Here is a 51,063-nt window from a genome sequence, read left to right on the forward strand (position 1 = left end):
TCCATGACATTTCTGTCAATCTCTCCTTTCCCTCCACCTCTCACTGGCCTTCTATCCAGCTTCACCTGCTCCACCCCCCCTTAAACAGTATAAATTTCATCACATTGTTACTTCTCTTTAGCTCTGAAGAAGAGTCAACGTTAACTCTGTCTTCTTCTCCACAGATGCTGTTAAAGCTGCTGAGTTTTTCCAGCATTTTCTGCTTTTGTCTCTCTGTAGGTTGTGCTGGTTTAATAGTTTGTATTCCTGGTTCGTGTGAACAAGAGATTAAAGTTTGGCACTTAAAACATTCAGCTCCCAGCCAGCAGAGAGCACCAGCAGACCCGCCGGAAAGTCTTCAGCTCTGGATCCTCTTGGTGCTTTGTTTTTGTTTTTTTTTTGCCTGTTCTTCCGGGATCCTCAGCAAGAAAGTCCCGCCCAGGCGCTGCTCGATTGGTGCTGCAGACAGGCCGCCCGGCGCTGGCGAGCTGCCTGATTGGCCAGCTGGGATGTCAATCTCAGCCGGTGGAATATCACGATTGGCAATGTAGCAATTTCATGTCAGAGGATTCCAATTTGTTGCGAATTCGAACAGCGATGAGTTCCTTCCAGGGTCGGATGCGGGAATATCCCAGCGCTTCGATCGACAGATTTGATAGAGACAATTTGTTGGCCAAGGCTTATTTCCTGTCGCACTGTCACAAAGGTGGGAAACTCCTCTTTTAAACGTGTGGGGAACAGAAAGTAATTCGCAATGCAGTTTGTTCAGGTAGTTGGAGCAAGGAGGTTTCTACTTACGTAACCAGCCACACGCAAGTTTATTTAGGTTTTTTTTTCTCCCCCACCGTCCTAACATTTTGAGGGTAGAGTGAGTCACCGGGATATAGGGAGGTGAAACGGGACACCCTGTAAAATAAGAACAGAAAATGCTAGAGTCGCACGGACTCCAAGTGTCAACTGTCTCTTTCCACATGCTGCCAGTTCGGTAGCGCCACTAATTTCTCGTTTCTGCTATAAGCGTTATTTAGTATTAGTTACAGGAGCAATCTCTGGGATCACTAACTGAGGTTGGGACTGAATTCCACGTGACGACAATTTTGCCATTGAAGTTGTGCTCTGTTTTGTTGGCATACAACAAAATAGTGGGGGGAAAAAAAACCCAATTTCAATTGAATTCCTGCACCGCAGGCTTTCCAGGAGAGAGGGTGCAAGCTATAGGAACCAAATGATAGATGCCTAGAACGTGATCTGATCATAATGAACACCCTTTTTCGTCGGAGTGACCAATACAAAACCTCACAGCAACACCCTGGCTCCAAACATTGGCACCTACTTGATTATGTCATTATCCAAGTGAAGGGACCGCAAGGATGTTCGCACCATCTGGACCATGACAGGAGAGCTGATGACTGTTGGACTGACCAACTCGCCTAACCTGGGCTGCTGTCTCCACCAACTTGGCTCAAAAAAACCCCAGTGCCACCAGGTTGTTTGTGAGGCGCTGTCTGAGTGGGTCTTTCTTGGCTGAGTCCGTGGGTCCATCGACATTGATTTTCCTGCTCCTGAAGAAGCAGAAGTGCCAGTCTGACCTGAGGCTGGAAAGACCATTCGACAGCTAAGGACCGACAAGGCCGCCGGTACAGACAGAATCTCTGCAGAAATGCAGATCACAGTGGAGAAGAACTCTCGACTAAGGTCCTTTACCAGCTCCCCACCCCCCACCAAATATCAAGACCCACAGGGAACCATTGGACAACGTGGATCATTTCTCATATGTCAGTTCCCCTCAGTGAGGGCAGGCATCGACAATGCAAGGCAACATCGCCTCCAGTGTGCCAGCTCAGCCTGTGGCCACCTGAGGAAAAGAGAGTGTTTGATGGCAAAAACACCAAACCCAACACCCAGCTCATGGTCTACAGGGCTGCAGTGCTACCTGCCTTCCTGTGTGCATCAAAGACATGGACAATGTACAGCAGACACCTTAAACCCCTGGAGAAATATCACCAGTGATTCCTCCACAAAACCCTGGAAATCAAATGGCAGGGTAGGCGCTCCAATATCAGTGTCCCCTCTTAGGCCAACATCCCCAGTATTGCAGCACTGGCCATGGTTAATCAGCTATGTTGTGCGGGCCACATAGTCTGCATGCCTGACAGAAGAATCCCAAAGCAAGCTGTCTACTCCAAGTTTTGCCATGGCAAGTGGATATCAGGAGGGCAAGGGAAATGTTTCGGGGATGTCCTCAAAGCCTCTTTTGGGGGAGGCGGGGCAGGGTGGGGGAAGGTGTGGAGGAGGGGTGGGGGTGGGGGGGAATGCAACATCCCCACTGATATTTATTTATTGTGGCAGTTTCTAGCTTGGCGTTGTCCACGTTCTGAAATTTAGAAAATCTTCCAGATGTGCATCTGTACACTATCTTCTAGTAAAGATGCTTTTACTCTCCCTGTTCCTTCAAAAAGAACATGGAGACATCATCCAAACTATCTCAAATTAACTGATCATGTTTTTGAGATCTTGAACGCAAAATTGCTGTCCCAACAGTACTTGGCACTTACTACATTTCAAAGTAATCCCTGATATGTTAACCTTTGGAATGATGCAGAGTTTGGATGAGGCATTTTGTTTCTTGATGATTCATCAGAAACTTTTTTAAAACTTCAGAAAATGAGAGATTCTTGCATTCTCTCAACAGACATGTTGTTAAGGAACAGCAGATGGTAAATGCCAAGCTGCTCAAATCCCAGAGGGAAACGTGAAACAGCTGCCAAAACCGTTTTTGCACTCTGTATAGTATGAGCAGTTCTGAACTCAGGAAATGATGTCCCTAACTCCTTGTGGTGATTTTATAGTAAAGTAAACATTTATTAAAAGAATAGAGGAAAGAAACGAAACACAATTACACTTAAACATACTTATGACATGGCAGATGATGTGTGCAACGAGGGAAACTTGATTGCGCTATCACAATGGTTTTGCAATTTGTACTTATTTCGTGATGTGTGCCCTGAATTCAGAGGTAATAGGTCCACCAAGACTTAAGAGATGTTTTTAAAAACCTAAAATTAAAATATTTATTAACGAAAGACATTTCAAGTATATACATAGAACTACAAATTACTACTATAATAATTCCTAAAATCCCTAATTAACCAGACTCCCAGTTATGGCCCCTTTAAGGCAACATTCCAAAAATAGATGTTAGATTTTAAATAGATCCAGCAAATGAACACAATACCCTACACAGTGAAATTCAAAATGGCTTTCTCCAACTTTGGTTTCTGTAGACAGCAGGCTTGATGCACAAATACTGGAGGCCTCTTGGAGGCTATTTCACACACTCCTGTTAAATCTTAAACAATGCCTTCCCCTGACACACAGCCTCATTCTCCTTTATATATGTTTCTTCCTTTTTTAATATGTAAATTCCATTGCTCTCATATGTCTCTGAAACTGTATCTTCCTCACAATATAAAACGTCCATGCTGTCACTATATATTGTCAGTAACCCTCAAGGGGGAAAAATAAACACATTCGTTAGCCTGCTTGTCTGGCTATTTGTAAACAGACTGAGAGCCCTTTGAAAACCAAATCCCCCTTCATCTATCTAAAAATGCAAACTCCCTTCACATCTTACATGCCCTTTGAGGTGGTGGTGAGCTGCAGCCTTGAATCACTGCAGTCCATGTAGTATAGGCTATGTGGTTAGGGAGGGAGTTCCAGGATTTTGACCCAGCGGCTATGAATAAGTGGCAATTATAGTTCCCAGTCGAGAAGATGAGTGGCTTGGAGGGGAACTTGCAGGTGGTGGTGTTCCCATACATCTGCTGCCCTTGTCCTTCTAGGTGGTAGAGGTCACAGATTTGGAAGATGCTGTTGAAGGGGCCTTGTAGATGGTACACACTGCTGCCACTGTGCACTGGTGGTGGAGGGTGTGAATGTTGAAGGTGGTGGGTGGGCTCCCAATCAAGCAGGCAGCTTTGTCCTGGATGGTCTCGAGCTTAAAGTGCTGTTAGAGCTCCACTCATGCAGAAAAGCCCTGACTTGCACCTTGCAGATGGTGGACAGACTTTGGGGAGTCAGGAGGTGAGTCACTTCACCTGAGTGAAATTCTAGTGCTGATGATTCTTTAACACAGTGCATTAGCAAATGACAATGGATTACAACCTGAAGAAACATTTGGAGGTCATCATTTTCAAGTATCTGGATAGGGTGTAAGAGAGAGAACAGTAAAGATAATTTACAGATTTCTTTTAAGATCAAGCACTCCATCAATGCTGTACATTGTTATCTAAAAACATTTCAATTAGAATAGGAGTTCAGTTCAGAAAAATAATTGCTGAATCACAGGATTTCCAACTATTTTGCAGATCACATGAAAGGATTAAGAGCTCCTGCCTTGAAAAGACGATTGGAATGCAGGTACTGACCCTGCTTTGGCTTTTCTTAACTGATCTTTGCAGGAAATGTCTCCTCGTGTGTTTCGAGTGGTGGTGTACCTGGATTGTGTACCTTGTGTATTTCAGTTAGGTCCCACCTGTGTTCTCACTCTGAAGAATTTATAGTACTGGTAATGTGATTTACAGAGTTGAAACTAAGAATAATCCACATGTTCCACCGTCTATAACTTAAATGCTGCTTTCGAATTCAAAGCTGCCTGCCCAGTTTAGCTTTTTTGAAATTTGGTAATAGACATGAGATATTGTCTAAAAATTATCAAATGGTTTTCCATTCTAGAATAAATATTTTGTATTCATTAGATCATAAGGCTTAGTGGCTTAGTTTAATATACTTAAGAGCCCATGGTGTTGGGGGTAGTCTGTTAGCATGGATAGAGGATTGGCTAACTAATAGAAGACAGAGAGTTGGGATAAGGGGGACATTTTCAGGATGGCAACCTGTAACTAGCGAAGTGCCACAGGGATCAGTGCTGGGGCCACAATTATTTACAATATATATTAATGACTTGGATGAGGGAAGTGAATGTATTATCACCAAGTTTGCAGATGACACAAGAATTGGTGGGAAGTCAAGTGTTGCGGATGATACAGCGTCTACAGAGGGATACAGACAGGTTAAGTGAATGGGCAAAAACTTGGTAGATGGAATATAATGTGGGAAAATGTGAGGTTATGCACTTTGGCAGGAAGAATAGAGGAGCTGAATATAATTTAAATGGAGAAAGACTGTAGAAAGCTGTAACACAGAGGGATTTGAGGGTTGTGCATGAATCACAAAAAGCTAGCATACAAGTTCAGCAGGTAATAGGGAAGGCAAATGGAATGTTGGCCTTTATTTCAAAGGGAATGGAGTATAAAAATAGGGAAGTCTTGCTAAAACTATGCAAGGCACTAATTAGACCACAGCTAGAATACTGTGAACAGTTCTGGTCCCTTTATCTAAGTATAGATATAGTGGTATTGGGGCAGTCCAGAGAAGGCTCACTAGGTTGATCCTGGGTATGGAGGGATTTTCTCATGAGGAGAGGTTGAAACATATAACATTCTTAGGCTTGACAGGGTAGATGCTGAGGTTGTTTCCCCTTGTGGAAGAGTCTAGAACCAGAGGGCATAATCTCAGAGTAAGGGGTCACCCATTTAAGACAGAGATGAGGAGGAATTTCTTCTCTGAGCGTAGTGAATCTGTGGAATTCTTTACCACAGAGGGCTGTAGAGGCTGGGTTGTTCATTATATTCAAGGCTGAGATAGACAGATTTTTAATCAGTAAGGGAATCAAGGGTTATGGGGAAAAGGCATGAAAATGGAGTTGAGGATTATCAGATCAGCCAGGATCTCACTGAATGGCGGAACAGACTAGATGGGCCAATGGGCCACCTAGATGGGGAGGCGATAGCGTACTGGTGTTGTCGCTGGATGAGTAATCCAGAGACCCAGAACTGTTCTGTTGAAGGGTCATGAGGACTCGAAACGTCAACTGTGCTCTCCTCCGCCGATGCTGCCGGACCTGCTGAGTTTTTCCAGGTATTTCTGTTTCTGTTTTGTCCTTTTATTGTGCCTGTTTTAACCCTTCTGTCCAGCTTGTATTAGTATGTTTTACAGTGTGGAGGCTGTTGACTCTCGAATTACCGTAGGTTTAGCTGTATAAGTTGACCCCTGTTTTTGGAAGGATCTTGAGGCTTCAAAGGTTGACTTAAACAAAGAGTATAAAATGTGAACCACCAGTGTTGGTGTAGCTGGTCATCATTTTGAAGTGTGAAAATAAAACGTAACACCAGTAATTCAAATTAAATCAATGTGAATTAATTCTGCAAGGGTAGCTTTAACCACGATCAAAATGCATTAAACTCCAAATTCTTTGTCTTCAGCATCCAATGCAAAGAGTTCATCGAATTCATTTGAGTCACTTAAGCTCTGGCATCATTGTAAGGATCCCGCTCTGGATCAGATTTGGTGCTTCTGGTTTCTGAATCAGCCTCCATGACAAATCCTCTCCTTAATATTCCTTCATGGGATTTGGGCATCGCTGGCTAGGCAAACAATTTTTTGCCTATTCCTAATTGCCCTTGTCCATAGGGCATTTAAGAGTCAATCCCATTGCTGTGGGTCTAGAGTCACATGTAGGCCAGACCAGGTAAGGACGACAGATTTCCTTCCCTAAAGGCCATTAGTGAACCAGAGGTTTTTATGACCACACATCACCGGACTTTCAACTCCAGATTTATTTTTTTTGAATTCAAACTTCATCTGCTGTGATGGGATTCGAACCCAGCTCCCCAGAGCATTATCCTGGGTCGCTGAAATACTAGTCAAGTGATAATACCACTATGCCACCACCTCCCTCAAATAGCATCCCACAATTTCATGATGAAGCCACACAGAACATTAAGTAGCGGCAACAGGCTTATTTTCACTTTTTTTTTTGTGAAGGGTTGTTTTATCTCCACCAACCATTCATCTACTCCACTCGGTGTAGACATGACTCTTGAATGGCTAGTTAAGGCACACATCCAAAGGTTAAACTGTGGATGCTGGACACCACCACCCCCCCCGCCCCGGTATAACTGCGATGTGGCTGCTATTTCTTCACAGGTGCCTCTTGATCTCATTTGGTTATATGGGGATCTGAACATGTCCCACACTAATAAGCTGCATTCTTTATATGGGCCACCATCGACCCAGAACTTTGCTCCATCCCCATCCATCCAACTGTTGTCATGGGTATGCACAAAAACCACTGCCGGGAACTTCTGTTTTGGCCTGATTTTATGTTTGAAAATTACCATAGGCATTAATTTCATTCTGTTGGCCATGTAGGCTGGCACCACAGTGAATCTTGTCTTCTCCTGTCCTGAGGCTTTCACTAGAAAGATTCAAAAACAGTTCTGCTCCAGTGTGGCAGCTGGGCATGCCAAAATTTATGAGCTTTTCACATTTGTTGCCAATATGACTTAATGGCTACTCGTGATTTTGCTGCTGCCTGATGATGAAATTGCTGGGAACTGCTCATTTTGGCATCAAGGTCTTTCGGTAGTCTGTGTAACCTTGGCCTTCTGCAACGCTAGGCATTTTCAATCCGTAAAGTGGTTGCACCAACAATTTGGTGCTTGGAAATCTTTGCAGGCAACTGTAGTAATCTGATGTGTAATATACCTTTAAGACAAATGTGATAATGTAAGATCACATGATCTTGGTACCCAATAGCAGAGTAGCACGGGCTGTAGTTAGTAGTCTTGAGTTAGAGTCTGAAGAGTAAAGACAGAGTTTTGAGTTGTAAGCACACAAGTGTAGCTGCTGAGTTCATTTTGTAAATAAACAGAATGTGTTTCTTCTAAGAACGTTCTACTGATCTTCTCTGTCTTGGTACCAACTCGGTCACCCTGGAACGAGTGTGCAACCCAGATCCTTTAGCACCAACAAACCAGGGCACTGGATTCAACAAACTGGTGACAAGAGTAAAAAGCAAGAAAGAAGGAAGGAAATCGGGCCATACTGCACATGGTTGTAGGTAAAGAAAAAATTTCTTTCCTAATCGTCGAAGCCACAATTTGGAAGAGTGGAGCCTCTGGATCCAACTTCGGACAACTGGTCTCATTATGTTGAACGCCTCGCGTTGTTCTTCCAGACGAACGTCATTGTGGTGGAGAAGAAGCGTGCGATCCTCTTATCCACGTGTGGGAGTAAGACATATGGATTAATCTGAAACTTGTTGGCACCCAGTGCCACAGATTCGAAAAGTTTTGATGACATAGTCAATCTCGTAAAGAATCATTACCAGCCCAAGCCGTCGGTGACGATGCAACGGTTCAAATTTAACTCGAGGAATAGAACCGCGGGGGAGACAGTTGTTTGTTATGTGGCAAGTCTGAAACAATTAACTGAATATTGAGAGTTTAGTACATTTATCAATGATATGCTTAGAGATCGATTGGTGTGCGATACAAATGAAGATGCAATTCAGAAGATATCACTGAAACAAATTTAGATTTTCAGAAGGTATTGGAAATCGCTCTGGCAATGGGAGGTGCAATGTGAGACTCGAAAGCCACACAGGGAGCGCAAAATGGCGCCATCCTCCATGTTGGGTTGGGAGCCTCAGCCAAAAAGAGCGTGCAAGTGCTCAATACTGCAGAGAAATGGTACTCTCAAATAGAAAAAGGCGGCCTGTCAATCATTCTTGATAAGTTTCACCAATATTTACACGGTTGTCATTTTGCTATCATATCGGTTCAGTGAAGATAAGGCTATACCCTCTGTAGCCTCAGCAAGAAAGCAAAGGAGGGCATTGATCTTGGCAAGTATGCGTATACTTTCATTCACAGACCCAGAAGTCAAATTGCAAACGCAGATGCACTCAGTCGTTTGCCCTTGCAGGTAAAAGATGAGGATGTTCCAATTCCTCAAGAATTCGTTTTATTATTGAACTTCCTGGATTCATCACCGATATGTGCCAGACAGATTAAAGGTTGGACAAATCGAGACCCAGTCTTATCCAAAGTGCGAGACCAAGTTCTTCATGGTTGGCCACAAGAACAAGAATCTGATGAAATGAAATTGTATTTCCAGAGAAGATACAAGATAATCAGCCAAGCAGGTATCTTATTGTGGGGAGCACGAGTGATTGTTCCTCCAAAAGGATGATAACCATTGTTATCTGAACTTCACAGTGCACATCCTGGAATTTCCCAAAGGAAGGCAATAGCACACAGCTATCTATGGTGGCCTGGGATGGATGGAGAAATAGGAAACTTAGTGAGAAGTTGTATGTAGTGTGGGCAAGTACAAAAATTACCTTCAACAGCTCCGTTAGACTCCTGGGTGTGGCCAAGAAGGCCATGGGTGTGATTACATATCGTCTATATGGGATCTTTTATGGGAACAATGTTTCTACTTTTTGTTGTTGTACATTCAAAATGGATGGACATATATGAAGCGAGGTCGACGATATCTTCTACAATTGACAAGCTACAGCAAAGTTTTGCAATCGGACTACCTGAAGTGGTCTAGCAGACAATGGAACAGTATTTACGAGCACTGAATTTCACCAATTTATTAGCCTGAATGTTATTACTCATGTGAAAACTTCACCATACCACCCTTCTTCAAATGGACTGGCTGAGAGAGCAGTTCTGACGTTCAAATCTGGTATGATGAAATTGTCTGGAGATTCAATAGTGACTAAATTAGCACGTTTTCTTTTCCATTATAGAACCACCCCTCGTACAGAGACGGGTGTGACGGCTGCAGAATTGTTGAAACACCATCTCCAATCGAGATTGAGCCTAATTGTGCCAAACTTGGAGGGGAAGGTGGAAAGGAGTCGGGGAAGTCAGAAAATTGGGCACGACTGTCACAATCGTGACAGGGCGTTTAAAGTAAGAGTGAAAGCATTTGTGAAAGACTTTAGAGAAGGACCAACATGGTTGTTTGGTGAAATAAGTGCAGTAACTGGACCTCTTTCCTGAAAGTGGAAGATCGAGTCATATGGAGACATGTGGATTATATAAGAAGAGGAGAAACAAAATACCCAGAAATGATTCCACCAGTGTTCGTGACTGAATCAACATCTCCAGCTGAAAGAACTCAGTTGAGCAAAGATGTGTCTGAAGGGTCGACTGTACCGGAGAGTCGAGGAAACAGTTTTACAGGTACCTACTGAAGAACCAGAAGCTCGGACGACTGCAGTGAGGGAGGTCCCGGGTAAAACATCAGAAGCTGTAGAGCTGAGACGTTCTACACGCATAAGGAAACCCCCCAGAAAGACTGACTTTGTAAATTACTTATCTGTGTGAAAAATGTGATATTTTGAAAATAAAATTGTAAGATGTATTTCTGAGAAAAGGGGGAGGGATGTAGTAACTTGATGTGTAATATACCTTTAAGACAAATGTGGTAATGTTATATCACATGATCTTGGCACCCAATAGCAGAGTAGTGCGGGCTACCTCTGTGGTCAGTAGTCTTAGGTTAGAGCCTGAAGAGTGAAGACAGAGTTTTGAGTTGTAAGCGCACAAGTGTAGCTGCTGAGTTCCTTTTGTAAATAAACAGAATGTGTTTCTTCTAAAGAACGCTCTACTGATCTTCTCTGTCTTGGTACCAATTCGGTCACCCTGAAACAAGTGTGCAACCTGGATCCTTTTAGCACCAACAAACCAAGGCACTGGATCCAACAGCAACTTAAGTGCGTAAATACACATTGCATTTCCGGTGACAATGTAATCTTTTTCTGACGATTTTCGAGGAACCATTCTAATACATGATTAAGATCAGGCCATTGGCTGGTCCCTGTTCGTATGGCACATTTGGCCTTGGGCACCTTCTTCAGGATGGATTCCTCCTCTTCCCATTCTCACACCAGTTTTTCCTGAACATTGAATTCTCTTGCTGCAGCTCAGGTATTTGAGTTAGCAAATGTTACAACTTTTACCTTGAAACCAACTTCGTACTTCAGTTTCTTTGCTGGAGGACCCATTTCTGTTCGTCGTTCACCATGTACAGTCTATTCTCTGTGGATGTGGGTGATCCTACACATCATCTTGGTGGCCTGCTTGATCTCATGCACCAATTTATAAATTGAGTAAAACATGTGTTTCTGAGGTGAAAAATTGAGTGGACTCCTAATGAGAGAATAGCCTTCCTTAGCAGAAAAGGTGGGGGGATGGCGGGAATCGGAGGGTCAATTTATACGCTGGACATAGGCCTAAACATGACTTTTGCTGCCAAAAAAATTGGGTCATCTTATATGTTGAGTTGACTTATACACTTTTAATTCTAGCCTAATACATGGTAGCCTGTGTATTTTTTGACTTGGCTATTCCACTTATTATCTTGTTGCTTTGTTATGTACTTCTGAAGCTCTGGCTCGGACAAGGCCTGGTGTGCAGACTTAATCAAGTTGCTGTTATAATGTCTCAACATTATTCCTGAGCTTGGGGTCTAAGCATCTGAAGACATGACCAGCAATGGTGGAACAATGAAGATTAGGGCCACACAAGAAGCCAGCATTGGAGGGGCACAGATGTCAGAGGAGTGTAAGGCTGGGCGTGGTGGGGGGGGTGGTAGTTTACAGAGATAGGTGCTTGAAAACAAGGACCAGACTTTGGCAGCAACTTTCAAGACTCTGAGCTTGGAAGAACCAGGGGCAGCAGGCGCTTGGGAAAGCCAGCCCCAAGTTACACACCATCCTTACAGACATCACCATTCCTTCATCATTGAGTCATAATCATGGAACTTGCCAACCCCCACCTAACAGCTTTGTGGGAATGCTTTCACCCCCATGGACCACAGACTGCAATTATTCAAACAGGGGGCTCACCACCACCATCTCAAGTAGACCAGGAGTTAAGTTGAATTAATTGAGAAAATAAATGCAGGCCTTTCCAGTGATGCCCTAAAATAATTTTCTAATCACCACTTCCTCTCTCCTTTCAGTCTGGAAGGACCCCTGTGTTAGGGACCTTGGTCGGTCGCCTGTGTTTCTCAATTTAATGAAAAATTATAATTGGCTGAAAACGTAGCATCACCCCCAACCCCACTATCCCCACGCTGCTGTGTTTCTATACACGTCAACAGAAAAAAGTAATGGTTATTGGAACGGTTAACGGATAGATAACAGAGTGGGCATAAGCAGGGTTGTTTTTTCCAAGTTGACAGGCAGTGAATAGTGGAGTGCTGCAAGAATCAGTGGTGGGGCAATCCTATCAATCCATATCAACGACTTGGTATCATCAGCAAACCTAGACACATTACTCTAGGTTAGGTGGGAAGGTAAACTGTGGGGAGCACACCGAGAGACTGCAATAGATATAGACAGGTTAGGTGAGTGGGCAGCAAGATGGCAGATAGAGCATAATGTGGGGAAATGTGAAGCTATTCACTTTGGCCGTAAGAATGAAAAAGCAGAATGTGTTTTAAAAGGTGAGAAACCTGTAAGTTTTTGATGTTCAAAGAGACTTGGGTGTGTTGGTACATGGAATGCAGAAAGTTAGCATGCAGATGCAGCAAGCAAATGGCATGTTGGCCTTTATTGCAAGGGGATTGGAGTACAGACATAAAGAAGTCCTGCTGCATCTGGAATACTCTGTGCAGCTTTGGTCTCCATATTTAATGAAGGATATACTGCATTGGATGCAGTGCAGTGAAGATTCAATAAATTGGTCCCTGGGATGAGGGCGTGTCCTATAATCAGAGGCCGGGTAAATTTGGGCTTATATTCTCTGGAGTTTAGAAGAATGAGAGGTGATCTCATTGAAAGCTACAAAATTCTGAAGGCGCGTGACAGGGTGGAAGCTAAGAGATTGGCCAGCAGAAACAGGGAAGCTAAAACGTGGGGACACAGTCTCATGATAAGGGATCTCAGGATAAGGGGTCAATCAATCAGGACTGAGATGAGGAGAAATTTCTTTACTCAAGGGGTTTTGAGTCTTTGGAATTCTCTATCCCAGAGGGTTGTGGCTGCTCCACCAATGAATACATTTAAGGCTGCAATAGACAGATTTTTGGTGTCTCGTGAGGGAATTGTGGGAAATGGGCAGGGAAGTGGAGTTGAAGCCCAAGATCAGGCATGATCATATTGAATGGCGGAGCAGGCTTGATGTGATCTACTCTTCCTATTTCTTATAGCCTTCTGTCAATGAGGGGGAGATATAATCCAAGAGAGATCCTCTTTGTTGCTGTCACTGGAACGATGCCTTTTAAAAGCAGTGAATAACATTCTGTGTAAATATTAACCATTACTTTGCAAGGATTTTTCTCTTAACTACTAATCACATAACCTACATACGGAGACATAGCATTCATTTATAATTCTCCTTTTTTCATAACTTTCACAGCCTAGCGTGAAATGTTGTTTTGAATTAGACAGAGTGGTTGTGGTCAGTGGAGCACGGTGCTGACATGTGTCACTGAGCTGTTTTTTTGTTGAATTATTAACTGGCGTTTTGCAGGTGCGGTGCAGGAATATTAATAGGCCATGTGGTGTATATGTTGGTTTACCCAGCGGAAATGAACTAACCAATCCTTCATGACTACTCTGCAATAATCTACATGCAACAAAATGGAGATTCACAGACAAATGATAATCCTTTTCCTTCTGAGCCACCCACCATAAAAGTGTAAATAAAACTTAAGCAATGTAATTATAGTCACTGTTCCTGCAGGCTAGGTGAATAGCTTAGCTGCAGATTAATGACCTTCCTTCCATCCTAAGGTCAGAAGTGGGGATGTTCGCTGATGATTGCACAATGTTCACCATTCGCCACTTCTCAGATACTGAAGCAGTCCATGTCCAAATGCAGCAAGACCTGGACAATGTCCAGGCTTGGGCTGACAAGTGGCAAGTAATATTCGCGTCACACAAGCGCCAGGCAATGACCATCTCCAACAAGAGGAAATTTAACCATCTCTCCTTGACATTCAATGGCATTATCATCGCTGCATCCCCCAATATCAACATCCTGGGGGTTACCATTGACCAGAAACTGAACTGGACTAGCCATATAAATACTGTGGCTACAAGAGCAGGTCAGAGGCTGAGAATCCTGCGGCAAGTAACTCACCCCCTGACTCCCTAAAGTGTGTCCACCATCTACAAGGCACAGGTCAGGAGTGTGATGGAATACTCTCCACTGCCTTGGTGAGTGCAGCTCCAACAATACTCAAAGCTTGACACCTTCCAGGACAAAGCAGTCCACTTGATTGGCACCCCGTCCACAAACTTTCACTCCCTCCACCCACATCCCATGATGCACAGTGCCAGCAGTGTGTACCATCTACAAGATGCACTGCAGGAACTCGCCAAGTCTCCTTTGACAGCACCTTTCAAACCCACGGCCACTACCATCTAGAAGGACCTGGGAACACCACCACCTGGAAGTTCCCCTCCAAGCCACTTGCTGTCCTGACTTGGAAATATATCGCCATTCCTTCAATGACACTGAGTCAAAATCCTGGAACTCCTCCCTCCCTAACAGCACTGTGGGTGTACCACATGGACTGCAGCAGCTTAAGAAGGCAGCTGACCACTACCTTCTAGAGGGCAATTGGGGATTAGCAATAAATGCGGCCCTATCCAGCGACGCCCACATCCCATGAATGGACGGGGGCGGGGGGGAAATGTATTCCTTATTGAGTCACCTGCTCTCAGCTTGGAAGAGATAAATGGGAGTGCAGTTGAACTCTGTACCCATGGATTAGAAAGTGGAAAGTCGGTCAGGGTTCCTTATGATGCTGTCTAGCACCTCCAGCTGATCGTGAACCTGTGCAATCATTGGGTAAGAACGACATCAGGCTCTGCAACCTGCTAGCACTGAGGCTGAAACCTGCCATTATTTGCTATTATACTGTTTTATCATGTTAAACTATTACCTGTCCCTCTTCATTACAGCTTGAAGCTGAAGCTTTATTGTTCCCCAGTCACAAAGGAGATTCTACTAACAAGTAGCAAGTACAAATTCTGGGAGAATTATATTGTAAGTTCCTTTATGTTTAAATTGTTTGTGGCCTATTTTCTCACCTCCTTTGCTTAAGGTGCTCACTCAGGAGTATTGACCCCTGACGGTACTTACCAAATTTGTATGGAAGTTAGGCTGTAGTAGACAGGCTGTTTGATTGAAGTGTCCATCGTTGTTGAGCCTGGTTCTGTCCTCGCTGCAGACACGTGTCCAGGAAGAAACATTGGCTCGGGGTCACCAGCGGGAGCTCTGGCTGTTTCTTACAACTCTACCTTCCTAACCTGGGATGTTCAGGCCAGCTGTTGTGCCCTGTTGTATATTTCAGCTGACATTGACTTTGCACAGACCTCCTCCTGGTCAATAGGAATCATTGCACTCTTGGTCTATTGGGTATTGCCTAGAATGAGCCATAAATTATATCTCTAACCATTATCAATGATCTTTGGGTAATAAAAGTGACTAACAAGTTTTTTTTTCCACAAAGCGAGGCGGCATTTTATGCAGATAAATGATACGCCCAATGTATCAAAAAAGAGTCCCTTATGTGATTATCATGTGTTCCATTTCCCCTCCTCTCCCCTCCCCACTCAATCTCTGAGTGAGATTCCCAATTGGTGCTGTTTTAGGGTCATTTTTGCACAATGGACACATGCCAGTTAGAAGCTGAGTAAGCGAGTGCCCATGGTTATTCTTAACTGGGCTCTTGTTTCTCTAAGGCAGAGAAAGGAGTTTTTCATCCTGTTATTGTGGGCTGTATATGAACCCAGATCTCTGGGATGTAAAAGGGGAAGTGTGTCTTTAACAGTTGCATCATTGAATGTCCTTGAATTGCCCTGGAGCAGTATAACCAGCTTGAATGGGTATTTAGTAATCGGTGAATATAATGAATCATAACTTTTGAGAATTAGCAGATATGTTTGTTTTGTATCGAGGTAGGATTCAGTTTGTGTTACTTCAAGAAAATAAGTACAGTAAATATTTCTGTTTTTTACAGATGGCTATTGAAGTCGAAACTCCAACACAAATTTCCTTGGTTGATGAAGCAACTGGTGAGGTAGATGCAAGAAGTCCTCACTCTCTAACTTTATTCAGGGGAAGATATCAAAATGATGCTGTTAGTTGTGAATGTGGGCTGAATATGTTAGTCTCACTTTAAGAAAATGTTTATCTGGCAATTTATAAATTTTAAGAAGTTGAAGAGTTTAAAATTTTAACATGCCTGACAACATCTGCAGAGAGGAACACAGTTAACGTTTCGAGTCCGTATGACTCTTCATCTGTCAGGCCTGCTGAGTTTTTCCAGCTGTTTTTGTTTTTGTTTCAGATTTCCGGCTTCTGCAGTATTTTTCTTTTATCTTAAAATTTAACATCTTTGGCTCCCTTCACAATGTTTAGGTATGAAAGTTTTTTGTGAAGATAATCTGAATTTTATTTTCTAAATTTGATAATCCCTTCTGTAGAAATGTTACTTCCTGTGCAAACTTCCCTCACCTGAGAGGACAAGTTACACATCTCATCTCATTCTCTTTCTCTGCCAGTGCCACACTGTTCAGAGATACTAAGGCACCCTGCCATAACAAGGATTGTTTTTTTGTTTGCCATGTATGGAAAGGATCTGGCCTCAGCTCAGTGACTCTGTACCCCAGAACTTCACCACATAAGGAATCAGAAACCACAGCCTGGCACCTTTAGTGCCTTAATGCACAGCATTTACATTTTGGCCTGTATTCAGAGCTGACTATATTCCAATAATGGTCAGTTTGTCATGAAAGTGTTTAATGTTTCCCCTGTGTCCCTCTTTCTCCTAAAGGTGCTCACTCTCTCATTTGAGTACAGGTACGTGGCCATTAGCTATGCATCACCAAGTGATCGCTTCTCGGCCTTTTGGCTAAGATCAAGTGTTGCAGGGGCGACACCATGGTCCTGCCATGGCAAGGTCGGGATGGAAGGGCGATAACCAATCGCAATCCGAATTCATACCGTGGGTTACCTATCACCGTCCGAGTCACGGTGAACCACAGCGACGAAGGAGGATCACCTATGGATCGGGGCTTCTTCACCAGGAGGATCCTGTTGAAGGCGTGCGGCTTCCAAGCTACGGAGATCTTCACCCTGCACGACTCCCGCAAAGGTGGTTATTTCGACGTGACGTTCAAGCAAGTGGCAGACTGCGTCCGGCTCCTGAGGGTGTTCGAGGAGAAGAGAGACCTGCCGGAGATGAAGATCCTGACGGCGGAGCCGCACTTTTCTCTGCCGTTGCAACGGGAACGTGAGGTGATGGTGCATGTGTACAACCCCTTCGTCCCTGTCGCCGACGTGGTCACCTTCCTCACCAGGTACTTCGATAAGGTGGGGAGCGGCACCGAGATTCGAGACGACTTGGGGATCTGGACAGGCAAACGCCTGTTTAAGGTCACGCTAAAGACCGATGGTAAGGGAGCCTTTTTCCACCCTCCTTCCAGTTTCGCAATCGGGGGAAACCGTGGCTACCTGGTCTACGCTGGGCAACCCAAGCATTGTCGCTCATGCGGCAAGGCTGGTCATGTGGCGGCCAACTGCAGCGCCTCCCTCTGCAAGATCTGCAAACAGGAAGGGCACCAGACAAAAGACTGCAAACAGGCCAAGTGCTGCAACCTGTGTGGCGAGGCAAGTCACCTCTACAGGACCTGCCCCAAACGCTGCCGTACTTACGCACAGGCAGCCAAAGCCGACCACGGGGAAGCAGAAGAAATGTTCCGTGTCACTCCAACCACCAAGGCCCCCAGGGAGCTCAACGGGACAAAGGAGGACACAGAGAGAGACAAGGTGGAGAAAGAGATTGAGGCAACAGAGAGCCAATCAACAGCACCACCCCCTGAACCTTCCAGTCCTCAGGACAGCGAATCAATGGAGGAGGAGGCAGCAGTGGAAAAGCAGCAGGGGGAGTGGCGGACGGTGAAGAACAAGAAAAGTAAGAGGGAGCGAAGAAGAAGCAAAGGCGTTTCCCAGAGAAGCGGCAAGAGGCGTCTCCCATCCGACACGGATGACAAGGGCAGCAGCTCTTCGGATGAGGAAGTGCCAGAGCGGCACCGACAGAAGAGGCGGCAAAGCTCCAGGGCGTTGGAGGACGAGACACCCGAGCTCCAGAAAATTGGAGACAACAAGGAGACCAACGCACCCCAACTTTGCCTGCAACCTGAGGAGGCCAGTGCACCACAGCCCCTGGAATCTGGGAGCAGTGAGGCAATCATCGCACCCCAGCTCCAGGAAGCCGGGAACAGCAACCCCCCAGAGGGGGTGAGTTTTGGAGAAGCTTCTCCAGCAAAGGTCATCTCAAAATCCGCTCACTACGTGAACCTCCAGATGCCACCGGAGCAGAACACGGCCAAGGAGATCTACCTCAGCCCATCCAAAGTGAAGGAATTTGAGCTCACTACGGGTATGAAGGAGCAGACTAAAGGTCTGGGACTCTCAGAGACAGTGGGTTTGGTAGGAGAATAAATGCTTTAATATGGGTTTAAAGATTGTATCCATAAATGTGCGTAGCATTAAATCTACTACGCGATGTGTTGCGACCTTGGACTACCTAGCCAAGGTCAAAGCTGACCTGTTGTTTCTGCAGGAGTGTGCGATACCGCACCTCAGCTCCTACAGGCAATGGTCACGATGGTGGTCCCACGGGCCATCGTTCTGGTCGGGCGGAAACGACTCTCGTTCCTCCGGCCTGGGTATTCTGCTGCGGGGAGGCAACTTCACCGTCTCCGAGGTCAAGGAGGTGGTGGGCGGGCGACTCCTGGTAGCAGACGTAATGTACAAGAACGCTCCACTCCGGTTAATTAACGTGTACGGCCCGGCACAAGGGGCTGAGCGGCTGGAGGTTTTTCAGCAGCTCCCACTGCTGCTGGCGACCTCCAGGCCGGTCATTCTGGGCGGGGACTTCAACTGCATCATCGATGCGGCTGGACGATCCAGCAGGGCCGGAAGCAGATTGGACGCTACGTCCAGATCCCTGATGGAAACAGTTAAGGATGCCAAGCTGCACGACGTCTTCAGCAACCCTGCAGACGGAGCGCAGCGTAGATACACCTGGTCGCGGCCAGACGGGTCCATTCGTTCCAGGATAGACTTCCTGTTTGTGTCCCGTGCATTCACAGTCAGATCCACCGAGGTCAAGCCGGTGTTCTTCTCTGACCACTGCCTCCTACTGGCGGACTGCCACTTGGAGGAAGACCTGAGGGTGGGCAGGGGGGCATGGAAGCTAAATGTGCAACTGCTGACCCCAGAGAACATTGAGGAGCTCAAGAGGGATTACAAAGGTTGGAGAACCGTGAAACCCCTCTTTGAGTCCCTGACACACTGGTGGGAAGTGATCAAGGGAAGCATCAAGAGGTTTTTCATCCTCAAAGGCACCCAGAAAGCTAGAAAGGAACAGAGGGAAATGTCCCGACTCCAGGAAAAGATGCAGAATCTGCTCCGGCTGCAGTCGATGGGGGTCGATGTCAAGGAGGAGCTCCAAGAGGTGAAGGGCCAGCAAGCCTCGCACTTTGCCTCGGAGGCCTCCAAGATCATCTTCCGTTCCAGAGTCCGCTCCGTGGAGCAGGATGAGACGTGCTCACGTTTCTTCTTCCAAAAGGTACACAGAGAGCGCTCTGTGATCAGCAGCCTGAAGGAAGAAGACGGCTCAGTAAAGTCATCACGGTCCGACATTCTGAGGATCAGCAAATCCTTTTATGCCGGACTGTATGACGTGAAGCCCACGGACAGCACGGCCTCCCAGTCCTTCCTGTCCTCTATCACGGAGGTCCTAGACAACAGTACGCGGGAGAGCCTAGACAAACCGCTAACTCCTGACGAACTGACTAAGGCCCTCGAGTCCTTCGAGAAGAGTAAAACCCCCGGAAGCGACGGCCTGCCGGCGGAGTTGTATTCGGCTCTGTGGGACTTGATCGGCCCAGACCTGCTAGAAGTGTACGAGAGTATGCTCCTGGCCGGCAGCATGTCAGAATCCATGAGGAAAGGCATCATCACCCTCATCTACAAGCACAAGGGGGAAAGGGAGGAAATTAGAAATTGGCGACCCATTTCACTGTTGAATGTGGACTATAAGATTCTGTCCAAGGTCATCGCCAACCGGGTCAAATCCGCTCTGGAATTGGTGATTCACCCTGACCAGACCTGCTCTGTGCCAGGCAGGAAGATCTCTGACAGCCTGGCGCTGCTCAGGGATACGATTGCCTATGTACAGGACAGGGGTGTGGATACCTGCCTCATCAGCTTGGATCAGGAGAAGGCCTTTGACAGAATATCGCACACCTACATGGGGGATGTGCTCTCCAAAATGGGCTTTGGGGAGGGAATTCGAAATTGGATCCAACTGCTCTACACTAACATCAGTAGCGCAGTCTCAATCAATGGGTGGGAAACAGATAGCTTTCCGATTAAATCTGGAGTCAGGCAGGGCTGCCCTCTCTCGCCTGTCCTTTTTGTGTGCTGCATAGAACCCTTTGCCGAGTCCATCAGGAAGGATCCGGGCATAAGAGGAGTGACGATCCCAGGCAGTGGAGGCACTCAGGTAAAAGCCTCCCTGTACATGGACGACGTCGCCGTCTTCTGCTCGGATCCGCTGTCGGTGCGCAGACTGATGCACGTCTGCGACCAGTTCGAACTGGCCTCGGGAGCCAAGGTAAATCGTGGGAAGAGCGAGGCCATGTTCTTTGGGAAGTGGGCTGACCGATCCTTTGTCCCCTTCACTGTCAGGGCTGACGGCCTGAAGGTGCTGGGGATATGGTTCGGAGGGACCGGGGCATGCGTTAGAAACTGGAAGGAGCGAGTGGCTATGGTGAAAAGGAAACTGGGCATGTGGGAGCGACGCTCCCTCTCCATTGCGGGTAAGAACCTGGTCATCAGGTGTGAGGTACTCTCGCTGTTGCTGTACGTGGCGCAGGTCTGGCCCATTCCACACTCCTGCGCGATGGCGATCACTCGAGCCATCTTCCGCTTTATCTGGAGGTCGAAAATGGATCGTGTCTGCAGGGACGCGATGTACAAGCCTCTAGATAAAGGGGGAAAAAACGTGCCCAACATCGCCCTCATACTGATGGCCACCTTTGTGTGCGGCTGCATCAAGCGGTGCGTAGACCCTCAGTACGCAAACACCAAGTGTCACTACGTGCTGAGGTTCTACCTGTCCCCGGTGTTGCGAAGGATGGGTCTGGCCACGCTGCCGCGGAACGCTCCAAGTAGTTGGACCGTGCCGTACCACCTGTCCCTGGTGGAAAAATTTATGCAGAAAAACACCTTTGACCACAAGTCCATCAGGCAGTGGTCAGCACGTAACGTCCTAGAGGCCCTGAGGGATAAGGAGAGGGTGGACCCTGTGGGATGGTTCCCCGAGCAGACTGTCAAAGTCATTTGGCAGAATGCCTCATCGCCAGAACTTTCCAACAAGCACCAAGACGTAGCTTGGCTGGTGGTGAGAAAGGCCCTCCCCGTCAGATCCTTCCTACACGCCAGGAGTCTCACCCCCTCTGCACGATGCCCCCGAGGTGGCTGTGGTGGGGAAGAGACCGTTGTTCACCTCCTTGTGGATTGTGCCTTTGCAAAGAAAGTCTGGAGAGAGATGCAGTGGTTGCTGTCGAGGTTCATCCCGAGCAGTTCTGTGACACAGGACTCTGTGCTCTACGGGCTGTTCCCAGGGACACACACCGAGACAAACATCAACTGCAGCTGGAGGATCATCAACTCGGTGAAAGAGGCGCTTTGGTCTGCCCGAAACTTGTTGGTCTTCCAGCACAAAGATTTGTCCCCGACCGATTGTTGCGGACTGGCACAATCCAAAGTCCAGGACTACGTGCTGAGGGACGCACTAAAGCTTGGGGCAGCTGCCGCAAAGGCGCAATGGGGAAGGGTCGCTGTCTAAGACCTTTCTACCACAGCGCACCGAGAGACTGGGAACTGTTTAGAGCCCCTCGGGCTGTACAGATCAAAATGAAAGGCTGTAAATGACTGTAATATTGTTTGTACTGATGCACCTGGTGATACATTTTGTAAAAGTTTAACCTGGATTGTACCCTTGTAATGTTGTTTTTGAAATGGTTTTGAATGTGATTGAAGATTTTTATGAATAAAGTATATTTTTACAAAAAAAAAAAAAAAAAAAAAATGCATCACCAAGTGGCATTTCATCATTTGAGAGCCCAGATAGGTGCTATTGGCACATAGTTACAACATCTGCACAGTGGAACAATGTTTGATGCTGAACTTGGCTAACATCCATGGTTCTGGAATGTGCCTTTTACAAATGGATAATACTATATTGATGGACAGGAGTTTGGGATTTTATTTTTCTTCTCTCTCTCTCCATGCCTAATCTCAACCCAGAGTCCAACAGGTTTTCCCATATGCCTGTGTTACAGTACTGTAACTCCATGTGGCTTATATTCATTGTCACTGTTTTCCTAATGACATGACTGTGATAATGTTGCAATAGCTGAGCTTTAAAATCTTCCAGGGCCCAAACAGTGTGTGACTCCAGAATATTTTACTTTAAATTTTTATTTTTTTTAAATGACAACTTATCTTGTACAGAAATCTTAACCGTGACATTAGCTGATCATTGATTATTGTGGTGGCGGATGCAACCTTTTTTCTCCCCATCCCCCACCCTCCTTCCCTCCATGCAAATCAAACATTGTTTTCTTCTAAGAAGGGAGCTTTATTCTTTTACAGCAAATGAAAGCATTGCAGCTGTGCAGTGTAACTGAAAAAGTGCTGAATATGTGCTAAACTGTTCACAATGCACATTCAACAGAAACCAAACCTTTTGAGACACCTGTTTTCCTGTAGATCTTTTATTTAGTAGTTACACAGAATTTTCCCCGGTTCCCCACCCAGTGGCAGGTCTGACCCACAGTGCTGTGTCTCCGCTGCATGCAGGGCAAGAAGGCAGGTCCCAAATCCGATCCAGCCCAAATGGGGATTGAACCCCATGCTGTTTGCACCAATCTCTTATTTATTCATGGGACTTGGGTGTTGCTGGCAAGGCCAACATTTATTACCCATCCCTAATTGCCCTTGAGAAGGTGGTGGTGTGCTGCTGCCTTGAACCGCTGCAGTCCATGTAGCGTGTGTACACCCACAGTGCCGTTAGGAAGGGAGCTCCAGGATTTTGACCCAGCAACAGTAAAGGAACTGTGATATATTTCCAAGTCACAATGGTGAGTAACTTGATGGGGAACTTCCAGTTGGTGGTGTTCCCATCTATCTGCTGCCCTTGTCCTTCTGTTTGGTAGTGGTCGTGGGTTTGGAAGGTGCTGTCTAAGGAGCCTTGGTGAGTTCCTGCAGTGCATCTTGTAGATGCTATACACTGCTGCCACTGTGCCTTGGTGGCGGAGGGGGTGCATGTTTGTGGATGTGGTGCCAATCCACTGGGTCCCTTTGTCCTGGATGGTGTCAAGCTTCTTGAGTGTTGTGGGAGCTGCACTTGTCCAGGCAAGTGGAGGATATTCCATCACAGTCCTGACTTGTGTCTCGTAGATGAAGGACAGGCTTTGAAGAGTCAGGAGGTGAGCTACTCTTTGCACAATTCCTAGCCTCTGACCTGCTCTTGTAGCCACAGCATTTGAGTTGTCCAGGTCAATTTCTGGTCAATGGTAACCCCCAGGATGTTGCTAGTGGGAGATTCAATGATGGGATGGTAATGGCATTGAATGTCAATGGGTGATGGTTGTTGGAGATGGTCATTGCCTGACACTTGTGTGGTGTGAATGTTACTTGTCACTTGTCATCCCAAACCTGGATATTATCCAAGTTTTGCTGCATTTGGACATGGACTGCTTCAGTATCTGAGGAGTCGGTGAATGATGCTGAACATTGTGCAATCATCAGTGAACACTCCCACTTCTGACCTTATGATGGAAGGAAGACCATTAATGAAGCAGCTGAAGATGGTTGGGCCTAGGACACTACCCTGAGGAACTCCTGCAGTGATGTCCTGGAACTGAGATGATTGACCTCCAACAACCACAACCATCTTCCTTTTGTGCCAGATATGATTCCAGTCAGCAGAGACCTTTCCCCCGATTCCCATTGACTCCAGTTTTGCTAGGGCTCCTTTTTCCACACTCGGTCAAATGTTGCCTTGATGTCAAGGGCAGTCACTCTCACCTCACCTGATCCACAATGACCTTCCAGCTGAAAATCTCATCACAGAAATCTTATTAACCCATAACAATAGCTTCAATTCACAACTCAAACATGTTAATTATGTTTGCTTACTGTGTGTCTGTTTCTATATAATTTCATGCCTTTTTTTCCCTCTTAAAATAGAAAGAAGATATACTTGTTACCCTTTTACCTGCGGGACACTGCCCTGGATCAGTTATGTAGGTATTGCTATCTTGTGGTTTAATCTAACACGCCTTGGAGAAAGTGCTTATGTTAGGAAATAATTCTTTTTGTAAAGTTGTGTGTGTTTGTATGACCAGCGTTAGGAATTAAAAACTGGAAATTCGTAGCAACTGGCCATCTGTAAAAGAGATATGGTTAACTGAAGGAAAGGGTAGAGGAATTGTGTTGGAATGGATAGTTTGGGTGTCAAATGGGCCAAATGGCCTCCTTTGGTACTGAGATATCTTATGATTCAATAAAGCAGCACACTTTAGGCACCCTGATGCTACCAGCAAAGTAAATTGGATCAGTCTTTGTGATAGGCTGATGGGAGGAACGCCTAACTCTCCATCGAGCAGGTTCGTTGGGCAGAGACTGTGTCTGCGGAAATTGTGGAAGCAGATCGTTCCAGTTTGCTGTTGAAAATGATTTGATCTAGATCAGGTTACGTGAGAATGTGTGCATTGTTCTGCTCTTCTGGCAGCTCTTGACATGTGAGCTACTGAGTTTGAACGTTGAATTCCCTCTTGCGTGTCAAGATTGCGAAGGTCTGATTCCATGCATCTCGCATTCCTCCTCTGTTGTTCAGTCCAGATCTCTGAAAACAAAGATTTTATCAAACGGCTAAAAATTGAACTTTTGTCAAGTTCTGGAGGGAGTACGTGTAATACTATAAAATATGAAACAAAATGTTTTACTTGAACTTTACATTCCTAGTATTTACAACTCACTTTTCCTAACTTTTTAAAGTTTAAACACAGTTTAAATAATGATGTGAGATGTAATTGAACTGGCCGCCCCTCTGCCCTCTTTCAGGTTCTTGTTTGAGGGTGTAGGTGGCACAGTGTTGTACACCGGAGATTTCAGACTGGCCAAAGGCGAAGCTGCTCGCATGGAATTGTTGCATTCAGGTGGCAGGTAAAATTTTATTTATCTGTTGGTAAATCAAACCGTGGCATCTCCAGGAGACCATGAGTTTTTAAAAAAAAAATCACCAGGAAAAAGAGTCCTTTACCTTCTTTGGCAGGAATGGAAATTATGTCCAACTTCTTGGGCATTCTTAAAGATGCCCCAAAAATTCTTAAAAATTTACGAACATATGAACAAGGAGCAGGAGTAGACCATTCCATAAGACATAGGAGCAGAAATTAGGCCATTCGGCCCATCGAGTCTGCTCCGCCATTCAATCATGGCTGATAAGTTTCTCAACCTCATTCTCCCGCCTTCTCCCCGTAACCTTTGATCCCCTTATCAATCAAGAACCTATCTATCTCGGTCTTAAATACACTCAATGACCTGGCCTCCACAACCTTCTGTGGCAATGAATTCCATAGATTCACCATTCTCTGGCTAAAGAAGTTTCTCCTCATCTCTGTTCTAAAAGGTCTTCCCTTTACTCTGAGGCTGTGCCCTCGGGTCCTAGTCTCTCCTACGAATGGAAACATCTTCTCCACGTCCACTCTATCCAGGCCTTTCAGTATTCTGTAAGTTTCAATCAAATCCCCCCTCATCCTTCTAAACTCCATCGAGTATAGACCCAGAGTCCTCAAACGTTCCTCATATGTTAAGCCTTTCATTCAGCCCCTCGAGCCTGCTCCGCCATTTAATAAGATCATGGCTGATCTGATAGTAACCTGAAATCTGCATCCCACCTACTACCGATAACCTATCACCCCCTTGCTTACCAAGAATCTATCCACTTCTGCCTTAAAAATATTCAAAGACCCTGTGTCCACCACCTTTTCAGGAAGAGAGTTCCAAAGACTCACCGCCCTCTGAGTGGAGAAAATTCTCCTCATCTCTGTTTTAAATGAGCGACCCCTTATTTTTAAACAGCGACCCCCTAGTTCTAGATTCTCCCACAAAAGGAAACATCCTCTCCACATCCACCCTGTCAAGTCCCCTCAGGACCTTTAAAGGTTTCAATCAAGTCACCTCTTACTCTTCTAAACTCCAGCGGATACAAGCCTAGTCTGTCCAATCTTTCCTCCTAAGACAACCCGTCCATCCAGGTATTAGTCTGGTAAACTAAACAAAATTTTTGCAGAAATTGTTTGCAGCTGGTTAGAATTGCTGGAAATGCTGTCTCCTTTTTTATATTGTACCATTGCTTTTGTCACAGACACCCAGATTGCCAGATTCATGCAGACCGGTGGTAATAAGACCGTCATTTCAAAATCTGGCAAGTTTTCTGTGGCGTTGCCATTGGCTGTATTGGATATGTGCATCCGGCGTCAGTAACACTGACGGTATCTGTTATGACACAGCAGATGGTAAATGCTGATCTGTTCAAATCCCAGAGGGAAACTTGAAACAACTGTCACGACTAATTTTCAATTTGTATGTTTTGAGGTGCAGGCTTTGAATTCCGCAATAAGATTGAATCTTAATAGGTTTTCATAAAACTAAATTAAATATTTATTAAAAAAAGAAAAGATTGTAAGTGCTTACGTATGTTTACAAATTACTACTGTAATAACTTCTAAATCCCCTAATTAATTTAACTCCCAGTTACACTTTCGATAAGGCAACAGTAAGACACACAGATTTTAAAAGATCCAGGCAAAGTAAACGATATCCTGAGCAGTTGAATTCAAAGTGAGTTCTCTTAACTTCAGTCCCTGGAGGCGACAGTTTGATACATACAGGTTACAGGCTTTTCACACTTATTGGATCTTAAACTGCCTTCCCTTACACACAACCTTCACTCCTTTATACATATTTTCCCCTTTGAATACAATACCCATTGTTCCACTATGTATTTGGACTTTACCTTCCTGATAATAAAAATCTCTCGTAGCACTAAGTTTACCAGTAATCTTTGGGAAAAGTAAACACACTGTTTCTAAACTTCACCTGGCTAGGTGACATATTTCACCCCTCCTTTGAAAAGAATCTAGTCTGGTTTATTTAAAAATGCAAATTTCCTTTTATACCTTACATTCTAAACTTCCCCATGTTTACTATGTTTACATCAAAACCTTCCAGCCAGCTGCCTTTAATCCAATTGAGACATGCGCGCATGCACCATTATTTTACAATACATTCCTGTAAGCATTGAGAATTATTATATATTCCTGACAGTCACACTGCCAAGTAACTTGCGTCCACACCTGCACTTTCCAACATAGATCATCAGATAGAGATTGGGGCAGCACTTGTGTAGCCGTGATTCATATCTCGGCATTGAAACTTGAGCGCCCTGCTCTGAATGGTTTGGTGCAGTTTTTCACTGAAGCCGTTGAGGGCTCTATCTAACTTTTTAAATCGAAAGATGGGTTTTATTTTAAGAATACGTTTTCAAACTTTTTTTTTCAGGGATTCTTAGTTAACTGTCACAAACATTTTAATACAACAGGAGCTATCTTAACATGAGATTTTTTTACTAATTAGGTCTTTTACCAATAAGAATTTTTATTGAAAATGTTAGTAACGCTTTTACATAAACATCTGAAAGTACAAATAACAGAATATTCAAGAAAACAACAGTTTGATGATGATGTTTCTAAGTTTAATCATTTTTCCTTCATTCCTTTCCCCACCATTGCTGCTGTGCGTTCAGTTGCCTTCATTCCAGTCTCTGCAATCCATGCTCTAAACACTTTTACCTCCCATTCTTCCTTATAAATCTCTTAAATACTCCTCCTTGTGGTTCACAGTTTTCAGATTTTTGGGACGTTTTTCTACATTAAAGATACAATATCAATGCATGATGGGGATGACTCTGTTGGGAAAGGCATCAAGTAATTGACCTCCCGAGTTGAATGTTTGAAAAGTCAGATGTTTAGTCACCTGGACTATGCTCACGTTCCTTGTGTATGCTGTTTGCAAAGCGGCATTTGCAGTTCCTGGTTACAGTTTCCTGCTCTAGCCTTACCCTCTGTGAATGGCATGGGGCCTAATAGAGAGAATGTTTTGCAATATGTATGTGTGCAAATATTTCATTTATAATTGAACTGTACTTCATTGTTCTATTACAGAGTCAAAGACATTCAGAGTGTTTACTTAGACACAACTTTTTGTGATCCTCGATTTTACCAAATCCCAAGCAGGGTAAATATTTCGGAAGCTTAATATTTTCTACTGGATTATGCCAAGAATGTCATATTTTTGCACCATCCTAAATCTGATAACCCAGTGAGTTATGAGTGTATAATCTGTATTGTAATGCAAGTTTCCTGTAGAATCATTGAAACTTACAGCACAGAGATAGAGACCATTCAGCCCATTGTGACTGTGCTAGCTTATTGAAACAAGAGTTGGAAGAAAAGATTTGCATTTCTCTGGCGCTTTTCATGACCACCAGGTGCTATACAGCCAATTAAGTACTTTTTGAAGTGCCGTCACTGTTGTGATACAGGAAATATGACAGCCAATGTGTGCACAGTAAGATCCCACAAAAAACAATGTGATAATGAGCAGATAACAACTTGTTTTTTGTGATGTTGATTGAGGGGTAAATATTGGCCAGGGCACCAGGGGTCACTCCCCTCCTGCCCTTAGAAATGTTGCATAGGATCTCTTGCATCCATCTGAGCAGACAGATGGGGCCTTGGTTTAATGAAAGGCAACACTCCAACAGTGCAGCACTCCTTCAATCTTGTACTGGAGCGTCAGCCTTGATTTTAGTGCTCAGGTCCTGGAGTGGGACTTGAACCCAGACTCTTGTGATTGAGAGACAAGTGTGCTACCAACTGAGCCACGGCTGACACTCCAATAAATACATTGCTGAGACTGAGTTGTGCCTAGTTCCACATCCCTGCTTTGTGTCCATAAGCTGTCAGTTCCTTATCCTCAAGTTTCTGTCCAACTCCTTTTTTCAAATTAATTATGGAATCAACTTTCACTACCCTTTGCAATAGAACATTCCAAATCCTGACAACTGAGTGGGGGGCGGGGTGTGGGGGTGGGGGTTGGGGGTGGAATTCTCCTCCTCTACTCTCTGGATCTCTTCCAATGATTTTGAATCCATGACCTCTAGTTATTGATCCATTCGCCAGAGGGAATTTTTTTTTCCTTATTCACTCTATCATGATTGTGGTCAATAAGATTTTATCATCACTAACAGCCTGTGCTGAACTTGTGTGTTTTTTTTTTAAGACTTCTCAGCTCTTCATACTAACAGAATTTCAGGTAGAATAAGAGCTGGCAGAGGCTTGATGGGCCAAATGGCCTCCTGTACTGTCCTAATCTATAATATGATTCCACTGAATATGACAAGCTGGCTAATCAAGGGGTGTTCCGCATGTGTTACAATCTTTTGTTCACGACAGAGATAGTTGGTGGTGAAACCCATTTCATATAGGATTTGTGCAGAGTGAAGACTATGGGCACTTCTACAACAAGTGAGGGCCCTTGCTGGCAGATGAGGAGGCGGTGGCACAGTGGTATCATCACCGGACTAGTAATCCAGAGACCCAGGTTAATGCTCTGAGGACCCGAGTTCGAATCCTACCACAGCAGATGGTGAAATTTGAATTTAATAAAAATCTGGAATTAAAAGTCTGATGCTGATTGTCGCAAAAACTGATCTGTCCTTTGTGAATGGTAATGTTCCTTCAGGGAAGGAAACCTGCTGTCCTTACCTGTGACTCCAGACCCACAGCAATGTGGTTGACTCTTAAATGCCCTCTGAACAAGAGCAATTTGGCAGCCCACATCCCATGAACAAGTTTAAAAAAAAAAGCACAATTTCCCCCATTATTAACAGCATCTTTCATGTAAAGTTGGCTATCTGGGGAAAGCCAGCTACATTGGCGATGTTGCAATTCCCACAAGCAGCCGTTGCTATTCTCTTGCTTTTTAATTCATTTTAAAAAGTGGAACATAGACGTGGGGGGGGGCATCACAGGTCTGTCCCAATGCTGCTGTCCCAGGCTTGCATGTTACAAGTGCCCTTCTGTCCTATGGCTCTGTGTCAGAGTTGAATCCTGCACCTACTGGGTACTTGTCACCAGTGTCTTTGTGGAAGCTCAATCATTGAGTATGTTCAAGACAGAAATCGATAGATTTCTGGATAGCACTGACGTCAAGAGATATGGGGATAATGAGGAAAAACGACATAGAGGTAGATGATCAGCCATGTTTGAATGGCAGAGCAGGCTCGGTGGGCCGAGTGGTCTGTTCCTGCTCCTATCTCCTATGTTCTTATGATACTGAAACTGTTCAATTTGCAGTTCAAAACCGACTCTCATTTGGGACATTGTCCTCTTACATCTTGTACATCTGTGTACGGACAGCTGATTTAAATAGTATGTAAATCATTTGCTAAGTTAGTGCTATGCAATTTATGACTGAGTAATTGGCCAAAAGCCAGTCTGTGTTCAATATTTTGTGTTGTACTTTGATGTAGGAGGAGTGCTTAAATGGGATACTGGAGTTGGTGAGAAGCTGGATCACAATCAGTTCTTACCATATAGTGTGGCTAAACTGTAAAGCAGCTTATGGATATGAATATCTCTTCACTAACATCAGCGAAGAATTCAGCCTTAAGGTGGGTGGCAGAGGTTTGCTGCTAGTTGTTCATTCACAAACATAAGAGTCTTAGATCACTGCAATTTAGTGCTTTAGGGGTGAGAGTAGGTTTTGCTCTTGGAACAGAATCGAGTGAAGTAAAACTGAATGTCAAGTGGTTTTTTTTTTTTGGTCTGAATATTTCCTCCTGCTAATTTCTCTCTGTTGGACATCGTGATAAAAATCAAACCATCCTGCCTGACACTAGATGTTGAGTAGAGATGAAGCTAAGGAAAGTGGGGGTGTCAGCTTGTGTGGTCCATTCGCCTGTGAACAGCCACTTACATTCCTGGTATTGCCATATTGTAAAAAGCGCAGCCTATCAGTCTTTATCATCTTGCTGGAGATGATCTATAGCCGGATAAAGGAAGGAAGAGGAAAATGAATTTAGTAATTTTTATCTTGTGTATAATGCTTCATGCTTTTAGCTTGCTTCTTGTGAAACCAAGATCACACCTGTATTTTCTTGTATGAATGTATTTTTTTTTGTACCTTTTTCAGGTCCATCTTAACAAGCTGGATATGTTTAATAATATGCCAGAAATTCTGCATCATGTGACCACAAACAGAGCAACGCAGGTTCATGCATGTAGACACCCCAGGGTATGGTTATTTCCTGTGGTTTTATTTGTTAACAAAATGCAGCAAACCAGAATAATTCCTTGATTTAGAAGTACATTTTGTAATGCATGAGGCACTGCATTATCTTTTCCAAACTGATTTTTAAAAAAATCTTAATTGTCACAATCCTTTCAACGTAATGTCCCGGCTCGCGCCCGCGCGCTCTCTCCCCCCGGCTCGCGCCCGCGCTCTCCCCCCGGCTCGCGTCCGCGCGCGCGCTCTCTCCCCCCCCCCGGCTCGCGCCCGCGCACGCGCTCTCTCCCCCCCCCCGGCTCGCGCCCACGCGCGCGCTCTCCCCCCCCCCCCCCCCCCCGGCTCGCACCCGCGCGCTCTCCCCCCCCCCCCCGGCTCGCGCTCGCGCACTCTCTCCCCCCCCCCCCCCAGCTCTCGCGCGCGCGCGCTCTCCCCCCCCGGCTCTCGCCCGCGCGCTCTCCCCCCCCGGCTCGCGCGCGCTCTCTCTCTAAACTTGTATATTTTAATTGCTATTTTCACCAGGCTGAGGATTTTATTCGTGGAAACAGACTGCCCTGTGGTATTACAGCAAAAGATGGGACTCCACTACGCATTATCAGTATTAAACCGTCTACTATGTGGTTTGGTGAAAGGTCAAAAAAGACTAGTGTAATTGTAAGGTACGAAAGCATCATACAACAGCGTTACATGATCTGCACAGCATGCTATAGCCAATGAGCTTGTTTATGATCTTAAAAAATGCTGAAGACGGTATGACTGACTGAAGGAAGAAACTGAAGGTCGTTGCTCAGATTAATCCTCGATATTTTTTATTCAATATAGTACATAAAATGATCCAATTTTTTTCCTATTAAATTATTCACACGTTAGCATTTTAGTCCAAGCCTATTTCACAATTTCTTTTTTTTTTGTTCATTGGATATGAATATTCCTGCTAGGCCAGCATTTACACTCATCCTTAATTGTCCTTGAGAAGGTGGTGGTGAGCTGCCTTCTTGAACTGCTGCAGTCCACGTGGTGTAGGTACATCCACAGTGCTGTTAGGAAGTTCCAGGATTTCGACCCACTGACAGTGAAGGAACAGCGATATAGTTCAAGGCCAGGATGGTGTGTGACTTGGAGAGAAACTTGCATGTTGTGGAGTTCCCATGCATCTGCTGTCCTTGTCCTTCTAGGTGGTAGAGATCGTGGGTTTGGAAGATGCTATCGAAGGAGCCTCAGCAAGTTGCTGCAGTGCGTCTTGTAGATGGTACACACTGCTGCTACTGTGTGTCGGTGGGGGAGGGAGCGGATGTTCACTAAGTACTTTTGAGCCATTCTGTGGTGGGTTGATTTAATTTCTTCCCATGTGCACGTGACATAGAACTTCATAGAAATTAAATTAAATTATATAACCCCTCAGTTTAAAAAAAAACTGTTGTAAAACTCCTGACACCACCACTCCAGTTGGATGGCTGGTAGGTTAAAGGTGTCACGAGCCAACTATATAGGTCAGAAAGCCTCTGAAGCAGCTTGCTGATCTCAGCCTGATCTTTATCTGAGGCGCCACAATTGATGAAGATGCATTCAGGCTTGGGAGGAAAAATTCATCCAGAGTTCCCCTTCTGATCCTGAACCAATGACATCTCCCAGCAATGTACGGGCAATGTGACCTCCACGATTATTTGTGTTTGACCTCAAAGCTGCCAAGTGAAGGAAAGCCACTCGGGAGACTTGGAATAACAAATAACCAAACCTAAAATATTCACAGCCCTGTTAGTGAATCTGGGTTCAGACAATTATCAATGACCTGAGATTGAGTATGTATATTGCAGTGCCAGATCTTCCCTTCCAATACATCTACTACCTTTTGTGAGCACTCATGAGTATCCTTTACAGATATTTTAAATCACTTCTTTGGTCAGACAAGATTTAATTAATATTTTTAAGGATTATGATGTAGCTTTGGCATTGGAACAAAGAGACAAAATGTACATTGCTGATGGTTGATGAAGGGTAGTAGGATCTCGAAGGATCAAAGATTGGATGTTGAAAATTTAGAATAAAATTTACTGTGTTACTAGCCTGTAGCAAGTTTACGGATCCCTTTGTGAGTGAAGTAACTCTATCAAACTGTGCCTGATGCATTATTTTGCAAAGCAATTGAAGATAAACTATGGTATACACCCAAATGAGCAAAAATGCCCCCAAAATGACACCAACTGAAATTTGCTTTAAAAAGGGATGTTGTACAAATTTTTTTCTGGTTTGAGGCTGAAAAGCTTTTGAATCTGCAACTAATTTTTGCAAGTGGGAACGTGACCAGGCGAAGGGGGGATTGTGAGCAGTGAAAGCAGGTAAGTAACAGCAGCATGAAAATAAAAGTATTCCTGGAATGAATTTTTTTTTTAAATTCAAAAATCTGCCGAATAGGCAAACTTTTTGTTCATGGGATGCGGGCATCGCTGACTAGGCCGATGTTTATTGCCCATCCCTAGTTGCCCCTGAGAAGGTGGTGGTGAGCTGCCTCCTTGAACCGCTGCAGTCCCTGTGGTGTAGGTACACCCACAGTGCTGTTAGGGAGGGAGTTCCAGGATTTTGGACCCAACGACAGTGAAGGGACGGCGATATATTTCCAAGTCAGGATGGTGGAGAATTTGTAGGTGGTGGTGTTCCTGTGCATCTGCTACTCTTGTCCTCCTAGATTTGACCTAATTTGATTATATTTAGAACTTGCTGCTTAAAGAGCAGCATTTAAAAAATGAGTTTTTTTTATAATTTCAGGAGTTTAAAAAAAAAACCCAAAATGCTATTAAGAGTGTCCTGGTATAAATTACACAGCCAATTTCAAACCATATACAACACTCCTGATAAAATCTTAATCTCCACAAAACAAAATATACAGACTGTACTATTCCCCAGTGTGGTTAAAGCCATGATATCCTATGTAACAGTTTATAATCATCAAGGCAGCTGAAGTAGTGATTTTTCACCATGTTCTCACCCCTATATTTAAAAAAAAAATCAATGGTGTAGTCTTTTAGCTCAAGTTACTGCCATTGACACGGTATCAAACTGGCACACTTGGAAAAATTTGTATATATTTTGACTTGGATTTGAGCTCTTAAGAACTCAAGTACATAAATAAGGTTGACACCTCTGTACAGAGGGTGTGCAGCATCGTCAGTAATGCTCCCCTTGGCATGAAGTGTTTAAGCCAAGGCCCTGTCTTCCTGTTGCAGTTAAAAGATCCATTGGCATTGGTTCATTCAGTGATCTAACATTTCACTCTGACCACCATGTTTCCCTCAACCAAAACCATCTAAAGTTTGACCAGCTGTGTACCATTGTTGCCATGGTCACCTACTTAGTGACAGAGCTTGTAGTTTAAATGTATTTATTCTTTTATGAATTGTTTTCTTTTTGCATCTTCGAGATATGAAAGACTGCAGATTTTAGGAGTAGATTCTTTACCACCTCAAACCAGTTTCCCCCCAATTGGTCTGAATGGAATAAATCTCAGTTGTGAGCATCAGGCCAAGTGGGAATTTGAACTGTAAAGTAAAATAGACTGGGTAAAATGTTCACCAGGCGAATTGGCATCTGGAAAAGAAACATTGGTTAACATTTTGGGAGAGATAATTTAACAGAACATAGAATGAATTTCTTCCAGAGAAGAGGGCGCCCGTAAAGTTGGATTACCTCTTACACATTGCCCGGCCTGCTGTTTACTGCCCACATGCTATGCATCCATGGCCTGAATTTTTCAGTCGACATGCAAGGGGAGGGGGGTCTTTCATAGTTTTTCATATTTAACCATTATGCTCTGAGTCTGTCAAAGAATCTTTGAGCCACAGTAAGCACTCTTAATGAAAGATTTTGAGTGCAGACGGATCAATGTTCAACCCACAGCAATGTAGGTGGGACAGCCGCAAAACGAAATTTGTTCAAAGTCATTGCGGTCTACATCGAGTATATAGGTTTCAAGACAAGAGGAGAAAGTACACCCGCCGACTCTAACAACTGGAGGGAGAGAGACTTCTGAGATGTACAAAAACATAAAACAAGTGTTGAAGGCATTAGTTGCGATCGTGTTTTAGGTGTATATGGCATTCTTTTAAAAATATTGTAATACAAAGGTAGTTAAATTCTAAATTCTAATCCATAGTTTGTTTTGCCCAATACATAATTTTAATCAAAAATTGTTTGGAATATATGTTAAAATATTGAACCAATGGAACATGGTGAATTTGAAGTTTGGTATCATGGGCGAGTGGTGTGGTTTTTTTTAATTCATTCATGAGATGTGGGCGTCACTGGCTGGGCCCAGCATTTATTGCCCATCCCTAGTTGCCCTTGAGAAGTTGGTGGTGAGCTGCCTTCTTGAACCGCTGCAGTCCATGTGGTGTAGGCACATCCATAGTGCTGTTAGGGAGGGATTTCCAGGATTTTGACCCAATGACAGTGAAGGAACGGCGATATATTTCCAAGTCAGGATGGTGTGTGGCTTGGAGGGGAACTTCCAGGTGGTGGTGTTCCCATGTATCTGCTGCCCTTGTTCTTGGTGGTAGAGGTTACTGATTTAGAAGGTTCTGTCGAAGAGGCTTGGTGAGTTCCTGCAGTGCATCTTGTAGGTGGCACACACACTGCTGCTACTGTGTATCACTGGTGGAGGGAGTGAATTTTTAAAGTGGCGGATGGGGCGTTAATCAAACAGGTTGCTTTGTCCTGGATGGTGTCAAGCTTCTTGAGTGTTGTTGGAATTGCACTCATCCAGACAAGTGGGGAGCATTCCATCACACTGACTTGTGCCTTGTAGATGGTGGATAGGCTTTAGGGAATCAGGAGGTGAGTTACTTGCCACAGAATTCCCAACCTCTGACCTGCTCTACACCACAGTATTTATATGGCTGCTCCAGTTCAGTCTCTGGTCAATGTAACCCCCAAGATGTTGATGGTTGGGGATTCAATGAAGGCAATGCTGTGGTATTTTAAGGGGAGATGATTATGTTGTCTCTTGTTATTACCTGGCATTCATGCAGCATGAATGTTACTTGTTATTTCACAGCCCAAGCTTTGATATTCTCCAGACTTTGAGCATAAATGCAAACCCTTTGTGTTATGTATGTAGCATCAGCAGTTCCTGTCAGACTTAGGATGGGAACACACAGCTATTTTTTATCATAAAATAAATTGCATTTCTGTACAAAAGGTGGTTTAAATTGTGGAAAGGTATTTAATTGGGAAATGTCCTAAACCACAGTCCAGAATAAATTGCATGTGACTTGGTGGTTGGTACGCATGTAGATCTACCTGCTGCCTTGGGCAGGTGACTGAAAAGACCCAAAACACAGGAAATCTGAATACTTCCAAGTAATTGGGAAGGAAATGCTTTACATCCGAGGTGTAGACCATCACAGGATCCTGTTTATAGAGAATTTGATTCATGAAGGAATATGTGTGTAATGGAGATTGATGCTGGTGATGATAATCATTCACATACTGATAATGAAACTTAGTCGTGAAACCACTTGGTTTGCTTTCATTGAAAAATGACAATATTGAGTGTTTTTGAGTCAGATAAATTTGTACTGTTGAAGCATTTACTGAAATTGGTAACTCGGTTCTGCTTAAAAAAGAACTTCCGCTGTCTCTCTTATGAATTGTATTTATTATTTATTTCAGAACTGGAGAGAGTTCGTACAGGGCTTGTTTCTCATTCCACTCATCCTTCAGTGAGGTAAAGCTGAGATTTTTCTATTATCTATAGTAAATACTTTTCAACGTCTGAGATTTTATGCAGTGAACATAAATAACATGTAGAGCAATCTTAATTTCTATCTATTCTCATCTTTCATGCCACGTGATTTGCCTCTTGAGGATAGTATGGCAAAGGTTGCTTCTAGTGGAAAGTTGCAGAGATGTCAGTGATCTGACTGTACTCTGTTACAGAATCATCCAACATCTACTGGAATGACAGGAGAATCTATCCCGAGAGTGTAGTAGAGAATGCTTTTTTTTTGAAGATAGGTGTATTTAATTCCTCAAGTAGACCAATTGACTTATTTGAAGACTAAATGATGTAAAGGAATTTGGAAGAAAAAAATGCCATGTACTAAAATCTTTTTTTTTCCCCCTCTCTTCCGCCCCCAACCTTGTTCTCTATTTCCCTCATCCTTTGTCTCTCACCTCCCTTCATTTCTCATTTCCTGTTCTCTCTTGTCCGTTTTCATTTTTTTTTTCTTTTCTCACTCACCCTCTCTTGCTCTCATCACACTCTTCCTTGCTCTGTCTTCTGTGCTCTCTCTTTTGTTCTCTCTCTGTCACTTTCTTCCCTCTCTCAACTCAGATAAAGGATTTTCTTTCATATGTACAGCCTGTGAGGATTCACCCAAATGTTGTGCCAATGGGCCGGAATTTTGAAGATGTCAAAGAGATGTAAGTTCAGCGTGTGACAACCCTCGAGGGTTCATTGTGAATGACCTTGGCTATTTTCCATTGTATTGAGTTGTCAAGTGGTTTTTATTTGAGGATTTCTTGTACTGTCAGATTGACCATTTGACAAACCCACTCTGCCATAGTTTGACCTTTTCCACACCAAATAGATAACAATTGGAAATGTTATTTCCTTCCTTTTAGGGAAGGAAATCTGCCATCCTTACCTGGTCTGGCCTACATGTGACTCCAGAACCACAGCAATGTGGTTGACTCCAGAACCACAGCAATGTGGTTGACTCCAGAACCACAGCAATGTGGTTGACTCCATTGCAATAGAAAATAGTCAAATATCAAGTAACTATTTTGAATACACTTTTTTAAAAAAATCTTGCATGGGATGTGGGTGTTATTGGCAAGGCCAGCATTTGTTGCCCATCCCTAATTGCCCTTGAACTGAGCGACTTGCTTAGGCCATTTCAGAGAAATAGTCTGGAATCACGCATAAGCCATACCAGGTAAGGACGGTAGATTTCCTTCCCTAAAAGACATTGGTGAAAGAGATGGGTTTTTACAACAATCAGTGATAGTTTCATGGTCACCATTGCTGAAACTAGCTTTCAATTCCAGGCCATTAGCCTGGGCATCTGGATTACTAGCCCAGTGACATTACCACTACGCCACTGACTTCCCCCAGTTGAGGAGGTTTCTAATTGTGTGCTGTAAATCTAACCTACGCCTGGAGTATAATTGGAACAATTCCCAGTTAGGGCTGATTGCACATTTTTTACTGTTTATTTTTAATCTGATTTTCATTGGTGATTAATTCTTTTTCTGTCCTGATTTAGTTTGAAGCCATTGTGTAGGAAGTGTCTAGGAGATAGTGAACCCACCTACAAACCACTGGGGAAGCTGAAAAGATCAAGGAGTTGTTTTGTCGATGAGAAAGGTATGTGCATTGGAATATATGGAATAGGATATATTAACTCTTTGCAGAACTCCAGCTGAATGAAAGCCCCATCACACCAAGCCGAAAACTGACTCTGGGGGTCAAGCAAAATGCATATTACCCTATTGCATAATAGCAGGTGCTGATGGAAATTATTCCTTCTCAAACAACTGGAGTTGCAGAAAAATCACTGATCAAGACTTGTAATGGGAGCTCTCCCTGCCTTCGGTTAACTTTGTAGCTTTATCAATGTCATGGAGACAGGAGTTGAAATCCCACCATGGTAGCTGGGGAATTTAAATTCAATTAATTAAATCTGGAATAATGGTGACCATGAAACTGTCGGATTGTCATAAAAACCCATCTGATTCACTAATAGCCTTTAGGGAAGGCAATCTGCCATTCCTATTCGGTCTGGCCTATATGTGACTCTGAGCTACAGCATTGTTGTTGACTCTTAACTGCCCTCTGAAATGGCCCAGCAACCAATCAGTTGTAAGGGATGAGCAATAAGTGTTGGCCTTGCCATCAATGACTCCATCCACTGAATGAATAATGAAGCAAAATCAAAGACTGCACTTTTACTGAGCTAACATGTATTGGATTTCCTGATGCTATGTTGTATGTGAAGGGTAACTCATTCAGAAAATGAAAAGCTTTGCATTTAAACTCTACCACTTGAAGTGTAGATTATCTCTGGCAAGCACAAAGAATGTGGAATTGTGTAAATATGTATTAAGTTATTATGGTAAGGTGTTATAAACATGGTTTTTATTGATGAGGTCAATACTGCCCATAAGGGACATAGGAATTGCTCGATGAATAAAGATCGGGAGTAGATAGGAATGTGGAACTCGAAACATGAACAAATCAGTCATGACCTTATTGAACGGCAGAGCAGGCTTGAGGGGTCGAATGGCCTTCTGCTCCTATTTGTATCAAAGTCCATCTAGTTTGCTTTCCACCATCCTATCATTAACCAGGAGACTGAATGGCCTATGTATAATTATGAGCCAACTGATGAACTAAGTGGTGGCAAATATGTAGAATTTCAAATATGGTTATGTTAACCATTTGCATTAATATTCTAGATGTTTAATGTATGGTATGATTTTTCACTAAATTGCTTCAGTTTATGTTAATTTAAAATTGTTTTTAAACAGATGGGAACTGCAATGACCTTTTCGATGACACTCTTCTAATTCCACTGAAGCAGAAGTTGAAACATCCGAAGCATTTACAGCTTGAAAATGAAACCAGGGACTTGCTGCAGCTGAGAGATCAGAGTATCAATACAGAGAGTACAAGTGAACCTCCCATCTCCTTAAATACTGAATTTCTTGAGTGTGACGAGTCAAATGAGGATGACGATGAAGAAGAGGACGAAGAGGCTGGTGCAATATACCCAAAAAGCGAGTTGAATTCCATGCAAAAGGGAGAATTTACTAATCCCGCAGCACGGTTGACCACAGGAGAAAAAGCATGTGGCACAGAGTCTCTATCTTGGGACATGTTTTTCAAAGCAGAGCCAGTTTTGACGTCTGAAACTGACGAGGATTCCGAGATTGCCAGGGAGCAAGAGCTTGGTTCACAATCGCCAAAACTGTTCAGTGATTCTGAAGATGGAGACTCCACGCACTTTCCCTCTCAAACGTCATCCCAGTCGACTCACATATCGGAACAGGGCAGTCAAGGGAGCTTGTTTGACACTGAACCAAATCACATTCCAGAAAATAAAATAGGTTCTGTGAAAATCATGAAAGTGAAAGATAAATCAGCATTAAACGTGACTCCTGATACGGAGAAAAGCAACAACTGGGATCTTCAGCAAGGGAACGAATCTCATCCGGATGATGTCTCAAATTTGAAGCCTAATCCCACCGGCTCGTTGTTAAATACCAATGTTAAGGAAATATGTTCAGAACATTCGCGTATAATCGCTGGTTGCCAGCAGGGAGAAAGAGAACAAAATTCGATTCCCATTTCCAAGTCTGACTCTCAGACTTCCTCAGAATTTGAAATACCATCAACCCCAGACTCTGAATCACCACAACCAGAGGAACTGAACACCCTGTACAATAAACTAGCTGCTGGCAAAACAGTGACAATCAAGGCTTATAAACAGTTAAGTGGTAGTAAATCCTAATAATATGGATGAGGGCATGTCACAATGTTACAGATGAGAGACTTGGAACTACAGAGAAAAAAAAAGTCCCTGAGGGCTGATTGATGTCCTTTCTACCACTGACCAAATCAAAATGGGAGGAAAAAAACTGAATTATGACAGAACTCGTAAGTTGCATACACTTTCTCTACAATGATTTTGTTTAATACAAACTTTTTGTATTATTTAAAAACTCTGGACAAATTGTCCCTCAGTCATTGGGACAATATCCTGGAATTCTCTATCTAACATCATCATTATAAGAATTGCAGGGGGTCAAAAAGAAAGCCAAACCTATCTTTTCAGGACAATTAGGGGTGGACAATGGTCCACTTACCAAAATCGATTAATCCCTGCGCATTCAAATCATAGAATCGTTACAGCACAGAAGGTGGCCATTGGGACTATGTATGGTAAAAAGCAAACTAGATGGATTTTGATGCGAACATATGAAATAGGAGCAGAAGGCAGCCATTCGGCCCCTCAAGCCCCGCCATTCAATAAGGTCATGACTGATTTGTTCGTGTTTCGAGTTCCACATTCCCATCTACTCCCGATCTTTATTCATCGAGCAATTCCTATGTTCCTTAAGGGCAGCATTGACCTCATCAATAAAAACCATGTTTATAACACCTTACCATAGTAACTTAATACATATTTACACAATTCCACATTGTTTGTGTGTGCCAGAGATAATCTACACTTCAAATGGTGGAGTTTAAATGCAAAGCTTTTCATTTTCTGAATGAGTTACCCTCATTATACTCTCCTGAGGAGCAAGTCACATACTGCCACTCCCCTGCCCTGTCCTCACATCCCTGCACATTCTGGCTTTTCAGATAGTTAGAAAATGTAGAAAAGTTTACAACACAGGAGGAGGCCACTCTTCCCATCCTGTCTGTGCCAGCCAAAGGAAAAGAGTCACCCCAGTCTAATTCCACTTTCCAACACTTGGTCCATAGCCCTGGAGGTTTTGGGATTTCAGGTGCATGTCCAGACACCTTTCAAACGAGTTGAGGGTTTCTCCCTCTACCACCCTTTCAAAAAGTGAGTTCCAGACCCCTAGCACCCTCTGGGTGAAAAAAAAAGTTTTCCTCATCCCCCTCTAATCCTTCTACCAATCACTTTAAATCTGTGCCCCTTAGTCACTGGCCTCCCTGATGAGGGAACTAGGCCCTGTCTATCCATTCTATCCAGGCCTCTCACAACCTTGTACACCTCAATCAAATCTCCCCTCAGCCTCCTCTGTTCCAAGGAGAATAACCCTAGAGTATCCAATCTTTCCTCATAGCTGCAATTTTCCAGTCCAGGCAACATCCTGGTAAATCTCCTCTGTACCCTCTCTAATGCAATCACATCCTTCCTGTAATGAGGTGACCGGAACTGCACACACTACTCAAGTTGAGGCCTAACTAATGTTTTATATAGCTCCAGCGTAACCTCCCTGCTCTTAGATTCTATACCTCAGCTAATAAAGGAAAGTACTCTGTATGCCTTCTTTAACCACCTTATCAACCTGTCCTGCTAACAAAAACATCGATAAAATATCAAATGTATATTTCAAGTTTTTAATGTGGCTCATCCACAAAATCAAAATCCTACCCACCAGTGAAAACCAGGGCAAAAGATGTTACTAAAAGGCATAAAATATCTTGTATAATATCATTGTAGCCACAGAGAAACCAAAGCTAGGATGAGTTCGAGAGCTGGGCAGAGTTCCGTTCAAAGGATAAATGGATAGTATCCTTCATTATTTGAAGAGTGTTGAAGGCAATTATTAGAATTAAAACCAGAAACTTTATCACTAAAAAACAGGAAAAATTAAAATGAATCTAAAGATGATCCATATACAAGACTAGATCTTAAAATCAAAACTAATGATGGGCGAAATCAATCATCCATAAAGATTTGTAAACGTTGTAAAGTTAGGAGCATGTTAAAAACCGCTGTCTGTTGGGTGAAGTTTCAAAATGAGCAACCCTTAAAGACTTCATTCATGAATTATTTTGTTCATACCACTTTCCTCTGACGCCAATGATAAAGCCAAAATATTTTACATTCCAGCCATGAGTAAGATTTGATCTTTTCAGTTAAATGTTGGTACTACTTTACCTTTTCATCCCAAGCCTTTTGTAGTGAACTGTCATTATCATCGAATCTGACAGTAACACCGACAAACGGCTCCATTGTCGCCTTTACAGAAGATAATACCCGGTTTGAAAAGTAGACCCTTATCAGTCTTAATGTAGGGCTCAAAGTAATCGGTAAAACCATGTTTTTAAAACTTTGTCCTTAAGCAGATGTAGAATCTTGTTGAGTCCAAAGATCCTTGTATTTTTAATGTAAGAACGACTGCCCGAAATGTGAAATTGTCTCGTTAATTAATTGTATTACAACATCAGTATTTGATAATTTGATATTGTTAGCAGGTCTTCCACATGATGGAAAGTGCCGAGTGGGGTGTGCATTGCACCTTAACAAAAGACCATGAATGGAAACAGACTGTTTAAAACAGTGGAATCGAAGCCAGTGATTTGTTATGGTATCATTGTGAAAATATGAAGTGCCAATGTCTTGATAGTTTAATGCAGCCCATTTCTTAAATTCACAGGGTAGAATTTTTATCTCAGTGGGCGGGTGTGCGCTTGACCCGCTTGAGCGTAAAATGACACACGTTGATGTTGGGCGAGCGTCCCGATTAGCTCCGTGCCTCAAGGAGATTGAAACACTCGTTCTCGTGCGTGCCCTCGCCTTCCTCCCCTCCCCTCCCCCGGCCCGCACAGGCAGTGCTCAGCACTGTGCCGCTTCCGTTTCACGCTAGGCGGCCCTTAATTGGCCTGCCTGCGTGAAGTTGCGATGTGGAGCCGATCGCGGGCGGCGGTCAGCTTCCCGACTGCCCCCGCCAAGGGCAGAATCCTGCCCAGAGGATCGCCCTGAATAATGCTGGAGATCGAGGATCGGCCCTGTTTAACACCCTTCTTAATAGAAATCAGATTTGTTTTTACCGTTAGTTGTTTCAATTGAAGTGGAGGCCAGGTTATATAAATTATCTTAATAAATTTATCACAAATCCCCATTTGTTTTAAACGTTTAAATATTAACTTATAGCCAATCAAATCAAATGCTTTTGCCAAATCAATAAATACCACTGCAAGATCCCTTTAATGTCTTTTAGCTCCCTTTAACAATTATTTAGGATTACAATATTCTCATTGCGTCCAGAAGAACCCACTATAAACCGCTTTTGGCTTTCATTTAATTCAACAGCCCTAGCTAGTCTGTTAGCCATAATTTTAGCAAATAATCTAAGAATAATCATTAAAGGTCACCAATTATCAATACTTTCTAGGGCCTTAGAATCATTTGTTTTTGGAATTGATATAATCCCACAAATCTTAATAGAATTTGGGGCAATCCCAGATAACAGCCAAATTGTAAACATATTCGGTAATATGTTGAGATTTTTAGTAATCAAATATTTTAAATCCTTAACCGTAACTTTATCAGGACCAGGAGCCCATTAACTGTCTAGCAAGACCTTTCCTATTAGTTTTAAGTTACTTTAAATTTATGTAAAGTGAAATAAAAACAGAAAATGCTAGAAAAGCTCAGGCCTGACAGAATCAACGTTTTGAGTCTGTATGACTTCTTCAGAGCTAAAGAGTAGAAATATTATGGATTTTATACTGTTTAAGAGGAGGTGGAGCAAAATAGAAAATCAGGGATATGTGGGAGTTCGGAAGACATTTGACAAGGTGTCATAAACACAAAAGACAAAGAGAGTATTAATGGTAATGTTAAAGAATAAGGAAGGTACTGACAGTGGCATAAAGGTAAGATAACAGAATGTGTTAAAGGCAGAACAAGGGTCAACACTGTGAAAGCGCAACATAGAAACAAGGGACAGATGGCCCTGTACGGGGTGGGGAGACAGATTTTTTAAAAATAATAAATAAGAACTTAAAAATCAGATTTTAAAAGGGCTCAAGGTGGAGGAGAGAGTTCATGGCCTGAAGTTGTTGAACTCAATGTTGAGTCCGGAAGGCTGTAAGGTGCCTAGTCGGAAGATGAGGTGCTGTTCCTCCAGTTTGCGTTGAGCTTCACTGGAACATTGTAGCAGGCCAAGGACGGACATGTGGGCATGAGAGCAGGGTGGAGTGTTGAAATGGCAAGCGACGAGGAGGTCTGGGTCATGCTTGTGGACAGACCGAAGGTGTTCTGCAAAGCGGTCACCCAGTCTGCGTTTGGTCTCCCCAATGCAGAGGAAATCGCATTGGGAGCAACGAATGCAGTAGACCAAATTAAAGGAGGTGCAAGTGAAATGCTGCTTCACCTGAAAGAGTGTTTGGGCCCTTGGACGGTGAGGAGGTAAAGGGGCAGGTGTTGTACCTTCTGCAATTGCATGGGAGAGGTGCAGTGGGAAGGGGATGAGGCGTTGGCGGATTGGAGGAGTGGATCAGGGTGTCCCGGAGGGAACGGTCCCTACAGAATGCTGACGGGGTGGGGGTGAGGGGAAGATGTGTTTGGTGGTGGCATCATGCTGGAGTTGGCGGAAATGGTGGAGGATGATCCTTTGAATGCAGAGGCTGGTAGGATGGAAAAGTGAGGGCAAGGGAGACCCTATCATGGTTCTGGGAGGGAGGAGAAGAAGTGAGGGCAGAAGTGTGGGAAACGGGTCAGACACGGTTGAGGGCCCTGTCAACCACCGTGGGTGGAAAACGTCGGTTAAGGAAAAAGGAAGATGTCAGAAGCGTTGTTTTAAAAGGTAGTATCATTGGAACAGATGCGACGGAGGCGAAGGAACTGGGAGAATGGAATGGAGTCCTTACAGGAAGCAGGATGTGAGGAGCTGTAGTCGAGGTAGCTGTGGGAGTCACTGGATTTGTAATGAATATTGGTAAACAGTCTGTCACCAGATATGGAGACACAGAGGTCAAGGAAGGGAAGGGAAGTGTCGGAGATGGACCTTATGAAGGTGAGAGAGGAGTGAAAGCTGGAAGCAAAATCGATAAATTTTTCCAGGTCCACATGATACAGTCATTGATATACTGATAGAGTTGTGGGAGGGGACCTGAGAAGGAATGACCCAGAACAAGGAATGTTCCACCAAAAGACAGGCATAATTGGGGTTCATGTGGTACCCATAACCACACCTTTTATTTGGAGGAAGTGAGACAAGTTTAAGGAGAAATTGTTCAGTGAGAGAACAAATTCAGCCAGACGGAGGAGAGTGGTGGTGGATGGGGATTGTTCGGGCCTCTGTTCGAGGAAGAAGCAGAGAGCCCTCAGACCATCCTGGTGGGGGATGGAGGTGTAGAGGGATTGGACAGCCATGGTGAAGAAGAGGCGCTTAGGGCTAGGGAACTGGAAATTGTTGATATGATGTAGGGTGTCAGAGGAATCACAAATGTAGGTGGGAAGAGACTGGACGGAGAGAAATAGAGACAGGATAGGAAGAAATGAGTTCCATGGGGCAGGATCAGCCTGATACGCTGGATCTACCAGGACAGTCCTGTTTGTGGATTTTGAGAAGGAGGTAGAAGTGGGCTGTCCAGGGTTGGGAGACTGAGATTGGAAGCTGTGGATGGAAGATCGCCAGAGGAGATGAGGTCAGTGACGGTCCATTTCCACAATGGCTTGTTGTTCAGTGGTGGGGTCATGGTCCAGAGGGAAGTAGGAAGAAGTGTCTGAGAGTTGACACTCAGCCTCTGCGAGGTAGAGGTCAGAACGCCAGACAACAACAGCACCACCCTTGTCAGCGGGTTTGATAACAAAGTCAGGGTTGGAGCTGAGAGAACGGAGTGCAGCAAGTTCAGAAGGAGACAGGTTGGAGTGGGTGAGAGCAACACAGAAATTAAGATTGTTCTTGTCACACCGACAGTTCTCAATGAATAGATCAAGAGCAGGTAAGAGGCCACAGGGAGGGGTCCAGGGAGAGAGAGGAAACTGGAGCGATTTCCCTGGCATAGTAATTCGTTTTTGATTTCTCAAATCGGGATGCAGTTGGACCTTGTGTTGACTGAGGCCTCTGAGTCTTAAAAGCTTTTCTCACAAAGACTACATTGAAATACCAATGCAGCCACAATAACTGTATCATCCACAGTCCTTCCTGCACATTTTGCATAGTGACACGCTATGGGGTGATACTCTCCACTCTTTTGATATTTATTACCCATGACAACAAGCTTAGAAATCTTATGTGAATTCCTAAAATGCTTCCTAAAGCTAATTAGAAAATTAACTTCCTAAATACTAACTGACAGACTGAACATTTAAATGGACTACAAGGATATATTATGCAAATACTAACATTGAAATCAATCTCCCTAACGTGTGAAGTTACACACACGGGCTTAATGGCTTCCTGATTAACTGGGATTTGGGGATTTCATGGTCTTTAAAATTTAAATTTAAATTAAAGTGCTTATTATAAAATATTAAGTTTGTAAAATCATCTAAAAATTTACTTTCAAGACACCAGCCAGCCTCAAAAGGTGTCCTTTAATGTAACGCACTCCCATTGATAGACCGAACTGCAGTCTTCAGATCCGCCTTTGACAGCATTTGGCTGTTTTCTTCACTGCTGCAAGTCCCATTTATTATCAAACTAGAATCTGTAAAAGGTGTTATAAAATTTTCCTCAATGGTTTGTGTAGATGAGGCTTTAGTATGTGTCCAGGTGTTGACAGGTGCAGCAGTCACAATCCAACATGAACAATTACAACATTTAACATGTTTAGAGAGAGCCCTAACAAAACGGGTATGTTGGTTAACCAGTTATCACCCCTTCCAGGCAGAACATACCGAATGGGATCGTCCATCATATTCCTTCCTCTTCGCCCTTTAGCTCTTCCACTTTTAAAAAATTCATTCATGGGATGTGGGCTTCGCTGGCTGGACCTGCATTTATTGCCAATTCCTAGTTGCCCTTGAGAAGGTGGTGGTGAGCTGCCTTCTTGAACCGCTGCAGTCCATGTGGTGTAGGTACACCCACAGTGCTGTTAGGAAGGGAGTTCCAGGGTTTTGACCCAGCGACAGTGAAGGAACGGCGATATATTTCCAAGTCAGGATGGTGAGTGGCTTGGAGGGGAACTTCCAGGTGGTGGTGTTCCCATGTGTCTGCTGCCCTAGTCCTTGTAAATGGTAGTGGTCGTGGGTTTGGAAGGTGCTGTTGAAGGAGCCTTGGTGAATTCCTGCAGTGCATCTTTTAGATGGTACACACTGCTGCTACTGTGTGTCGGTGGTGGAGGGAGTGAATTTTGTGGATGGGGTGCCAATCAAGTGGGCTGCTTTGTCCTGGTGTTGAGCTTCTTTAATGTTGTGGGAGTTGCACTCACTCAGGCAAGTGGGGAGTATTCCATCACACTCCTGATTTGTGCCTTGTAGATGGTGGACAGGCTTTGGGGAGTCAGGAGATGAGTTATTTGTCATAGGATTCCTAGCCCCTGACCACAGTATTTATATGGCTAGTCCAATTCAATTTCTAGTCAATGGTAACCCCAGGATGTTGACAGTGGAGGATTCAGTGATGGTAATGCCATTGAATATCAAGGGGTGATAGTTGGATTCTCTCTCTTTTTGGAGTTGGTCATTGCCTGGCACTTGTGTGGCGTGAATGTTACTTGCCACTTTTCAGCCCAAGCCTGGATGTTGTCTGGGTCTTGCTGCATTTGGACATGGACTGCTTCAGTATCTGAGGAATCGTGAATGGTGCTAAACATTGTGCAATCCAACAGAGGGCGCTGGTGAGAAGTGACTGAAGCATTCTGGGAGAAGTCACCGCAGCCACCGTGACTCAGGAGGGAATCAAAGAGAAAGACTCTTGCACTCAACAGGAGGAAGAGCATCCAACAGAGGGCACTGGTGAGAAGTGTCTGAAGCATTCTGGGAGAAGTCACCGCAGACACCACGACTCAGGAGGGAATTGAGGAGGACCCACTGTCAAAGAACGGAATAGCCCCAAACATTACATTGCTGTAGTGTTCCCATCTCTCCCTCCCTCCTCAAACCTAAAAAGAAAGATAGAGAGGAAGTGGCAGTGCCTTCAGGAGTGCACCAGACCTGCGAGGGACACTTCTGAAAGTAGATTTTAAAGAAAAAGCAGCTGATTGGTGAGTAAATCCTGAGAGCAGACTCGGACGGAGGAGCACCAGAACGGAGAGTATATATCTAGCTTACCTCGGGGATTCGCGGCCTTGTCTCCAGGGAGCAGACTCGGAGGGAGGAGCACCGGGGCAGTGAGTATAAATCTAGCTTACCTCGGGAATTCACGGCCTTGTCTCCAGGGAGCAGACTCAGAGGGAGGAGCATCAGAGCGGTGACCTCGGGGCACAGTGACTGAAGCCAAAACTAAAAAAGTAACATCACAGGAAAGCTGTGACCTGATTGGTTGGTAGGAAATCTGCACCAAATTTGAAAAAAAACAACACCGCAAAGCTAATTAATAAATTAGTTATCTAAGTCGTGATGGCTGGGCAGGTGATGTGCTGTAGCTGTATGATGTGGGAGCTAGCAGATCCCATTGCGAGCCGCAGTGACCACATCTGCAGCAAGTGTTGGTTGCTGGAGGAACTCCGGCTCAGAATTGATGAGCTGGAGTCTGAGCTCTGGACACTGTGGCACATCCAGGACGGGGAGAGTTACCTGGACGCTTTGTTTCAGGAGGCGGTCACACCCGGTAGATTAAGTACCTCAAGTTCGGTCCATGGTCAGGGACAGCAGGGTGTGACTGCAAGTGAGGCAGGTAGAGGGATCCTGTGTTCAGGAACAGAGGAGCCTCAGCTCTTGACCTTGTCCAACAGGTACGAGCTACTTGCTCCCTGTGTGGATGAGGAACAGGGCTGTAGGGAGGTTGAGCCAGCTGACCACGGCACCGTGGCACAGGAGGCCATTCAAGAGTGGGGAGCAAAAAGACACGTGGTAGTTGTAGGAGATTCTATAATTAGGGAAATTGATAGTTTCCTTTGTAAGCAGGATCGAGAGTCCCGCCTGGTATGTTGCCTGCCCGGTGCCAGGGTGAGGGACATCTCTGACCGGCTTGAAAGGATATTGGAGAGGGAGGGGGAGGATCCAGTTGTTGTGGTCCACGTCGGGACAAATAACATAGGTAAGACTAGGAAAGAGGACCTGTTTGGGGATTATCAGGAACTAGGAACTAAATTAAAGAACAGGTCCTCAAGGGTTATAATCTCCGGATTACTACCGAGCCACGTGCAAATTGGCATAGGGACACGAGAATAAGGGAAGTAAATACATGGCTAAAAGAGTGGTACGGGAAACAGGGGTTCCATTTCGTGGGGCACTGGCATCAGTATTGGAACAGGAGGGATCTGTACCATTGGGACGATCTCCACCTGAACCGATCTGGGACCAATGTTCTAGCTAAAAGGGTAAATAGGGTGGTCAACAGGACTTTAAACTAGAAAGTGGGGGGGGAAGGGAAGGGTAAAACTCCAAGAATTATGACTAATGGGAAACAAAGCAGCAGGTTAGCGTGTGGGGGGGTGGATTCAACTTCATGGAAAATTATGAAAAAACTGAAAAGAAAAGAGAGCCCAGGAGAGGCTATTAAAGTCTCCAGAACACAAAATAGGACAGTGTGTTTGGAAAGGGCTAGGAATCTAACTTCAAGCACATCAGATAAAGGGACGACAATGAGAATGGGGACGGGAAGTACAGGACTGAAGGTATTGTATCTGAATGCACGCAGTATACGAAATAAGGTAAATGAGCTTGTGGTGCAGATTGAAATTGGCAGGTATGATGTGGTGGGCATCATGGAGACATGGCTGCAAGGGGATCAGGACTGGGAGCTAAATATCCAAGGATATACATCCTATCGAAAAGATAGGCAGGTTGGCAGAGGGGGTGGGGTTGCTTTGTTATTAAGAAATGAAATTAAATCGATCGTGAGAAATGACGTAGGGTCAGATGATATAGAATCTCTGTGGGTAGAGTTGAGGAACCGCAAAGGTAAAAAAACCACAATGGGAGTTAGGTACAGGCCTCCGAACAGTTGTCAGGATGTGGGGCACAAGATACACCAGGAGATAGAAAAGGTGTGTAAGAAAGGCAAGGTTACAGAGATCATGGGGGATTTCAATATGCAGGTAGACTGGGAAAATCAGGTTGGTAGTGGATCCCAAGAAAAGGAATTTGTGGAATGTCTATGAGATGGC

The 51,063-nt window shown here is 44.2% G+C and overlaps 1 protein-coding gene across 2 annotated transcripts; it reads left to right on the forward strand.

Moving 5' to 3' along the window:
- The first annotated feature begins 497 nt into the window (after positions 1-497).
- dclre1c (DNA cross-link repair 1C, PSO2 homolog (S. cerevisiae)) lies at positions 498-41,070 on the forward strand. Of its 2 annotated transcripts, XM_078552914.1 has the most exons (14): positions 498-685; positions 4,347-4,398; positions 14,819-14,903; positions 15,880-15,939; positions 24,192-24,247; positions 25,068-25,169; positions 28,232-28,304; positions 30,604-30,744; positions 31,266-31,367; positions 31,881-32,017; positions 37,023-37,077; positions 37,687-37,775; positions 38,621-38,721; positions 39,885-41,070. In XM_078552914.1, the coding sequence occupies exons 1-14, from the start codon at positions 538-540 to the stop codon at positions 40,865-40,867; spliced, it is 2,184 nt and encodes a 727-aa protein (XP_078409040.1). In that variant the 5' UTR covers positions 498-537; the 3' UTR covers positions 40,868-41,070. The 2 variants fall into 2 exon arrangements, with proteins under 2 accessions (XP_078409040.1, XP_078409041.1); XM_078552915.1 differs by lacking the exon at positions 30,604-30,744.
- Positions 41,071-51,063: the final 9,993 nt, after the last annotated feature.

This window comes from Cetorhinus maximus, chromosome 12, assembly GCF_964194155.1.
Source record: "Cetorhinus maximus chromosome 12, sCetMax3.hap1.1, whole genome shotgun sequence".
Classification (NCBI taxonomy): Eukaryota; Metazoa; Chordata; class Chondrichthyes; order Lamniformes; family Cetorhinidae; genus Cetorhinus; species Cetorhinus maximus.

Excerpts from the sequence above, each read along its gene's own strand:
- dclre1c (XM_078552914.1), top strand. The coding sequence starts at position 538 with ATGTCAGAGGATTCCAATTTGTTGCGAATTCGAACAGCGATGAGTTCC. Across the intron at positions 15,940-24,191 it reads TTGATGAAGCAACTGGTGAG|AAAGAAGATATACTTGTTAC; the intron begins GTAGATGCAAGA and ends CTCTTAAAATAG. Across the intron at positions 31,368-31,880 it reads ATGCATGTAGACACCCCAGG|GCTGAGGATTTTATTCGTGG; the intron begins GTATGGTTATTT and ends TATTTTCACCAG.